Source organism: Amborella trichopoda, chromosome 1 (genome assembly GCF_054954075.1).
Source record: "Amborella trichopoda isolate Santa Cruz 75 chromosome 1, AtrichopodaSantaCruz75HAP2 v2.0, whole genome shotgun sequence".
NCBI classification, from domain to species: Eukaryota; Viridiplantae; Streptophyta; class Magnoliopsida; order Amborellales; family Amborellaceae; genus Amborella; species Amborella trichopoda.
Window position 1 is genome coordinate 31,606,653 of NC_142336.1, and position 72,089 is coordinate 31,678,741.

The following is a 72,089-nucleotide window of genomic DNA, read 5'->3' on the forward strand; positions in this document are numbered from 1 at the left end:
ATGGTGCTCGCACAATGGATCGATGCGAAACCAATTCCATCGTGTGCATAAGGTCTAGGGCTACCATTGGTCTGAACCCCCATATATGATGGACAGTCAAATTTCACACACGAAGCTGACTAAGTGACTGAAATTCCAGCGTCCGATTTCTTGATTCCGACCAAAACCCAAAAGTTGTGAAATCTTCGTTCGAGCTCTAAATCACGTCCTGTTTGTTGCCACACGATTGTGACGGAATTCTTAGTGCACTACAATGAAGAAATTATGAAAAAACATCAAGGAATGAGTGCATTATTGATCTGAAGTTTTCAAGATTCATCTAAATTTCAAGTCTCACGATCGTGGCCCAAAAACACAATCCATGGTTCGAAATTGGTATCAAATCGATCGTCATGCTGAGCCCTACAAGAAAACGATCATATTTGGATCGAACGAGCATCAGAGCAACCTCAGATTAGTCGTGGAAGATCACGTAAGTTTTAGGGCAGCAGCAAGGATTGTTTCAAAATTCTATAAATTGTTAGGCAGGGCAAAACAGTCATTTTGCCCCCTATTTTCTTAATTTTTTTTAAATTCATTTAAATTGTAATTATCATCAATTTTAGATAGTTTTTGGGCATCTACCCATGGTTAGACCCAATTCTATATAAACATGTTAAACCTCATTGTAAATGGGACCTTCGATCATTCAATAAAATTTCAATTTGTGGCTTAAGTTCGTGGGTATGTCTTGGAGAAAGAAGAAAAGGGTCGTACCCTTCGGTAAGGTAATTTTTTGTCTCCTCCTCTTTTCTCTCTTTCTCTCTCCTCATCTTTTCTCTCTCCTCTCTCCTCCCCTCTTTCTCTCTCCTCTTTTCTCATCTTTATCTTTTCTCTCTCCTCTTTTCTCATCTCTATCTTTCATTCCCTCCTCTTTTCTCATATCTATCTTTCTTTCTCTCTCTTCTTTTTATCTTTATCTCTTTCTCTCTCTTCCTCCTCTGGTCTATCATGTCCCTCATTCCCTATTTCCCTTTCTCCATTCATGCATGGCGAACATATCACCTAGTGTGATGCTCCTAAGACATGAGCAGTGAGTCAGGCCTAGGCCCAACCAGCAAAAGCCTAGCACCGGCCGGGTTTCTCTCTCTCTCTTGTCTTCTCTTCTATTCTGTCAGAACCGATGCAAGCCTAGCGCCCGCTTGGTTTTTTTCTCTCTCTTCTCTTCTCTTCTGTTTTGTCACAACCAGCGCAAGCCTAGCGTCGGCTGGGTTTTTCCTCTCTCTTTCTCTGTTCTGTCACAACCGATGCAAGCCTAGCACCGGTTGGGTTTTCTTTCTCTTTCTTCTCTTTCGTCACAGTCGGTGCAAGCCTAGCACTGGCTGGGTTTTCTCTCTCTTTCTTCTCTTCTGTCACAACCGGTGCAAGCCTAGCGTCGGCTGGGTTTTCTCTCTTTCTTCTCTTCCGTCACAATCGTTGCAAGCCTAGCATCGGCTGGGTTTTTCTCTCTCTTTCTTCTCTTTTGTCACAACTGGTGCAAGCTTAACGTTGGCTGGGTTTTCTCTCTCTTTCTTCTCTTCCATCACAACCCGCATAAGCCTAGCGCCGGCTGGGTTTTCTCTCTCTTTTTTCTCTTCCATCACAACCGGCGCAAGCCTAACACCAGTTGGGTTTTCTCTCTCTTTCTTCTCTTCTGTCACAACCAGCGCAGGCCTAGCGTCGGTTGGGTTTTCTCGCACTTTCTTCTCTTCTCTTCTGTTCGGTCACAACTGGCACAAGCCTAGCATTGGCTGGATTCCTCTCTTTTTCTTCTCCTTTATCACAGCCAGCGCAAGCCTATCGCCGGATGGGTTTTCTCCATCTTTCTTTTCTTCTTTCATAGCCGATGGAAGCCATCATCGTCAGAGTTTTCTCACTCCTCTCATTCTCGCCTATGTCCTCCTCCTCCCTCTCTCCTTTAACTAACTTATTCGTTTATTTTATCTCATTGAAACATTCTTTTTCTCTCTCTTTTAACTAACTAATGCATTTATTTTATCTTATTGAAACATTCTCTCTCTCTTAACCAAAGTATTTTTTTTATATATTATTTTAATACTTTACCTTCTCTCTTAAAGTCCAACAAAGCTCTTTCTCTCATACAAATAATTTATAATAAGTCATCCCCCTTATTTGACCAATTCACCATTTTTCTATTATTCTTTTGTTTTTACTTAACTTCATCCATTCACTTTATCATATTTTCCCTTACTTTATTTTATTTACTTCATTAATTTTATTATTTTATTATATTTTATTTGTCTCATTCATTTTATCTGATTTTACTTTATTTCATTTTATTATATTTACTCCTTTTATTTTATTTCCATTATCTGACTCATTTGATTTTCCCTCCATCCTATTTTATTATATTTATTTTTCTTCATTTATTTTATCTTACCTTACCTTATTCTAATTTATTCCTTTACCTTACTCCATTTATCCCTCTTATTTTATTTTAATTTATCTTCATCGTCTTTATTTTACTTTACCTTATTTTTATTTTGTTTTTCTCACCTCACTCATTTTATTTCACTTTCCTTTATTTCATTTTATTTTATTTATTTTATTCCACTTATTTTATCCTACTATCCCTTACTCTATTTTTATTCATCTATTTTATTTTAATTATCTCATCTTATTTTATTTTCTTCCATCCCTTTTATTTTATTTTACTTTATTTTATTTATTTCACTTCACTTCATTCCATTTTAATCCTAATCCCATTTTCTAATTTTATTTTATTTTAATTCATCTCTCTCATTTTTATTTCATCCTCTAAGAAGGTGGGGACCTTGCCCCACTTGTCGGTACTGCTAATATGTATGTGTGTGTGTGTGTGTTTGCATGAAAGGAGAAACAGGTCATGGGGGGCGATTCCAAACCGGCCATATGCCAGGGGGCTTTCCAATGTGATCTAAGATGGCACTCACGTAAGCCAGCCCGAGCGTGTCACGGACCCACGCGAAGTAAGTCCCGCTTCGCGACCGTAATTCCTCTCTCATCGATTGGTAATACCTGCCCTTGTTCTCGAACAAGGTTCCCAAGAGAGCAATCTCAAAGTCTCGAGTCTCCCTGAAACCCGAGATGCGTGCCGCCCGATCATTCTAATCCGAAAGGCGAGATCGAGGTACCTAACCACACACAGCCTACCCTGTAACTCGGAACCAATCTGCCTACCTAGAACCCTGCAAAAACCCTGTTTTGACCCAAAATCCTACAGACGCCCTGTTTTACAAGAAAAAGCATTAAAAATAGTAAAAAAAAATCATTTTTTACCCAAAGTTTTTCTGAGAGCTTCACAAGAGGCTGAAGGACACACCCAAAGTGAAAAAAAATCAGTTTAGACAGATTTTGGTTTGGGCGACACTAGGCGACACACCCTTTTTTCCCGAATTGGAATTTTTTGATTTGCTTATGCTTTTGTGATGTTTTTAGCCATTTTTCTTGGGCGACACGCCTAGTGTCGCCCAGATCCGTACCACAAAAAATGAAATTTTTGGACCAATAGATCCTTGATCCCTATAAGATGTCTTTTTGTGGCCATTTAAGGGACGACTAGAAGAGAATTGAAACTCTAGAAGATAGACTTGCTTCAGAAACCCTAGCCACCTGAAACCCTAACTTTAAGCCAAAAAACCTAGACCTAAGGCACAACAACCCTAGTTCTAAATCCATCTCCAGTGTACAACAGCCCTTTTTACACTGCAGACTTGGTGGTCAATATCTGAATCAGAGAGTCCAAGAAGACGCTGGTGCTGATGCGGGTGAGCGCTCGAAGGCTCGGGAGTACCGGGCCATCCGGTCCGATTCGGTATCGTTTTTTTTCCTTTTTTTTTAATTCTTCTCTTACTGTTTTAATTTTATTTTGACCTTATTTTGATTAGTTTTCTTAAAAATCGTGTTTTTAATGCTTTGGATCATGCTAGATCTACCACAGATCTGAGAGTAGATCTGCTCTTTTCCATGCAGATCTGGCCATATATCTGAATTCGATTTGTCCCACCTTCTCTACCACTTCTTTTGCATCAATTTAAGGTGTTATGATCTAAGAGATCTTCACCAGAAGTTCTACCAGATTTTCATCGTAAACAATGTGGCATGTTGTCTAGCAGCCAAGGAGGTAGTATGGATTAAGAAGTTTCTTAATCAGCTCAACGTTCATCCCATATGTTGTGGCAGTGCGGATTTTCTGCGACAACATAATGGTAATTTGCGTTTCTAATGAGCCCCTGTTTCAAAAGAATTCCAAGCATATCAAACCATACTTCTATCACTTGAGAAATGAGGTGAGATTGAAAGAGAACGAGATTAACTACATATCCACAGATCTGATGATTGCAGACCCTCTGACTAGGGGGTTGCCCCTAATGTTTTTGTAAGACATGTGAGAAAGATGGGGATGAGAGAAAGTGAGGAAGAGAGAATGTAAGGCCTTCAAAGGCCAAGTAGGAGATGTTGGGTTTATGTGGCCTTTAAAGGCCTTATGAGTGTGTAACAAAAACATTTGCTATAGTAGAACATGAACTCAGTGAGAGTGTGGTCCCTTGTGTACCATACTAAGCAAACAATGGTTTGCTGATACCAGATTGTGCTTGACGATCTAAGCCAGTCGGTTGGGAAAAACCCATACTACCTAGGCATGAAGAATAAACCAATGAGGGTTCATAGGTGAGCCCTTGATGAGGTCGAAGAACATGCCCGGATGAGAGAGTCGAGGGACTGTGTGACCCTTGTGTGTGATGGTGGCCTATAGAGACAGGGGCCAAAACGTCATCCATGTACCATCACATGGCATGCATATCGATAGATCATTTGAGAGAGCCAGAAATCCACCTTTTAGGGTGAAGCATATGCATGTGCGAGAGATACCCCTATGCGTCATAGAGTTGTAGTCCCATAAGGTCTTAGTGATCTTGATTCGTCTCTAAGGGAGAACCTGTAATCCACAAATTGGGATTGCGACCCCTTGGCTCATCGGCCAGAATTTGGTGACGTGCTAATGAGCCCCTGCATAGACTGTGGGTCACGGGAAACAGTAGGTCGGTTCGATAAAGCAAGTGTGGTCTTGAAGGTGGAGTGTCTCATGATTGTTGATTAAATTTTTAAGCCATATAGATCCATTTCCCATCAAATTAATTTAATTATATTTGTTTTATAAATATTATTTTATAACTATTATTTTATAACTATTATTTAAATTATTTATAACTATTATTTAAATTATTTTATAACTATTATTTTATAACTATTATTTTATAACTATTATTTTATAACTATTATTTTATAACTATTATTTTATAACTATTATTTAAATTTTTATGAATCATTTGATATTTTATTTATAATTTTGGACTTATAAAATTAAATATATTGATTTTACAATAGTATAAAATTCAAATAATATTTTAGAAATTATTTTATTGATTTTAAAATGCATGAAAATATCATGATGACCCATTGTGCACATGAGCCCACCATGCATTTAGAAGGTGGGGCCCACATGTGCCACCCATGGGTGGCATGCCCCACCCACTTTGGATTCCTTTCTTTTTGTGTTTTGGTAAAATATAAATTGTAGCATGTGGTCAAATGTGACATGGAAACATGTTGATCATATATTAACTAAATATCAAAGAGAATATTTTCTTGTTATGCTTTGAAACATTCTCATGGAAAATACGAGGTGGATTATGCTATTTTATAGAATACATAATATTTTAATTAAATTTAATTTATTTAATTTCTATTGATGGGAAAATAGTTAAGGAAATAGGGATAATAGTCCATGCACCTTCCATAATGTTGATGACCCATCTATGGAATTGATGGCTCAGATCTCTCACCCCACAAGTTACCTTGATCAACGGCATTCAATCTCAACAAAAGAGGCAAACTATAAGAAACCCTAAGAAACCATAAACCTAAATTTGCACTATAAATAGGGGTCTACCTCCCCTTATTCTCTACACCTTTTCTCTATCACTCCCATAACTCTCTCTCTCCTCTCTCCCAAAGAGGCACACCCCACTCTCTCTCCTCTGACTTTTCTCTCCAAGAAAAGTTTTATAATTATGCTGAATTTATTTTGAATTTCAGGTTATTGTAATAAGACCATTTTGTAAGTGATCTTTTGTCAAAACAAAAGGGATAAACTATATATATATATATATATATATATATATATATATATATATATATATATATATATATATATATATATATATATATATATATATGCCCCGGTAAAAAGATCACATAGGTCTTTCTTTCACACATAGCCTTGAGTCCATTCTTAAGTTTGATTTCATCGTATATTTTAAATTATTTTATCTAAAATAAAGACTACTCAGTTAAGGTTTTATTTATATGAGTAGTAATCATCTCCATAATTTTATATTAAATTATGAAATCATTTTAAAAAATGATTATACTAACTTAATAAGGGAAAAGTTTATATAAGGTTACAACCTTAAACTGTAGAACTAAGGTGCACCACAAAATCCATCGCAAAGGGCTATTTTGATGTTCGAAAACCCTCTAATTCATCATCTCGAAATCGCTAATTTATCATCTCGAGATGTATAGATATGAAAAAAGAATAAGATTTCAGAGGTTGACACGTTTTTAGGAATATTTTAGTAATATTAGTGTGCTAAAAAATTTAACATGTTTGAAAATAAGCAATATAATACCTTCCAAAATTTTAGAAAGGATACTAAACTTTTTTAATTTTAATTAAAGTTGTCCATAAAATAATCTATCAATTTAAATAAGATTGAAAAACATTTTGCAATTGTTTCATTTTCTAAAGGGATTTACAACTTGCGTTTGTCTATTACAACATAGAGATTGAGAATTAACACATCTATGAAAAGGATGTAACATATTTTCAAACATTTCAGAAAAGACCTCGGATTTATTAATTTCATCTTTCTTTTTTTTTTTCAAAAGTGCTGCGCTCTAGTCAGAAATACCATATTATTTTTATTCGAATGTTTTTCATTAGTATTTTGTTTAGGAAATATTTAAATTATTTGACAACAATATATGGCATGTCAAGTTAAAACAACTTCAGTTATACACTATTTAATCCTGATAAATAAAGTTTTCTTCTTGTATATGCTGAATTAGATTACCCGTTCCGTTTTTTTGGGGGATAAATTGTGGGGGTATAAAAACAAGAATCATAACATTTTTTAACATTCTCATTAAGTGTTCTAATGTTAAAAATAATTTATATAAATTTAAGAAATTGAAAGTCAGCGTACAGCTCGAACAATTTGACTGATTACGCATGTCTATCACACAAGCCCCTGTGGTGCTCAACTGGTGTGTGGTTACTTTTGGATGGGACAAATGCTTTTCTTTATATTCTCCAAAAAAAAAACATAGACCTGCGGTGAACTTTAAATAAATAAATAAATAAAAATAAACAAAAATAAAAATAAAAATTTTTTAAAAAAAGGCCTGCAGCTTTGCCCTTTTCTTCAGTTCACAAACACTGCAAAAAATGGATATCGATGAGAAAGAATAGGAGACCTTGGGAAAATAATCCCCAGAGGAAGTAAACATGAGAAATGAGAAGAAGAATGAAATAAATAACGTAGAGTAACACCCGACAAACAGCATCTTTCCTTGGAAATTTACGAGGGACTCTTAAAAGAATTACGCTGTAAATTCTCTCTTACCATGTTGCAACTCCAAACCAAATAATTAATACACTTGTTGAGAACTGTGTTGAGAACTGAGCCTAATGCAAAATAGAACTTTAAGAATTCATACAATCGAGACCCGAGAGAGTTCAATAATGATACAAACAAAGTCAAATGGGCTCACAGAGAAAGAGAGAATAAATTCAATTATCACACGAATGAGCAGGGTGCGAGCCCCAACCCAGCCGAAATGGAAGGGAGAAACACTCTTTAACAAAGAGGAAAGACCCTTCAGAAACCATCCATCCCATACGAAGACCACAAAAAAACCAGGTCTCAGCTCAGGACACGGAGTGAACATGCACCAGTCCCATGAGTAGCTGCAAGCTCCGCACAAGGCCATGGGCGCACCCCAAGTGCGACCCCACTGATATCAGTGCACTTCCACTGAGCCCCCGGAACCCACCCATAAAGATTCACGTTCGACAGGCAGATCCCCTTGAATGGCGCCCCATTAATCCCTTTCATCGACCCCGGCTGCATCACACCCACTCCCCAAACATCTGAGATACTCACCCCCTCCACCACAGGCAGTGCCCTAGGATCGTACTTGTCATCTGGGTGGTCCCCAACATCCCCTGCAAACTTTATGGCTTTCGTCACATTCTCCAAATGCACGCCTCTCACAGTGATATTTCGGATGTAGCCCCCACGGCCGGCATTGGTCTTGAGGAAGATGGCAGTAGCAGTGTTGACAAGGGTTATATTCTCAACAACGATGTCCGAGATACCACCAGAGGTTTCACTGCCAAAGGCAATGCCAGTAAAAGCAAGCGAGGAGCCAGAGATGCGGCGGATGGTGATGAAGGAGCTCGGGCGCGCATACGCAATGCCGTACTCATCCCAACCGCTCTTTATGGCCACGAGGTCATCCCCAGTACTGATGTAGCTATCCTCAATGCACATATTCGAGCTTGAATCTGCGGACACCCAGCCAGGCCCAAAGACTCTTTAGGTTCTCCAACTGAGTTTGGTAATACAAAATCTCTGTGAGGTCCATTACTCTCACTCTCGGTAACAGGCAACAGAGTGGACTCACGTTGGTGTTTTAAGGAAATTGATTGTTAGGAAAGTGAGAGTTTTACACAGTAAAATTTTTAGTGAGTTCATTTCGAAAGTGGTTTGTAAAACTAGTGGTAGTGCCAACAGTGTTTCAACAGTTAGACCCATTGGGTGGAAAAATGACACCCACCAGTTGTTTCAACCTGGGCACAGCCAACTCAGCGAACTTGACAGGTCTCAAGATGTCTGTATGGACCCAGAAAAAAAAGATGACAATCGAAAAAAAGAAAAAAAAGAGAGTGAAAAAACTAAGAAAAATTAAACCAAAAATATTGTTTTAAATCATGCATTAACTGTTGCATATTGAAGACCACTCTCGACAACAAAAAACATTTTTCAGATAATAATAAATGAAAATTTTGAAATCTCCAAAATTATTGTTTTAAATCACGTCATACCTTTGTACATTGAAAATTACACTCTCTAAACAAGAAAACTAACAAAATGTTGAAATATATGATATTTTTAAACACCCGAGGTTTTCTTTTTAATAACAGCTGAAACTTTTGATGCTAGATCTCTTTGAACACAGTGTTTGATTGAAGACACTATGTTACATATCTGTTGAGGGCTCCAATATAGTTGATTTTTTTTACACAAATTGCATAAATTTCATTTGAGAAATTAGGGAGAAATCCAAGAAATGGCAGATCATGGGGTTCCAATATCACCAAAAATCTGTTTGATCCAAAAATGTCTTGGGGGGCCATTGTAGATCAACATGAGATGACAATTTGTTACAAATTTGAGAAGAATTAGTAAAGAAACGAGAGATTGAATTTTTATATTCTGGTTTGAGAAGCAGAAAAATAAGAACCAGTTCTGGCTCGAATAAGAAAAACTGATAAATTTGGTCTGATTTTTTAAAACCAGGGTAATGCATTAGACTGTAACATTTGAATTGGGGCTATTATTGACCAAGCCTTGGTCCTAGACATATATGCAGTTTTTTTTTCGAAAACAGGGCCAAAACCCTACACCAGAAGTCAATTTTTGTTTTCTTTGCCAGATTGTATGACTTACCCAAGAAAAAAATATGTATTTTTGTTTTCATAATAACAGAAAGGGGAAAGCACATCATGATATTAGAGTCAATCTGTTCATGATTAAGTAACTCCAGGTATCCATTTGTCAACAAAGGACAGTTAATGCGAACTATCTGTTGAACAGTTCACATGAGCTGTCTGGCGTAGAAATGGATAGCTAATACTAATTAAAGCATACAGAACATATGCTAAAGTTATCAAAATTTCCACAACATTCAAACAAAAAGAAAAATTGAGCTCTACACATGTCCCAGGACTAGAAAACCAAGACACCAAAGCCAGAAGCTGGTCCAGCATGCAAACGAGCCAGTTTGGCTTCAGTTCTGTCCTGGAAAAATATGACATATGGTCATGAGAGCAACATGACCATGTAAAACTATCAGTTCAAAGGACACGCTCTGGATGGTGATGAAGGGACAGTTGAACAAACAGATGAATTAATGGCATGCTTGGTGGGACTCACTCTGTCATCGTCCAACCCATTCAGTGATAACCACTACGTCATGTTATCACAAGCATATGAATCATATTATACATGCCCTTCTTTTTACTTATTAAACTGTATATGCCTTCACATACCTGGGTCAATCCCATCTGTGTTGGGCGAGTCTGGTGGGGCCAAAACAGTGACATATCTTATGACAACGTTGCTACAAAGGAAAATACAAATACATTAGTAAAATGCCCCTTTAATACTTTATACTACTTGCATGAAAAGAAGTGAATAGTCACGGTCCCAGTCAATTGCATTTTTTTCCTTTTTTGAGCAAATAGTCCCAGTCAATTGGTAGTGCTGCGTTTGCCCTATAACCAAATATTCATAATTAAGTTTTACTCTCAATGGACTAGGCAATCTCATATTTCAGAAACGTATTCTGAAATTGACAAAGGCTGCTAACCTTGAACTCATAACAGTCTTTTTTTTTTTTTTTTTTGAGGAATATTAACTCTTTAATATCTGAATCTTCAGCACAAAAAAAAAAAAACAAAAAAATCAAAAAAAAAAAAAAAACAAAAACAAAAACAAAGAAAGAAATAAAAAAAGAAAAAGAAAAAAAGAATGAAAGAAAGAAAAACCTGCAGTTACACAGCTTCTTTCCAGTAAATAGATTCCAGATTTGCCATTTCAATAAGATGTTATTCCTTTTTAGTCAGCACAGATGAAAATATTCCCTCAAGATTAGAGATTAGTGACAAGTAGACTACACGAAACATCGAAGGGAGTGTGAGTTGTAAAGGTCCAGAAGTTGATTCTAAGGAAAAGGTAGAGAGAATACAGGTGAACCATTTGCATCTTGATCTTAGGATCCAACAGTTAATTGCATCTCTAGTGAGAGAGAGCCTCGATTCTCAGCTCCAAAAAAGAGAGGCCTTTCTAGGCTTTAAAGCCAAAATGGGTGAAGAGACGAGCAAGAAAAGAATAGTAGAAGAAGAAAGAAAAGAATTGAGGGAAGAATGAGACGGAGAAGACAACAAAGTGAACTGCATTAATGGTGTGGCCTCCTTCCCTTCTCTCTGTTGAGAAAGTTCCAGGATGCGAACAACTTTATATTGCCAGAAAGTAATGTGATGTGCTCCTTTTTGTGTACATGTGTGATTTGTGGGTTTTGGATTTTTTGACTCAGAATTTTGAAGGCAAAAACCAATGCAAACACACACAAAGGAATACAACTTCAATTTTATTAAAGTATAAAACTACTTACAATTTTTCTTTTTTCTTCTTTTATTTTCCGTTTTTTTCTTTTGTGTGTGTGTGTGTTTTTCTTCTTTTTTTGGGTGTTTCGGAGGGGGGGCTCATAAATCTCCCAAATTGGGCTGTGGCTGCCTAGCCCACCAATCTATACACTCACTAAAGGAGGCCAAGCTGTCCAGATCAATGGTGAGCACATGGAAGGAGGATTCAATGCCAAGGTGTCTCGGAGGAATATGGCCCCGCCTTGCTCGACACAGGAAAAAGAGACGGCCTGTCTCAATGTCAGTGCCGACAGACCTTCCCCGGCAAGGTCTTATCACCACAGGTTTCCGGCCAAAGACCTGCTCTAAAGATATCGACTTTCTCTCTCTTGATCTTTGTTTTTGGTCTTGATTCATAGAACACACTCTTTCTCTATCTAAAAGGTCTGAATTCTTTTGTTATTATTCTGTGCACATGGTTGGTGCCAAAAGTCTTTTTGTTTTGGAGTTGTTCTCAAAAAAAAAAAAAAAAGGCCTCCTATTGATGATCGAATTTCTTGATCCTGGTTGATGATCAAATTTTCCGTTACTTGATCCTATTTAATGATGGAGCTTTCCGTTACTCCATTCTATGTGATGATCGAGTTTACTCAATCCTGTCTGTTCCGAATGCATATGGTCAATGATTGAGATTTTCGTTACTCAATCCTATTGAATGATGGAGTTTTTCGTTGCCCCATCCTATGAGATGATCAAATCTCTTTCCGTTATTCGATCCTGTCTATTGATCGAGTTTTTCGTTATTCGATCCTCAAAATTTTGAAAGCCTGTTTGTCTGTTATTGATCGAGTATTTTCTTGCTCGATCTCAGACGTTCCAAATGCATGTTTGTCTATTGTGGATGGAGTTTTTTTGTTATTTGATTCTTGAAGCCGTTTGTTCTTGAGGCTTGTTGCAATGTGTGCTTGTTGTTCAAGCAATATGATCAATCTGAAGATCACTACTCGTTTTTATTGTTCAAGCAATCTGAAGATCACTACTCATTTTTGGCAACTTAGTATTGTTCAAACTCCAGCTGCTTTGTGTCAAAACATCTTGAGTTTGAAGGGGAATGTTAGGATATGGATATCTCGAGTTCATATTGATAGACATCATTATGGATGTATGGGTATATATCTATTGATAAGATTACGTATCTAGACGATAAGAAGAGACCAAGTCAAAGTTACTCGGTCATCAAGTTATCATATCATATTTATCTCCTTTAATTGTGTGATCATCCTCTACATAGAGATATACTTATTGATGTAAACATTCATCCAAAATAGTGAAGATGTAGCCAGTTGGGCTTTCGGCCTGAACCACGTAAATATTGTGTTCTCTCTTCTTCTCTCTCCATTCTCCATTCAATGTCTGTGCATGTCTGCTCCCAAGCCAAACTGCAAACCGCTGGATAGGATGGCGAACAACGTTGACTTCAATTGCCTGAGATTTTGTGTCTCTGCCAAGTCGAGCAACAGATGCAGCTATGCGAGCATCCACAATCTTCTTTATATCCCACTGCAACCTTCTATGGAAGCCTTTAAACATTGTAGACCCTCCAGATAATACTATGTTCTTGTATAAAGCCCGCCTTGTATCAATGGTAGATGATTGGATGCACTTGTCTATAACAGAAGGTAAAAAACGTTCATAGCCAATGTCACATGAGTATGGTGCACCAGTCTTTGTTTTGATTCCAGTCCACTGCTTAATGTATTTTGATGGTTCTCTGTCATGTTTGCCAAACTCCTTGACAATGTCAAAACAACTATAATAGTACATCTCTTTAATCTTCCGTGCAACTTCCAAGGAGTCGTCTGGTGGGATATGCTCTCCTCTTTACCGCAAGAGTTGCAAAATGAAGGGAGTACATCTTTCCCGACAATTGGGATAGATTTGATACGGAGTCATAAAAAAAATTGATCGAGACAGAACCTTGCTCTGATGACTACCTCTATATATAGAGGACGATCACACAATTAAAAGAGATAAATATGGTATGATAACTTGATGACCAAGTAACTTTGACTTGGTCTCTTCTTATCTTCTAGATACCTAATCTTATCAAGAGATATATACCCATACATCCATAATGATGTATATCAAAATATGAACCTGAAATGTCCATATCCTAACATGTCGATTTTCTCTAGAGTTGTTTTTACTAGTCTAAATCCTATCTACTTTCTAGGATTTTGGGTAATTTTTTTTGGTGTTTGGAATTTGTGATTTGAATTAGGGATAGTTTAGGTAGAGGATTTTGTTTCTCACTCTAGGTTAGTTTCTCTCTCCTAATTTCCTAATTGGCAATCCTATGCTCTTCTCTCTCTGAATGTCTAACCCCTTAAAAATGAGGGTTGATGGGCTTTTATAGAGAGGATTTGTGAAACATGGGTGGATGCTTAGTTTTGGGCTCAGGTGGGTGGATAATCAAAACAATTTCTAGCTTTTCCTAAAGGGCAAGTTGGTTAGGCCCATAGTTGAGAAAATATCATGAAGTGCCCTAGGAGAGCTAGAACTCACATGCCTTCATACAATCCCTTGATGAACTTTTCATTGATATTTGCTGGATTTTGCTCCATAATTTTGTAAAACAACTCCCCACGATCATGTTGCAACAAATTTAGATAAAAAAACTCCAGAGATTTGAGGGGGTTATGATCATTTTTGTGCATTTGGCATCAAACTTGATGAACTTCTATGCTTCCTTTTAATTTCTTCTCATTTCACCCAATATTTGCCATTTATTTGATGATACATCCCTACAAAACTGTAGGGAATCATCCCTAAAGCATTTGAGGACAAGTTTGGATAAAAAACTCTAAGAATCAAAGGAGTAATAATCATTTTATTGGCCCTACTTCCAAAATTCAGCAGTCTTCACATTGTAGGCAACTTCTCAATTCAATCCGACCCCCAATCTTATTTCTAACCCTATAAGAAATGATATTGATGTTGAGGGGGATGAGTGAGGATCACATCTACAAAATTTCAAAGCCAAACACTCCATGGATTGTGAGATATTGATCAAAGGTGGTTCTAGTCCATAGGGACTACTACACATGCTTATGCTTTTGATCCTATACATTTTTATTTGATCCAGTCGTGATCCATGAAAGGACATGCTTTGATATATAAATTGGATGGAAAGCTCCAGCTCATTTTGATATGGGGTTTGTCAGATATGTTCAAAACTTTATGGCCAGGTAAACTAGTCAAATTGCTGGAAATTGTTCATCCACTGCTAGCCAATGGCCACACTATGGACTATTCATTTGAAACCCGTGATCTGTTAGAGATCTCCTAAAAAAATGGCACTTCATGATAACGCATTGAGCTCAAATTTGGAACTTAAGCTTCTTAAAATAAGGCATATCTTCCCATAAAATTTTAGCCCATTCGGACATGGATTTCTTGGGGTTTCCTTTGTAAATTTGGTGTCTTTTGAGGTCTGAACCAAGGTTTTAAAAAACGGAGCGGTGACTCGTATCATCCATCTAGAAAACAGGGTCGGATCAGTGGATTGGCAGTCTGGATTGGAGACGGAGCCAAATTAGAGGGATTTGGCCTTAAAAGTTCTTAAAAAATCACTGAAAATGTCTAAAAACTTTGTTTTTTGAGTTTCCTAAAAAATGAGTTAGTGCATTATGTACTGTCATTATTTTGCAAAAACACGAGAAAATTGAGATGTCATTTCTTGTCCGAGTATCTATTGATACTAAATATGATACTAGTTTCGATATAGTACATCTACAAAAACAATTATACTCATTTTGTGGTTTTAGTGAAGAAACGAGGGAGAAAATCATTTTGTCATTTTTTATACTAAGATTATAAATTTTTTAGTAAGATTACTAGTTTTTTATAATAAGAGTACTCATTACAAAAATTTTAGTATACTAATTTAGATATTGACAGTTACACCCATTTTGGGTTTAGTCAGCATTTTTCTAAATATTGGGTTTTATAAAACTAACGGTTTCATAAAACTAACAGTTTCATAAAACTCGGTTTAACTACCCAAAAAAAATAAAACATGTGGGTTTTATATGTGCCAAGGTCTTACAGAAAGTACATGTGCCCTAGCATTTATCATGGTTACATTTTAAAATTAACAATCGATGTTAATAATCTTATTTTTCAACTTTCATATGAAATTTTCAGTTTTTATCTTATATAACTATATGTGATTCGAAAGTATTTGAAAATTATGAAGCATGCTCATTATTTGTAACGTTGTTGCCCCTCTGGTCTTGATTATAACAAATAAAGTGCTCTCACGAACTCTTACCAAGCTTGCTCCTTCATTGTCAAACATGGATTCATAAGCGCAGCGCTAATAAACAAAGAGAGAGTGTGCACGTTTTGTGAAAGGGGGTCTTGTCACTTAAGTCCCGTGGCCTATGATCTGTTTTCTTTGGGTCATCTGATAGAGTTTTTGATCAAAGATCCTCTGAATTTGTTGGGTGCATTTTATGATTAAAATTTTGGGTTTTATTTGATTTGCAGAAGCAACACCAAAGACGATAATGAGAACGATGATCAATTTTTCTAGGAAGGAGATGGGGGCACAAGATAATTTAAAAAGGCATCTCCTTGAAACAATGAGGTACACATGAGGTGACACGACAATGGAGTCGTGCGAGTGAAAGTTAAAAAAAATGTTAAGAAAATATGCAAATTAAAAAGTATAATAACTAAAAAAATTCTATAGAACGTTGTGATGTGGCATGGTTCTCTGACAGAACAGTCCGGTCGTGCCCGAGAAAGGGTAAGAACAGGCCAGTTCACGAGAAGAACTGGCTATTCATGGAGCAACCAACTGGTTCTCAATATTTACAATGCTTTGGATCGGCCTGACCGATTTTCGATCTTGATCAGCCGGTTCCAATCCGGATCACAAATTTTTAAAACATTGATCTAAACTATGCTTCCTCACTAATCTTCAACCATCAAACTGTATCTTGGCCATCTGACACCAGAATGACCTGATTTTTGGACCACCTCTAGGGCACCCTAGATAAAGTTTGGGACCTTTGGATGACAATTTAGGGGAGACCATCTATTCAATAGTTCAGCAATGCGGCTACTCTGATTCCTTCGTTTTTACATAGGGCTATTTTACCTCATCTCATGGGGTATATGTCCAGTCCCGATGGTTCTTGCATTTCTCCAGCAATTACAGTGTCGGGGGCTCATTTGAGGGGTCAGATCTACGCATTGTGTTTGGCAAGCTGCCGTTTCGTATCATTATCATACTTCGTTGCAATTTTCTAGCGGTTACAGTGTCAAGGGCTCACTTGAGGGGTGAGCTCTATGCATTGTCCATGGGGAGCTGCCATTTTGTCTAATTATCATACTTCACAAATTTACAAGACAATATAGCGGCTATTGGGACTTCATGCCACATCAACAAGGGTGACATTGTAATCTGCTTCTGTGCAATGGGCTCATAGTGACTGTTTTCCTACGTCGCCTCGAGAATTCTTCTTTTGCACCAAAATACCCCCAAACAAAAGCATGCATACAAGGCTCGAATTTCACTTAAAAGCATGGAATTGATTATCAAGAAACGTTTGCACCACTTGCTAAAATGTTCTCCCTGTGATGACCCATATACTTAAAAACAAGCCAGTAAGAATACTAGCTCATATAGATCCAAATTTGGAAACTCGTGCATTTCCCGAAGCCTGAGCAAATGTTCACCACGATTCACATTCAGAATCTACACAGGTAAGTCAAGATTTCATAGGGCCCAAGAATCTTAGGGGCCATGGAATTACTCCCCTAACTATCCATACAAACAGTGTTGTGAAATATTAAGATGGTTTCAACGCAGGGCCTTCCTTTGCGTGTGCTAGCTATTTTGTGCTACCATTTGCTTAACTGGGGAGTGCCTGAGAGCTATATGCCCAGACCAACCCACCATCACAAAGCAAACAGTATCTAATGTCATCTCCAGTAGTTTGCTCAATCAAATAGGCTAATAAATAACATATTTAGGTTATAACAATGAGTGATCTAAGTCTAGAGCATCTACATTGATCTTAAAAATATGACTCAGGTAACCAAAAATATCCTTACAAGGGGCTGGCAAGAGTAATCTCAACCTCAACCGCAGCGACAATGATATAATCACATCATAAGTAATGGTCTAGCCAATGAACATGTGTCACACCATCCCTCTCGGCAAGAAACCTCACAACCATAAAACCTGTAAAAGCTCATCTAGCTACGGTGAGGAAGGGAGGAATCATATGTATACTAAACCTCAGTCCTTGTCAAGATGTACCCATTGTAGGAATCCTTAGACTAGAGATGGATGAACCCTCAATCTCAAGCAGATTCGCTAGTGAAATCCCTTGTCTCCCAGCTTGAAGGAGAAGGTGTTGATAGATAACGAAAGCATTTTACCAAAGCTCTAAACGGGTTTCAATCCTAGAAAAAAATCAATGCAGCGCCATAGAAACCAATATGCCTCAACTCCACTTGCATCCTAGAAACCAACGCAAAATCACCGGTATCTATTCACAAATCTACAAGGATTACCTGCCAGACGCTAGGAATGGAACCACTTTGACTAATGGGTCATCTATTTCGGATGCAACTCATAAAATGCACGTGTCAGAGAGGGATGACCCATAGTCTTGGGCAATCAAAGTCATGAGAACCACACCCTCCTATCTTAACCCGAAGAAATGGTACTCTAGTTGGAAATGTGCTCTTGTTCACAGGTGTCCTAGGATGAAAAACGACCTAAACAATAGCGTCCGTTCGTAACCCTCATCCTCATCAAAAAGCAGGCACCGCATATGCATCTAACACTACAACAAACTAAAGATGTATTCATCTAGGGTGCCAAGATTTTTCTCTACTCATGTCAACACTGGACAGGGCCTAGAGAAAGAGAAACTGCACAAAACCCCAAATTCCATGAAGATTTCTCTCTTCAGTCCAGAACCTCACATAGGGCATAGATAGGAAAAAAAACCCATAAGGTGCAAGAGCCTGCAAAGATTTCTCGCTTCAGGCCAGAACCCCACACGACTGGAGCGAAAAACTCGACAAGGAACCAAGCCCACAAGGATTTCTCCTTCTTCAAGCCAAAGCCCTGCACATGGCCTAAAGAGGAACATTTGAATGCAAAACCTCAAAGCCAGAAACAATTCCTTTGTGATGAATTTCATGCCTCTCTGAGAAACATCCTTTAAGATTAGTAGCCAAGAAATACCAAAAAGAGCACACTTTTGATATCTTGGATCGATAATCTAAGAAAATGGAGAGAATGAGGAAGATGTCACACATAGAATTAGAACTGGGTGGAGAAGTGGAGATGTGCAACCGGAGTTTTATGTGATCGCCACATACCAATGAAGCTGAAGGGCAAGTTCTATAGGACAAATATGAGACCAGTTTTATCTTATGGGGCGCAATATTGGACGGTTAAAAAATAACACACCCATAGAATGAGTGTAGTTGAGATGAGGACGCTGAGATGGATGAGTGGCAAGACACTAGAAAATAGAATTCAAAATGAATACATTCAGAAGAATTAGGTGTGGTACGAATAATCGATAAGATGAGAAGTAGATTTCGGTGGGCTGCCATGTGTGGCGCATACCCAGTACAACAACTAACACGAAGTACGAATTAGTTCAAGTGGAATGCTCAAAAAGGACAGGGGATAAGCCCAAAAGGACATGGTTGGAAGTAATGAAAAAAGATATAGGGATTTATGGCCTCACTGAGGGTATGTCCCTTAATAGAGCAGAAAAGCAGACAAAGATTCGTGTATTCGACCCCAATTAGTTGGAAAATAGATTTAATAATGACGATGACGATGATGATGACGTGTTTCATTGTATTCATGGGAGGTTATTCACTTTCCCACTAGTTGTAAACATCGATACTCACCTTCAGAACTAGTTAGCCCGGTCCTTCTCCCGGAGTCTAGGAATGTGTGAAGGACATCGTGACTTCAAAGTCTGTCCAACAGACCACATTTTCTTTTACCAGTCCTCATATAGACCACATTTCCTAGCTAGAAAATTGAAGGGACAAGCACACTCAAATGGAAAACCAGGTTCAAAAAAGTAAATAAGTGCACAAAAATAACAAAGAAATATATTTGTTGTTCTCACATCGAAACCACAAACTTTTATGACTATTGTTTGTTAAGAACTTCTAGATAAGAAAACACCAGGTTATTCACAAAGAACATAAGTCGTTAGTTTCTTGAATTCCTGCTTTTCAAGCACCTTTGTGAAAATCTTAACCATCTTCTCAAAGTCCCAACCAGTACAATATTCACCTCCTTTTCAAGCACCTCATTCCAATGTGTGTTTAGAAGTAGATTTTCTTTATTCTACAATGGAAGTCTATACTTGCCAAACAGCACTCAAATTTTAACAACAACCAGAATGAATATACAAGCAACCTTGGAGGATCCAAATGGATGGCACAGGATTTACGAAGAAAGCTGAAACAAATATATGGGATCAAGAGTTCAGCACAAGCATTGGGGGCTAGAGAATCACTCTTTTTTTTTCTTGGGGGGGGGGGGTGGCGGGGGGGGGGGGGGGCAATAATGGCAAACAAGGGCATTCTCACTCTTGCACCATTATTGGGAGGATAGCACCATCAAACTCTAAATTTCTAATATTGCACATTCTCTAGGCACAAGAACAAAATCAAGTTCAGAGACATTTAATTTAGAGAAGTCATGTAACTGACATCATTATCTAGCCTAATATATCTTCCAGATAAGAAAAATGAAGTAAAAGACTCCACATTTGAAAACAACTATTTCATCATAATGTAGCCTAGTCCTAAAACTAGAATTAAGTGATGAAAATAACCAACCATGTAAGACACTCCTCGCCTAAACTATATCGCAACAAGTATCATCAGTTCACAAGTCCTAAAACCAGAACCATATGAAATAGAACCATCAGTATACAGATGTTATTCTTCATTTATTTTAGTATCAAATTACTGGCGTTTAACCAACTATAATCACCTAAAGTGTCAAAAACGCCCACTACTTGTTGTTCACCCTTTCATAATAAGGGAGATAGGGTAGATCCCACAACATCAAGGTTGTGCCAACAACCACCTTCCCATGAGCTATGGGCTTGTACCATTTTATTTTCAACTATTCTAATCGTTAAATATAACATTTCCATTTTGTTTAATCTTTCATATTATATGCACATCTTAAGCTCTAATTATTTCAAGTTTACCACTTTTGAGAAGGAAAAAATAAAAAAGGTTTTCAGGTTTACCTACAATAAACAGGATGGATGTTCCAGAAAGGAGAGTTGCGGAAGACCACATTGGATATTATAATATCGTTAGAGTTGATGAGCTCAATGAGATTCGGCCTAGTGAACTGCAAGGATCTGTCCCGCCACATATTCCACCAAACCTCGCCCTGACCATCAATTGTCCCATTCTCACCTATAAAATTGAGGATCATATCAGGGACTTGTTAATTACTAAACAAATGCCATTGTGATCCGATTAAAAACATTACCAGCAATAAGAAGTAACAGAAAATCAGACAGAATATTAATCAAAGAGAAAATAACAAACGATCCATGCCAGTGTTCTAAAGCAAGGCTCAGGCGAAGTACTCAGCCCTATGCCGAGTCGAGTGACTCACACGAGTCCATGTGGACTCTGGCCCAGGACAAGCCATACAAGGGGGCAGGAAAAAGTCAAAATAAATTACTAAAATTGTGAAAAAATAAGAAAATAATAAAAATCCAAAAAATATACAAAAACAAAAAACATGGAATTGGAAAATTTTAATTTTTTGAGGTTAACCAAATCAAAGTTATGAATTCAAATCACAAAAAAATAGAACATAAAAACAATCTGGAATTTTCTTTTCTCGAAACTAGTATTTCTAATGGATAGATCAAGGAAACATTATGCTAAAGACTGGATTTTGGCTCAAAAGGCACACCTAGGGCCTTCAAATTGAAGAAAACGAAGAAAAAATCTGGCCATCCTTTTTATACTTAGAAGTTTGCATTACCCAGGCAAATACTGTAACAACTTTGTACAATACTCAGGCAAGTCTGAACAGCACTCACTGAGTAAAATACAAAGTACATCTACGTACACTGTCTGGGCTTAGAAGCCTCCCGAGCTTGAGTAACTCACCCAAGTCCGAGTTCACTCAGATGAGTTTTTAAAACCTAATCTATAGTAATTGAATAAAGGAAGAACAATATTACATCGAAACAACAAGATAAGGCCAATCAAAAAAACATACTGCAATATAAAATTACACAACAGGTCAATCACCTAAACAAACAAAATAATAAAAACACAAAATAGGAAGTTCGATGATACAGACATTTCAATACGATATGCCCAGATAATTTAAGCAAAAAACTCAGTAAATGCTTCTGCTGCCAAGCCAAAACAGATGTGCGATTCACAAGTATTCTTAATATTTGTGTATTGTGTAGGAACAAGATTAAAATTTGTAGGCACATGAGCAAGTTGTTAACAAATGAATGTTCACCACTTTTGATATCACATGTAGATTCATGAATTTTAGTTTGTAACCAAGGTTTACATGGATTTTTGTTGTATGGCAATGGGTTTCTCATAATAATTTCGTTAAATTTGCTTTGCCTCAACTAAAGAGGCTGAAGACTTCTGCTACGGGCTGCAAACCAAAGCAAACTGAATCCCACCAGACATTTTCAAAATTATAGCAAAATAGAAATACACAGAATGGCAGACCAGGATTCATGTATCATGATGATGAGAAATATACCGAAAATATCAGGAAAACATAAAAATTTAGTTAACATAATGCCAATATTTAAGTAAAAAAATATGAGTACTTATAAAAACACCAAGTTATACATATTTTCTTTAAATTTTTACCTCTCATATTTTAGGGAAAAAGAGGGAGAAAAAAAAAGAGGTCCCCATCGAATAGCCCAAGTGCCAAAACAATTAGGCTTCCAAAGCAAATCTAAACATTGGTGCGCACTAATATATCTGTTTTTAGGAAGAATGATTTACAGCACGACCTACAAGAGTTAAACAAGGTGACCACACACATTCATGAATCAAAAATGGAGGAATTGAAAGTTATCAGGGCCAAAGCTTTCATGCATCCATGAGAAAAAATTAAAGGCCAGAAAGATGATCAGGGGAAGGATCCTGTGAGGTGAAACAAGAAAAGAAAGAAAATTAGAATCTAGGGATATCTTGAAAATTTGTTAGCCTGGGATTTTCTTGGAAATTTGTATACTATTTTGGTACCTTTCAGATTAAGGATACTTGAGCAATTTGTTAACCCATTATATTTTGGTAATTTTCCAACAGGGGAAAATTGCCCGTAAAGACTTTCTTTTATGGCAGGTAAGTTGCCATTTGAACGATCGCCATTAGTTTCGTAGCTGTTACACCAAAACGACCTCAAGAAGATAAGTTTAAAAGATATCATTTCTTTTTATAATTGATTGTAGAACAAATAATTGGGTGACTATACTTGATTCATAACGCTAAAGGTCTGTGTTTTCTTCATTCCAAGGCACCCAATACCACTTATTCACAACTATGAAAGATATTACGAACTTTGGGTGGGAAGGAATCAGCTCCAAACATGTAGGGAGAAACCACCAATAAGAGGAAAATTCTAGCTTAATTACAAAGAGGCTTAGGTCAAACTACACAAATGTAAAGTAGTGATTAGTTGCATTTGAAGCTCTTTGAGAACTCCTCACCAGGTAAGTGAGTGTATTAAGTATCCAAAATTGGATTTAGAATCTAATAGAGAGTTTATATAAACTGGGTCTAGCACAGAATACAAATTAAAACAAAATAAACCAAAAAAGAAAGGGTCTAACAAGAGCTCATATAGGCTGGAAAAGTAATTATTGGGGTTTGTGGCCTTTAAAGGCCTTAAGAGCATGTAGGACTAAATACTTGATAGTAGATGTTCACACTCCAGTGGGTGTGTTTGATGACCGACCATGAGGTTGGGTGGTGTATGGGCCCAACGTCATATCTAAAACCCTAACTTCTAGCCATAGGCACTACCGATGAGGGTTAAAGTAGTTCATCCCTTGCTGAGGTCAGAGATGATGAGCGCCACAAAGCCGTCGGGATTCCTACATGCGGTTGCGGCACTATTAGGGCAAGGGCCGAATCCCCAACAACCATTGCATGGCCTATACACAACATAGCCGCATTCTAAGAAACAGCCCTATAGAAGTAAGGGCACCCCCTTCATTCTGTCAAAATTATATCCCTTCAAGGTCTTAAATTCCAACATTTTCAAATAACTCTTGACTTCAGTGGGAGTATGAGGGTGACATGACTCTAGGATTTTGGCACACTAGGACTAAGAGTCATAGAACCCTGATTATGTCAAGAGGGTTGAGGGTTATCTCTTAGTTATATGGGAGCTACTAAGAGGGTTGAGGGTTATCTCTTAGTTAGAGTCGGTTATTATGTTTGTGCCTCATGACTGAGTGATGGGCTAGGTCAATACGATTTATGTATGAGCTTAATGACAAAAAGCCCTATATGGGAAGGTTAGGGCCAATAGAGGGCATTGGCCTAAATCCCTGACTACTACGAACCTTCTTGTAGCATGTGCATATACAGTCGTAATGCAGAAGTAGCTCTTCAAGGGATCTACTAGATAAAGATATGTACATGTGGTAAGAGAGGAACCCCCGTACCATGTGTGTACATGTCCCCTAGCGGGTGCACATGAAATCCACTTAAACTTAGGGATTCAAAGTCACACATCGGTTTGACTTTGATAGGTTGAGATCATGAGACTCTGATTACACATTGTGGGTCATTAGTCTGTAGGGTCATCCCGAGAACGTGACATTGGATTCCAGGTCTAGCTTAGTGGAGTGCGCCATTTTGCAATTCAACTTTAAGGATCCTAATTTTCCTTATAAATGTTTTTAATCAATGCCTAAATGTTTTAATTTCAAGAAAAATCATTAAAATGATTTTTGAGAATTTATGGGATTTTTTTGGATTTTTCTAGGCAAGAAAATCTGCTTTTTGAAATTGTTTTGAAGTAATGACAAAAAAAGACGGTCCCCAAGGACCGACACGGGACACACAAATGGCCAATTGGTGTCCACATGCCAACCTCATGGGATCCCACATCCCCGCAAGTGGAGATGACGTGGGGGTGACATCAACCCTATATGGGGACCCCGTTGCCATTTGATTGTTGTTTCAAGTTATGTAGTGTGGTATTTTGGATTTTCCAAAAATATTGCTTTTCGGAAAAAAAATTTGCACATGTCAAATGCCTAAAGAAAGTCGTATGTACACGTGTGGAGAATTCTAGAAGGGGTATAGGGGTTGTAATTACAAGCCTAACCCTAAAGACATATGGTAAAAGTGCATAAACCACTTAGCTTATGTGGCATTATTTCATTAGCCTCACATACACTTATAAAATGGAGGGAATTTTCAAAGATTTGTTTTTGTTGGATTTTTTGTGAAATGACCATAAGGGCATACCCTCTATCTTGGTTTTGAGCTTTATTAAATGTGAGGAGCATGGGCTTTTTGACAACAAGGGAAATTGGAGTAAATTAAGGAAGATAAATGTGTTTAAATGCAAATCATACATCTTGATGGCATGATGGTGAATTGTGGGATATAGGATCATGCCTCTCTATATAGCCTTTGATAGATAACATAGAAGGCCAAGATTCATCATCTAGAAGGATTTCCACAATTAGGAGTTGAAAAGTTATAAATACCCCCTTGAGCCTCTCTTTCTCACACATGAATTCACCTCACAAGTTCTCCCTCCAAAAGTGGCATGCCCCTCTCTCTTCACTCTCTCTTTGGTTAGCATGCCCAAAGTCTTCATCTCGTTGATTTCCTCTCCAAAAAGCCACTTTATGTTAAGAGATAGAAGAGCTTCATTGAATGTCTCATACTGCTTCATTAATGGTGATCCACAGCTCAAAATTCAAGCCATTGATGATCTAGTTTTCAAGCCTTCTACAATTAAGAAAGATCCAGTGTTTCAAAAAGCGGACCACCAAGTGCCTAGGCGGTTCTGGGGGTTTTGGCGCATCGCCCAAGCCTAGGCTCCCAAAAAAAGCAGCATACCCTCGATGCCCTCCTAGGTGCCCACGAAATCGCCTAGGCAGCCAGCCAGCCGCCCAGCGCCCAGATTTGGGTGGCCACCCAAGGACAGCTCCCCGCCCAGAGGCGGAAAAAGCACTCGGTGGGGACATTTTTTGTCATTTTGTTTTATTCTAATGGCCCAAAAATGTTCGTTTTAGGTTCATTTAAAACTTAAAACTTATTAGAGCTCATTTTAGAGAGGGAGCCTCCAAAAAACTAGTTTTGGTGATTTCTTTTAGATCGTAGAGTTTCTCAAAGTTATGAAAAATTGATCAAAACATCACCCATTGATATTAGATTTAATTTTTTATGTTTTATAAATCTATTGGGCTGTTTTTTAGAAGATTTTATCCTTAGAAGCATCTGTAAGGTGAAAGTTTGGAGATTGAGCAATCAAAGTAAGTGATTTTTTTTATGGTTTGTATAAGTTGTATTATTTTGAGACTTCTTCGAGATCTAACAGGTGTGATGATCCCAGTTGGAAATATGGCTACAACCCAGTTCCTAATGATAAAAATTGTATAAGATGCAAGTTTTGTGAGAAGGATACAAAAGGGGCCATAAACCGGTTCAAAAAATATCTTGCCGGTATCAAGGAGGATGTTGCCCCATGTAAAAAGACTCCTGATGCTATTAAAAAGGAAATAACCAATTTTTTTAGTATGGTAAAAATGAATAAAAATGAGAGATTTGCCTCCATCGCAGAGATTAGGTCTGGGGTTCAGGTCAATTATGATGATGATGATAGTGATGAGGATGGGATTAGGGAGGGATGTAAAGAGGTAGAACAATTCATTATTAGAAGAAAGGGAAAGGGAGTTGTAATTGGTTCTGATTCTAGGAGTAAAAAGCCTCAGGTTAGAGGCCCTATGGATAGTTTTTTACCTCGGCCTGACCCTAAAGTTGCAGGAGAGAAAACAAAGAAGCAAACCACCATTGAAAATAGAATAAAGAAAGAAGAGAGAGAGAGAACTACTTATTATGTTGCTATATGGTTTTATGAGGCGAGCATTCCTTTCAATACCACTCGCCTAAGCAGCTTCTATGCCATATGGCCAATTTGGACATGCGATGAAACCCCCAACCCCATATGAGCTTTCAGAGCCTCTTTTAAAAAAAACGGTGAGTGTCACGAAGGAAGCTGAAGAAGTTAAGAAGGATGCATGGGCTCAGTATGGGGTTTCTATAATGACTGATGCTTGGAGTGATAGGAAGAGAAGAAATCAGATGAATTTACTTATGAATTGTCCTTTAGGGACTATTTTTTTGAGGCCTATTGATGCCTCTGATCATATTCATGATGCCCATTACATATTCCAAGTTATAGAGAAGGGAATCAAGGAGGTTGGGGAGTATCTTGTTGTACAGGTTGTCACAGACAATACTGCTCCTAATGTTGCTGCAGCTAATTTGTTGCGCATAGCTTATCCTAGAATCTTTTGGACACCATGTGTAGCATATTGTATAGACCTCATGCTTGAGGCTCCTGGCGGTTATACGAGATATCAAGTGCAGTGAAGAAGGTAAAGTCAGTTACAAATTTCATTTATAGCCACCATCTCACCTTCAGCATGATGCGTAGATTTACAAAGAAGAAAGAGATTGTGAGGCTTGGGGTCACAAGATTGCGACCTGGTACTTATGCCTAAATAGCATACATTCGAGGAGAGTGCAGTTGAGGCAGATGTTTACCTTGGATGACTGGAGAGCATGCAAGTGGTACAAGGCTCAAGTTGGGAAGAAGGTGAGAGATATTATCATTTCTAATGCTTTTTGGAGAGGGGTGAAAGGTACTCTTAAGGTATTTTTTCCTCTTGTCAAAGTCTTTCGCATGGTTGATAGTGACAAGACTTCTATGGGCTTACATATATGAGGCTATGGAGAAATGCAAACGAGAGATAGCCCAAAATTTTGATGATGATGAGAACCGCTACAAGCCTATTTGAAAGATTATTGATGAGAAATGACATAGGCAGCTATATCGACCATTGCATGCAGCTGATTATTATTTGAACCCAGCTTTTTTTATGTTGACAAAGATACACACACAAATGATACAATTATCACTGGATTTAATAAGTGTGTAGATGTATGTGCTAGTCCCTGATCCTGATATCCAAGATATTATATGCGCTAATGAGCTGATAAATTACAAGTGCACATTAAAGTCTTTTGGGAGTCCAATGGCGATGAGGCAAAGGACCAAAATTGATCCAGGTAGTAATAATATTCAAGTTCAAGTAATCAAGTTTCATTTTTATAATTCTATTATTTATATATGATTTTATTCTATATCTTTGCAGCCAATTGGTGGAGCCAACATGGGTGTAGTTCTCCAAATTTACGAAAGTTCACCATTCAAATCTTAAACCTAACCACTTCCTCATCTGGTTGTGAGTGCAATTGGAGTACTTTTGAAGGAGTAAGGTTGTAAGGGTAATTTGTATAATTGTATGAATAATATATGAATGATATATTTTAATTAGTTTCATTTGATTTTGTTAGATTCATACAAAGAAAAGGAACCGGCTCGAATAAAAAAGGCTCAATGACTTAATCTATGTCGAGTATAATCGATTCTTGAAGGACAAGTTTGCTAAGAGAGATAAGAGAGACCCCATCAGTTCAAAAAAAATGGGCAGTGCTATGGTGTGGTTAGTTGATGATGATGAGGTCGAGGGGCATGAATGATTGACATGGGACATGGTCATAGATGCTTCAGGGATATCAGCTGACCCTCCTAGGGCCACTAGATCTTTTGCACAGAGGACGAGGGTGTAGGAAGAGGAGGAAGAAGAGGCAGATTCAGAAGAGACAGAGGAGGACGACTAATATGTCAAGGAAGTGACGACTCCAATGAATATGATGCAAATGCAGCTGACCCTACTTTTTCTGATGATGAATGTTGAATAATGATTAAACTTTGAACATTAATTGAACTATTCAAGATTCTTTTGAGTCTTCATGTATTACTTTCTTTTTTGTTTTCTTCCTCTTGGTTGTGTATTGTGGCTAGTGAATTTGTAGTTCCACTGGTTTGGTATTGGTTACTTTGGTTTGGTAATTTTTAAGTTTTAATTGGACATGGACCAACTTATGGTTGTGTTTATGGAGTGTGTGTTGATATGTAGTATACTTTGAATTTTGATGTGCCCTAAATACCTAATTTTTATATTTTATACAATATATAACTGTAGAATCCTTTTTTAATTCAACTGGGCCACCTCGGTTCTGGGCGCCCACTTAGGCATTGGGCGGCCAATACCCCCCAGGCCGCTTAAGACCCGCCAAACGCTTCTTGAAACACTGGTAAGGTCTTTCAATTTCCAATGATTTGTTAAGTTTTCCTTTGCTGTAAATTCCCAACTACAACAACTTATCTTCCCCCTTTAATGATTAGACCTTTGCTTCCTTGAATCATAATTATCTCTCTTGACCCATGTAGTTTAAGGCTTCATCGATACACAATTTGACATAGTTTTCTATGAGGTTTCTTCCTTGATTTTTGGAGTATTTTTTGCTGATATTTCTTTGATCTTTTCATGTACATATCAGTAACTTAGATCATCTTCTAGTCTTCTCAAATTGTTGATTTTATAAGGAGAGATTATGCTAAAATTTTGTGAGCCACATTGTGAACTAAATTGAACCGGTTTTGCTTCTTAAAAGAGTCGGATCTCTCCCACGAACTTCCCACTTGTTTTTATCTTTGAATCTTTGTCAATTCTTCCATATTTGAAGTGTGTATCATTAGATGTTTGGCTTCCCACTTTATTAGATGATGAATTGGCCCGGACTTGTTATATGTCATCACATGTCACCCATTAGCACATAGCTAAGACCCAAGGCCATAAACCGGGCACCAGAGAGCTCCAATTGGCTTCCCATGGTCATGATGTACTTTATATTTGAGCAATTGTATATTAATATAATGCAGATCATGATGTGATTTGTTTTCAAATGTCCATTAATGTATAATTTTGCTTTGTAAGTTTGAGTGGTGATGAATTTTCAAGAGCACACTATTTGTGTGTAGTTTGATGATCACTATTTATGGCTTATCTTGTACATATATAAAATACCTCAATTGAGTTGTATCCTCTCTTTTTTAGTGTATTTTGAAGTCAATAAGTCACTGAAGTTACAGTTACAATGTTGTAATTTCATTTTGGAGGTTGTAATTCAAGTATATTGAAGAATTTTTAAAGTTGTATTGCCTAGTCCTTTTCTACTTTGTACTCCATTGTAAGAATATTGATTTCTTACGCACTCACACATTCCACAGGCAGAGACCTCTCTCTCCCCTTCTCTCTCTGTCCTCCATGCGAGTGTACAAAAACCAATTCTCGTCACTCATACTACAATGTAAACCAATTCTCGTGAGTCATACTCGAAAATTTTCAATATACTTGAAAATAAAACTTGCAAAATCAAATTACAGCAACGTCATTGTTACTACACTGAGCTATTGACTTTCAAAAACACTCAAATGAGAGGATACAACTCAATTAGGGTCCCTTGCACATGAACCACACAAGCCACAAAGGGAAATCATCAAACTACACATGTATAGTGTGCATTTAAAAATTCAGCACTATTCAAACTTACAAAGCAAAATTATATATCAATGAACTCGTAAAAATTCATCACAACATGATCTCCATTACATCAACATACATATGCTTAAGCGTGGAATGTATCATGACCATGAGAAGCCAATCGAAGCTCTCGGGTAGCTGGTTTACAGTCTTAATTCTTACTTTTATGCCATTGGGTGACATGCGATGGCATACGTAAAAATCGGGCCAATTCATTATCTAAGTGGGAAGCCAAGCATCTATTGATACATACTTGTAACATGGAACGATTTATACAGATTTAAAGCCTAAATCAAGTGGAAAAATCATAAGAGAAATCAGGCTCTTAAGACACAAAAACAGTTCGATTGAGTTCACAATTAGGTTCACAAAACTTTGACATAATCTCCTCTTTTAAAACCAACAATTCAATGCATCAAAAAGAAGATTTAAGTAACTGATATGATCATAAAAATCTCAGAGAAATATCAGCCAAAATTACTTCAAAATTCAAGGAAGTAAGCTCATAGACACTATGTCAAAATGTGTATGGATGAAGCCTTTAACTATATGGATAAAGAGAGATCAATGACGATTCAAATGATCAAAGATCTAATCATCAAAGGATGAAGAAATATTGCTGTAATTGAAAATTTACAGCAATGATAAACTAAAAGAATCAATGAAAATAGAAAACCTCTTACTCAATTGTCGACGCCTTGAAAACTAGATCATCCATGACCATTAACGAAGTAGTATAAGACCTTCAATAGAGCTCTCTCTCACCTTAACTTGAAGGAAGATTTTAGAGAGAGAAAGGAAGAGGAGACTTGTTTTGGGAGTGCCACTCAAATGGAATAAGAGAGATACAAGGGTATGCCACTTTTTGGAGAGAGAAAGTGAATTGAACATACGTGAGATGAAGGCTCAAGGGGATATTTATAAGCTTCTAACCCTCAAGTGTGGAGATGCTGCTAAATTGATCAATCTTGGCCCTCCATGCCATCTATCAATGGCTACAAGATATGTGGTATAGATTTAAACACATTTATCCTCCCTTTAATTCACTCCAATTTCCCTTCTTATTAAAATATATATGCCTTTTACATTTAACAAAACTAAAACCAAGATGGAGGGTATACCCTTATGGTAATTTATTAATTCTTGCAGCAAAAAGCAAATCTCAAAAGTTTTCTCTATTTTATAAGAGCATGTGAGGTTAATGAATCATGCCACATAAACCCTTAGGGTTAGACTTGTAATTACCAATGTTCGAAAATTTGCTGACCAAGGCAGAAAAATTCAAAAAACGACTAGACGCTAACAAGGTGGGGTCATTAAGCGTCTAGCGTTTAAGCACCCTCCTAGGCAGGTAAGGTGCCACCTAAGCACTACAATCTAAGTGTCGCCTTTTGACAAATTGCGAAAGGGTGGAAAATGGGTCTCACCGCGGTCAAAAACTGTAATTTTTCCCCAATAAAAATTGGGAAAAATGGTTTTGAGGGTATTCTAAACCCCCAAAACAAAAACCATAGCTTTTAGGGTAAGAAAAACTCTCTAAAAATTACTCTTTTGAGATTTATTGAAAGATCAATAAATTTTTGTTTTTCTCAAGAAAGAAGTGGAGCTAACGAATAACTATTTGAAGACGCACACTGATGCCTGGGGTGTATATGGTTGCATAGTGATGACGAATGGCTGGAGTGATAAGAGGCAAAGAAGCATGATGAATTTGATGGTGAATTGTCCATTAGGGACAATGTTTTGCTGGGTTTTGTGGCCTTTAAAGGCCTAGAGAGCTTGTAAAAATGATATTTATAACAAAATATGCACTTCAGTAGGAGTATGTGTGTCGACTGGCCAAGAATTGGGTAGTTTATGACCATGATCATGTCTAAAACCCTTAGCCCTGAGCATATGGCACAACCGAGAAGGGTTTGCAATGGGTTATCCCTTGTTGAGGTCGGAGAGATGCTCATGGATCATGTTTGTAGGACAAGAGAACTATGTGGCCTCCTTTGTGCAGTTATAAGCCTGTGAGAGCAAGAGCCAAATCCTCGACAAACTTCCACATCGCATGTACACATGACAGCCGCATGGGAAACAAACATTTTTTGAGGGATACATGTATATGTACATTGAGAGAGTCCATTTTTTGTACTGTAGTGACAGGTGCTAAACTTGCTCTTAGAGGGGAAACTGAAATCCACATACTAGGATCATAGTCCTACTATTTATTATCCAATTTGACAAGCCAATCATTAACCCCTGTAAAAAGACTGTGGATCATAGGACTTCATTGGGTTGGATAAAAGAACAATTGTGGATCATGGTTACTAAAGCGAATGGAGTGCCCTTATTGTCGCTTATTTAGACACATTGGTACCAGTGCACTCCTAGTATATTTTATTTTGGTATTATATGTGTTTCTTTGATTTTAAAATTTTTTTGTGAATTTTTAAATATTATTTTTGCAGTAAATTTTCATACAAGAGTATTTCTGAAAATTTCAAAACTTTAAAATAACATCTGTGGGGACCAAGGATCCAGCCCCACGTGGGACCACGCCCTTTTTTTTAAAAAGATAGAAAAGAGGCATGCCACTATTTTTGGTAAAATAGTGGCACACCTCTTTGGGAAATAGGTGGCACCTTATTTTTTATTAAAAAAATTTAAGAAAAAGAGGTGCCATGCCACTTTTTTGGGGCACAATACCCACATCCTATTTTTAGAAGAAAGGGGTGGCATGCCCAAATATGTAAACAAAAAAGGGGCACGCATTTATTTTAGGAGAAAGGAGCATGCCCCACTTTTTCATAAATATTTTGTTTTGTTTTAAAATTTAAACTAAGATGGGAAATCTATTAAGATTTAGTTTCTATATCTGGGAGATCTAGAGATGTAGATAACATTTATCTAAATAATATTTAAGTTAGAACTTAATGAGAGATCGAATAAAGTTTAACTTTGATTGGATTTATATTTTAAATAGGAGTTGGATTGGGTTAAAGTGTACGGGGATAAAGTTCCTAATCTTTCCACCCAAAATCATGATGGCTGATTTTTGGGATGGATGCCTCTGATTAATCTCTCACCCTACATATTTTCTAATTATCCTAAAAGGTTTAATTGAAAATTAGATAAGGCAATATGAGAAGAAATGTTATTCAATCTAGGAGATAAGTTTCTTCTAGATTTCCTTCTATTTAAAGACCAAGTTTAAACCTGTTTCAAACCATCACAAGATATTTCTTTTTTTTTCCTCTCTCCCAAAACATCCTCTCACTCACGTAATATAATTAGGAGAGACCTTTTCTCTCTCTCAATCGCACCACTTTCTCCCCACCTTCTCTCTCATTTCTCTCTATCTTAACCATAGAGAGGCACACTACCTCTCTCTCTCTCTCTCTCTCTCTCTCTCTCTCCTTTACATTTTTGGTTTAGAAGAAAATAGAGGTGGCCTTTTCTTGGAGAAACCCTAGATAAAGGGTTTGTTGTATTTCTGAAGAAAGAAGAGAGAAGCATACCTAATAGAGAGAACTCCCAAGATCAGCCCTATTTTGTTTCCATAGGGTTTGTTTCTCTAGAAAGAAGTATTGCCTATAAAACTTCCCTATCCAAGAATTTTCAGCAACACATTGAGGATCGAAAGTGTGTCATTGGTCAAGAAATTGGGTGTGGGGTGAACTAAGTCTTGATAGGGTAACTCTAGGCATCTTCCAGTAAGTCTTCCCATTAGTTTTTATAAATTTCTAGAAACTTATTGTGTGCTAAGAATTGTAATAAAAGTTAGGATAAAGTTCGTGGATAATTTCTTTCTCTCTTGGCAGTGAAAATAAGGATCCTAGGTTGTATCTAGGGAAATGTTTTAATTTTTCAGCAATATATTGTAGCACATGTAAGTGGAATTCAGGTATTTGGAATAACAGTAAAAGAAATTTTTTAAATTTAATAGCTTGAGTTCCACATAGCCACACCTTTCATGTTCAAGAGGTCTATTGATGCTTCGGACAAGTCCCATGATGCAGAGTTCATTTTTAATTTGGTTGATCAATTTATTGAGATAGTAGAGGATAAAGTGGTCTAAGTTGTGACCGACATGTATGCAGCTAATATGACGGCCGCTAGGTTATTGATTGATATGAGGCGAAGTATTTTCTGGTCCCCTTGTGCAACACACTGCATAGACCTCATGCTTGAGGCCATTGGTAAGAGGAAGACATTCATGACAACGATCCAAAAGGCAAAGGAAGTCACAATTTTTCTCTGAGATATTCAAAGTTTCAAAACCTCGCATTTCCTTTTCCTGAGTCCAGATTACTACAGGTATTTAGTGATGAAGCTCAAATAGTCAAACCATTTCTTGGATTTGGGAAAAGTATAGGTTCAATGAACATTGGAAGTTGTGCTTGGATGTCTTAGTATATAAGGGTATGTACAAATGTCTTTCTGAAGAAATTACAAAGAAATAACTCTCTTTTACCGTTGGAATACTTGCGTTCTCCATTGCTACTTGCTGGACTTTCTCTATCTAGAACTGATTTACATCATATGTTGAGCCAACCAAAAAAACACCTTGGAAATTATCCACAATCTTGCATGAGATCTTTGACCGAAGCAGAGAGCAAGACACTGTTCTCACATTTGGAAAGAATCAAACTCGAAGGCAGGTTTCTTAGCAAAAGAAGGAGCCCTAAGGAAACATATCTTCACTACACAGAGTTAGTCAACCGAGACTGATTTGACATAATTCTGCAGCCCTTTTAAATTTTGATTTGATACAGCTCTCACACAATTTTCTACACACAAAATTACGGAAGGAAATAAGAGAATAGAAAATTTTCAAGAACATATTGATAAAAGATGATATTTCTAGCATCTCTTGGCTCAGAACACCTAGTTTAGAAGAAGAAGAAAGGCCAAGTGAAAAACTCCATTCGTGCAAGCTAAGAAACTAAGATGGAACAATAATTCATTTACAACAATCCAATAACTTATCATGTCAGATTGCGGAAAAATTGGAGTTATGGCCTTTCAAGGCCTTGACTCCATCTTTTTATAGCTCTTGATAGCTCTTAGGCACAATGGGAGTGACCGAGCAATGTGACTCTGACCAAGAGTCACATGACCCTGAGTGTCACGAGGAAGGTGTGTATGTGAGAGGCATCGAGAGGGTTGAGGGTTACATCTAGTCAAGGTCAGTTTTTTATCTATGCCTCGTGATTGTGTGATGGCCATGACATTGTGTATCAAATTGGTTGTGATTGATTGGTGGTGATATAAGCTCAAGTATTTTGTACAATTTTGGCCTTGTATAAGAAGGTTAAGGTTTTGAGAGGATATAAACTTAAATCCCTGACCTCGTAATCTTCTTATGGCATGTGCATGAATAGTCACAATTGGGAAACCACGCTTCCATAGACAATCCACTGAGGGAAGATATGCACAAGTGCCAAGAGAGAACCCCCACATCCAGCAAAGTGCATGTCCTTAGAGGTATACCTGTAATCCACTATAACTTGAGAGTCCCGAACCACATGTTAGATTGACTTTGATAAACTAAGCATGAGCCCCTACTACATATTGTTAGCCATGAGTTTGTTGGGTCATTTTGAGAAGGTGACTTTCGATTATGGGTCTCATCGAGTACAATGCTTTGATGCTGAATTTATCTCTATAAGATCCTAATTTCCTTCATTAATGGATATATGTATGATGTCCTATTGTGTGATTATGATGGAGTATGCTTTGAAAGATTTTTTTGGGAATTTTTGAAAAATTTTCTAGATTTTTCTAGAGCAAAAACTAAGCTTTGACTAATTGTTTTTGAGAAATGACAATGAAGGATTGTGTCCCCTATGGTCAACACGTGACACCCAAACGACCAATGGGTGCCACGTGTGGCAGACATGGCTCCATGACAATTGCCAAATAAACATAAATAGGGATGACATCACCCCCGCCCCCCAATGGGGACCTACTTGTCATTTATGAAATGTTAGAAATTGGAATTTTGAATTATGTAGTATATTTTTGAAACTGAGAAATTGGATTTGAGAACATGTTTAACGCCTAGGATTGGTGGTTGTGCACATAGGGATATCGTCTACTAGCGTATAGAGTTTGATATTATGATTGAAAATCTAAGCTTATATGGAATTATGCATATAATTATTGATCCTATGTGGCATCATATGATTGGATATATATGTACATTAAAGTGACCTGGAATTGGAGGGAATATCCAAATTCAAATTGCTTCTACAATGTGTGTAAAATAACCTAAGAGTGACGCCCCCATCTATGCTTCTTCATTTGTTAAATTGACATAGCATGGCCATTTGTGGAAGCAAGTTGAATTTGATATGAATTTGAGTTTGAGATTAACGTTGGAAAATTTGGGGCAAATTAGGGTTTATTAAGAGGACAATGGTATTAAATCTCATTCATTCATCAAGATGGCATGATAAATGATGAGTAGCTAGGATCAAGCCCCTCTCATACCACGGATGATTGACTTTTAACTATCAAGATTAACTCATCTAGAAGCATCTACTACAAAAGCCTATATATACCCCTTTGATCACAAGTTTGGGTACTTGATTTTCTCATGAGTTATTTTGACCCTCTCTTTCCATGTGTGGCATGCCCCCCACTGGTCACTCTCTCCCACTCTCGTTTCATGTCAATAAAGTTTAAGAGAGAGAAATACTCTTAAAGAGTGGCATGCCACCCTTAGGCTACTCTCTCTCTCTCTTCATGTAACATCTTAGTGTGATAAAGTAACAAGTAAGGTGTGAGGATTGAGAGAGAGAGATTGAAGCTCCATTAAAGCTTCATCTCAAACATGAAGGTGACACCGTCGCTCCATTGTGATTCGCATTTGAAGAATTCATCATCAAGCCATGCATCATTACAGGCTTTTGATGGCTGTAAACTGCCATTTACAGCAAGGTAACACATCCCCTTACCTCCTTGTTTCATGAGATATTGAGTTCTATTTGATCCTTAAGTATGAGCCCTTGACTCTTAGTTCATTATTCAATTTTAGAGAGATTTTAATTGAGAATTTTCAAGATTTTTATTGACTGCTTTCTCTGATACTCTTGGATCCAAATCAATTGACTAAATCACTCCTTTGATGATTGAATTTAGTGAAATATTAAGGGAAAACTATGCCAAAGTTTTCCAATGCCCATTGTATTTAATTCTTCACCAAATTGAGAGTGATTTCAGCCCTTTTCTCTCATGGAATTTTCCCACACTATGGATCCAAATTATTGAGCCTCTCTTATTGTTCAAATGTGCCATAAAGTATAGTTTAAATTATGTTTAATTGTTTCCCATTGAGATGATGTTAAATTAGCCTATCTATTGGTGCCATCCGAGTAGCCTTTCCACGGTATGTAGCTAAGACCTTGGCTGTAAACCGGGCAGAAAGAGCTTGCTTATTTGGCTTCCCATGATTAAATCTAATGTTCAGTTGTAAGTATTTGTTTCGGTTAATAAAGAGATTGCATTTGAGTTGTTTACTATAATTTCAAAGTGGTGTATAATTTGGTATTGTAATTGGTGCAGTATTCTATTTTGTAGCAATCTTGTATTTGTCTTGTATATTCACAATCTCCCTTGAGTTTGTGTTTGGACTTTTTCAAGAGACCTAATAAAGTTGTAATTTTCTTTTACGTGCATTTGAAGCCGAGTTTGGTGGCACGAAATTGTGTAACTGTCATATGTTGATGTAACATTCATGTAATTTAGCGAATTTTGTTATAGTAATGAGAAAAATGTTTGTTGTCATGAGGAATCTATGAAACTTACTTTGAGGCATGAAGAATCCATGAAACTTGCAGTAAAGAAGTTGACCAGTGAGATTCGTATTACTTTTTATCTCAGATCTTTTACTGTGAACATCAATTCAGCTAATATAGGTATCACAGACAGTATTGCAAGTAGATTATCATAATTCAAAAAGAAAGCAGCAAAACCATAGAAAAATGATATCATATTTAACAAATGCGAACACTTAAGAAATTGATGAACGTACTAAAGTAGCACGTCCGAATGCCATGCAGATGCTAAGAACACACCTGTAATTATCACGTCACGTAATCCATCTCCATGAATGAAACTCATATATCTACCACCAGGTCGTTCTCTTCCCCTTCCATATGAAGGCAGAGGCTCAATCAAGGGCCAATTTTGGGTGTCCTATGAATTCCAAAACGAGACACTGTGAACAATTCAATAATCAGGGCAAAAAATGAAAGATGTTTATGAAATATTATCATAAATGAGAAGATAGCCCTTGTAGCTTTATCATTTTGAAGGAATGAGAATCTACCATGTGTAGCTTGAGCATGGCATATCATTCACAGCAGAGTACCAAGGGTAGAGGAGACAAACTAGAGTTTAATATCCATTATTGGAGCTACAGTTCAACTATATTATCCCCTTTGAGTAGCGACAGCAGATGCCGATGCCTCACTAATTAATTGTTTATGATATCTACTGTACACAGGAGGTGTATGTTATATGTTTTTCCATTGAAGTTTATGATTTTTCTTTATATTTGGATTTTGTTAAGTTGCATGTGCATTCCGAGTTTGCTTAGATATGGCCCACCTAACCAATTCAGATTCATGTAAATACTTAACCGGGCAATCAGATGTTGATACCTTTGATTGATATAGCCTAATTTTGTGAGAAACATAAAGCCCAAATCTGAACCATCCAATTGAGAACCACCCTGCTCTATATAAAATTTCTAAACTTTTGAGTGAGCATGCATCATTAACTGAAAAACCAGGGATATTACCCATCGTTTCTCAAAGTCCCCACAATACAATTGATGGAAATTTTGTTTCTGGCAAACAATTACCATAGAGATAGCTTAGTGTCTCCCCTGAATGTGTCAGTGAAATATGTGATTATGACTTCAAATATAAGAGATAACGAGAGAGCTGACACATCAAGAGAACAAATTTGCCCTAGATTCCATATAGTGCATAAATGGTTTTTTTACGTATGAATTAGCTTCATGAGGAGTCCCAACGATTTCAATACCTGTTATAGTTCACATCAAACCAGAATAAAGGTTCGAACTTCGAACACCTTTGCTTTGGGCATGGAACCATATTACAGACTTTGGAAATAAGAATATACAGAGGGAAAGGAAAAATATTGACACCTAATGGCACACGACACCCTGTATATTTAGATATGTGCAGGGGTGCCATCCAACTCTTTGCTGGTTCCTTGCTTGGGCTTCAAGTGAGTATGGACATCAAGTGTCCTTCTCCCTCTATGTTCCACTCATTATAGAGAAAACAACACTTATCTGGGGTTTCTCTTTCTAGACATGTAGGATGAAAATTCTAGGGATGGGATGTCACTCTCTCTCTCTCTACTATCTTTATGGCAAGTACAAAACTCCTAGGATCAGTCCCTTCTCCACCGCCTTAATGGAACTTATATAGAGCGTACTTGATGATAACCTTGAACATTTCAGATCTTATCCAAAGATCACATGGTTGGAACCACTCTCTCAAAAAGATAGTTGCATGAGATAAGGCTCAAACTGATTTAAATTGAAACCCCTTCAAAAAGAGCTCATGATGATAAGTTTTAATCAAATATTCCAGGAAATGAATTTGGAACATGAAACAGCAGCATTTTGACTTGATTTGATGTGAGGAAATACACGGATTTAGCGGTTATTACTTCCTTCATCAGTTAAACTAATTTGACTCTTTAAACATGCTCCACTTCAATTGATGCCACTTTCGGATGGAGAGTCCCTTGGACCAGAAATTTGGCATCATGATAGAGGACTCAAAGAGGTATCTAATTGTCTCCCACCTTAAATGGACCAGTAACGAGGGAGATATACCCCATTAAAGTTGACGGCAGATCTGGGCAGCAAATCAGACCATTGTCCTTGCCATTGTATTATTTGCTCCATACACACACACACCCACTCTCACTACTTCTGCTAGTTATCATAATCATCTTTGCCATCATATTATTTGCTCCTCACACAAGCAGGCACAAATGCACACATGCTTGCATTTGTGTGTACCCACATATACAAACACATATTGGATACCTCAGGCAGTTGGAATCTTGAATGTTTCGCTACTCTCTCAATGATCTAACCACAAAAAACCAAGAGAGCAACCCCTACAGTCTCCTTAACTATTTAAATGAGGGTCTATCTTAAACGAATACTACTACTATACTCTTCATCGTCCTCAGCCTTTTATGACTATTACGCTTAGTTGGCAATAGCTAGACAGATCAAGACATGGTTTTACCTGCATGCATCTCAGTCCGCTTAATATTCGATTTTGGGTACACCATATTTTCAATCTGCTAGTTTCCTATTCTCATGTACCCAACATTGTGTCCTCAATCTTCTTAATCACAATTACTATTAAGGTTTATCATTCAGCAGATGTTCCAGCAACTAGTCCATAATCTGTTAAGAACAAATGGTACATGCAGCTTAAGCAGGCAAAACTTCATCAATCAGAACTATCCATTGAAACGAATCACTGTCTATATCATATCCGTCCATCCATGCGCAATTATGTCTTCCAAAACACACGTGTATTTCTAACTCTATTGCAGGAGCAAAGGACATATGATCTTAAAGAGACTTGCAAATAAAGGTGAATTTTCTGTCACCTAAGGATATTAAACTACACGCTCCCCCACTGCAAAGACCACTTTCGATGTGGATGAGAGGCCCAAAAACATTCCATTCAGTCTCCAACTTCAACAAACAATCTCCACAAAACCAAAAAAAGAGAGAAGATCCAAAAGTGCTCCAAATCTATTGCCATGCCAAACTTAAATTGGGGCTGTGCATTTTTTTTTTGGGGTAAGTAGGGGCTGTGCATTTGAATAGGAAATAATGTACAATGGATTGTATAAAATTGGAGTTTTGTGAAGCTCTAAATCAAATTTTATTTGGAGGATCACAATTTGGATGTGATTTGTAGATTTTCTTGATCCCTTCACAACTTCAGAAGTGATTTTAGAGGTGTAGCAATATTATAGTTTAATATACCTGCAGAAACACAAAATGTTTTCCCTATAAACAAAGGAAACTTCAACGAAAGAGTGATACCTGTGAAGCTCTAATGACAGCATCTTTGGCTAAGTACAGTGTCATATGGCTAGTGAGATTGAAGCTTCCAGTAAGCCACACACCAGGAGGGATGTACAGTAGAGTACCCCCGCTCCTACTCAAATGTTCAATGCGGTATATGGCTTTTCTAAATGCCAACGTGTTCAAAGTACGACCATCGCCGATGCCTCCAAAGTCTGTTAACGAAATAACGTCACGCCGATATCTCATCCGTACAATCCCAGAGCATGTAGTCACATAACCAGCTGATGTGCTCCCCAGGATACATAAAAGTGGCAAGACAAACCAGACGAATGCCAAAAAGTGAACCATTTTCTAAGGAAAAGAAAACAAAATTTGAAGTAAGCCCCATATCAATGAGTAATTTTTCTTTTTTTCTTTTTGATTAATATCCCATATCAGTGACTATTATACAATGCTTTTCTATTTTTAAAGTGAATAACTGCAATACAATGAGATTGCAGATTTTCATTAGCAAGAGTGCAGTTGGAAGAAATGGCAAACAAGCATGCTTAGTTGCAAGACCTGAGAATGTCCATATATAGGGTATAAAATCATGAAAGACATTGTTTCCTTGAAAAGGAAAAGAGAAAGTGCAAGAAACTCCTTGTTTATATAATATTTTTCTTGCTTCAGGAAATGTGTATTCCTTCAAAACAAGGCGCCAGCTACATGAAATGAGAGCATAACTCAAGTATGGAACAAAAAGAAAAGGATAAAATAACCTTTTGAAAAAGAAGGAAAAAAAAGGGAAAGGAGGGAATAAAGAGGTCACTAAAAAACATAGTTAACAATTAAAAAAGAAGAAGCCTGTGTGGAAGTAAGGTAACAAGCTGGGACATTTTTTCCAATATTTTTTAACTAAACAATATTTTGTTAAAACAGAGATATAGGACTCCCATTTAATATGATGCATTAAATTGGATGGAGGGCAACCTGAACAATCAATCAATGAAAGAAAGCCACTAATACGCAACGCTGCATCACCTATGCCAACAAAGGAAAAGAAGAATACAGATGGTCTTTCTCTCATATAATACACATGTTGATCATGAAGTCTTTTTTGCAACCATTGTGAAGCATATGGATAGCAAATTAAAGGCATTGTCGCGTGGACTGCAGGTACGATTCTTGGAGTGCAACAAGTGCCATTATAGATTATATAGCACTAATTATAATGAATTGAACCTCATTTTCCACTAATCTCTTTCAAACATGAACTTAGGATCAAATGGGACACCGAAGCCATTTGTCAGAAAGCTACATGAGAGTATTTGAGATCAGACCAGGAATCTCTAGAACTTATTGAAAAAGCTGCATTTGACAATTACTATAAAATGCCACCATCACAAACTTTAAAACTCCTTAAAGAAGTTGAGTCAAGAAAAAGAAGAGAGTGCAAGTGACAAGGATAACCTGGAGACGAAAACAATTTACAAAATATGAGATGATTTGGAAGCTAAACAACGTGACGGTATGTGGGAGAGGATAGAGATATAGAAGAACATATTAGAGGAAATTATTTACAATCTCAATGCCATTAAACACATCATGAAAAATTTGGTTGAGTCCGGACATTAAGAAAATCAAAAGGACAGAAGTCCACCTGAAAATTTAAGCAATCTTCTATAGGTATTGCAGCCAAAGGCCAAGCACGAAACAAGGAAAGAAGAATTTAGCCAAAGATAAGGAACCATGGTTGCATCAATAGAATGCCTGCGTGCACATACACAGCACAAATTTGGGGAATTATATCACAAATAATCTCAAGGCATTTCCATCATTTCAAAAGCAGATGGTGGTCAAACAGAATTGACACTACTGGCATGATTGATGCAAGGTGACCGTACACCAAAAAAGAATATCAAATGGCTATAAACACACAGAAATTCAGAGGGTTAAAGTGAGAGTCAATAACCACCCAAACTTTCAAAAAAGAAATTACACTAAACTACAAATAAAATATATTGGTATTTTCATGGGTGGGATTTCTTTGCCTTTGCCATATCTCTATAACTAAATTTATCAAAATGTAAAAAAAAAAATTAATAAATTAAGAAATTCCAAAGCCACTAATTAACTGTCCACTCTTCTTTCTAGGTGCAAACACTTTATTGTCATTAGTCAATTTTTCTCACTAATTACCATAGTAGATATCCTAAAAATCAATAATAAAAAGACCATTCACTTTTTTTATGGTAATATCTTAAGGACATTTCACATTGGCAAATAAGATGTGGGAAGTACAAGCCCTAGGCTTTTTATATTCAAACCCGTATTGTGGGTGGGAATAACAAAAATATTAATAGAATTTCTGATGAGAAATCCCTGTCGGACGTCAAAATTGGTGCTTCTCCTATACCTCAAAATGGATGGCAGAAAAACACATTGAAAAATGATTTTTTTTAAAAGAGAAAAAAATTCATATTAATATTCACCACAATTAGTTGAGATTAAGAAATCCCAAGATGCCTTTTTTTAAGGGGCCACACATATAAGGGGTGAGACGGCTGAGCCACCAAACACTTTTCCTTAATAGTAAATCCAAGCAGGCTGAGACCCAAAATACTCCAAGCAAAAACGAAGCTCCTAAGAAACAATATTGTAAATCGAACTTTCTTTCTTGACGTGTGTGTATATATATATATATATATATATATATATATATATATATATATATATATATATATATATATATATATCAACAATCACCAAAGTTCCAGGAAGAGGAAATTACAAAAGAAATGATGAAGTCGAGGGAATGGCTGAGGTTAGCCCACTAGAGCTATATATGAGCCCAACGGTATATTTACGCTTTAAAATTAATAACAAGTAAATTTAATAAAATATCAAAAAAATAATTTATAAAACATAAATAGACCAAAATATCTCAAAACCTTTTGATCAATTTATTTTTGTTATTTTTTTTAATATTTTTATTAGATGTATCTCAATGAAAAAAAAAGACAACTAAAATTTCAAGTAATTTGAATTTATAAAAAAAATTAAAATTCAAATATAAACTAAAGTCGTGACCATCTGATCGGCCCGACTCATATTCACACTCGACCTTTGTACTCGTATGTAGCTTACCTAATAGAAGCTTACCTAAATAGGCTAACCTAAGGCTTTTGGCCAACTCGAAAAAGGAGTAACCTCGAAATAGATTCTGAAATGTGGGCATGTTGGTGGCTACGACAGTTTTCACTAATAACTCGGCATTTCGGAGATTTAGATTAATTTAATCCGTTTGTTATATTATAATCAAAATAGCTTCTGACAATCTGAACGGTCAAAATAAACAAGGGAAATCTCTTCGAATGGCGGTGGGTATAACATTCGCACAGGGCACGAACGGTGTCGATCTCATCATACCCCATTTCAGGCAGACATGCACCGTCAAAAATCACAGGCTAAACCAATCTTGACCGTTTAAACCGTGCTTCCAAAACCTGGCCGCACTCGTTAATCAGAAAGCTCCACTGAACTCATCCATGGTTGAAAATTCGCATAAGAGGCTTTAAAGCGCTACAGATTAACCAGAAAGCACCACCAAAAACATCCATGGCTGACGATTTGAAAAGACATCAAAGAGAAAGCTTTGAGAATAATTCTTAAGTGCGTGCAGATTCCAAGAGATTTGAATCTCCGATTATCTGAAGAATTGTCAAGGTAATTTTACAATGGCGAAGATCAGCAATGACGGTTTAAATGGAAACAGATAACTGAAGCTGATTTGAAACCAGAGATCAACAGAGATCCAAAGAAGTTGAGATCGTATACTGCAGCACAAGCTTAGAATCTGAAATAGAACTGAAAAACTGTGTTCCCCAAATGCAAATATGACATGCGAAATACTCCACAGCGCAGTTAATGGTGGATTACAGTGCAAAAGTTATAGAGAGATGATCTGAAACAAGAGAATGGCCTTTAAAAAATATTTCCAAGGAGAAAGCTCCAAGAAGGTGAGCAATGGCTGATAAAACCCTAGAAGGAACATTGGATAAAATTAAACAAAAGAAATGAAAGACAAAGTAAAAAAAAAAAATTAGAGACTGATAAATACACTGCAAATCCTTGTAAGAGAAATGAGAAAAAAAAAAAAAGCTCAATAAGTTGCACAAGGGCCGAACTTAAATCCAACCAGAAAAGTCCAATAAGATCATCAGTTTGTGTAATAAAACCTAAAAAAGGATCTGAAGATATTTGCAACAAATGAATGTAAAACAGAGATCTGCAGAGTCAGATCATCTCCATGATACCACCAAAAATAACGAAGAGGAAAAAGAAAGTTCCAAAAACCTGAAGAATTGAAAATTGCGGACTACTTGAAACTGGATTGAAGAGATTAATAAACAAATGCTGATCGAGCTGAAATTGCAATGGCTCGCATAAGCTCAATGGGAAAGCTCCAAAGATATAAGGCCTAAGAAAGATAAAAGAGAAAGAATGTTGTTAATGGCAGAAAACAACAGCAAACTATTTGTAACTGAGTAAACAATGCATTTGAAATTCTGAGACCACAAACTTTCAAAGATTGAACAATGGAAAATTAAGAAATTAATCTCCATAAAAGGCCACAAAAAATAAGAAACAAAACAAATGAGAGAGAGAAAAAGATATAAAAATAAGGAACATAAATGCTTAGGGAGAAGACCTGAATAATTTGCCAAACAGAAGATTCCAAGCCTCCAATGGCAGCCCGAAGAAAGGGGGAGAGTGTAGGCTTGTCTGCAAGCAATTGTCCGTGCCCTAAGAACTCAAAAGTGCTCTCTCTCTCTCTCACACACTTAGTTTAAGCGTGTGTATGGAAGTGTGCGTATGGTTCCTACAGAGCTGCAGGCGACGAGAACGTGTGGGAGCGGGGCGAAGAAGCCCTTTAACACGTGTGTCCTTTGTCTCTCTCTTTATTACACCACCTTACAAATCGCGTGCCAGGAGCTGGGGTTACCTGTTTCGATTGGGAGATGGGCCAGTTATGAGTTGGGCGCATGAAGCCCTTTAACACGTGTGTGTCCTTTGTCACTCTCTTTATTACACCACCTTACAAATCGCGTGCCAGGAGCTGGGGTTACCTGTTTCGATTGGGAGATGGGCCAGTTATGAGTTGGGCGCATGTGCGATGTTGCCGATTTGAATTAAAAGCGTACGCAAGCTTATTCAATTACAGGGAGAAAACAAAAAAAGGAATATTATGGGAAAGGAAAAGAATATCAAAGGTTAAGTACATAATATTTTGGACCTTTCGAAGGTGCATAGGACGTTTAAGTGATCAGGTGTGTTGCTTGTGGGTCGTGTTAGTATTTTATTTCTGTAAAATACTAAGAAGTATTTTGAAATACTATAATTTAGGGTATGTTTGATAAATTAAGATTTGAATATTCAAAATTTTAGAAATTAGAATAAAAACATTTTCCGCTTTCTACATATTTACATTTTATATCATCTTGATATATATTTTTCTTTGCACGTTTGACTGTCTGGTGCATTTCAAATAAAGCTACCAGGTGTAGACAAGGGTTGTGTTTTAAACTTTGAATTGATTAATGATTCATGGTTGTATTTGCAAAGTGAGCGAAATTATGACAAATCCACCCAATGAACACCATTAAAAATCAAGTACGAGAATTTGATTTAAAAGTTTCAAAAAAGAAAAGATGATTGAAGGAAGAAAGATGAGTTATATTGCAACCTCATGTTAGCCATAGATAGATTGATACTCAAAGGTTCTGCTACTACTGAGGCGTCGCATGCCAAACCATTTCACAATCCACCTAAATTGCAAGTGGTCTCTCTTTAAATTGTCACCATCCAAAATTCAGCAAAAATTAAATCAACTTGCCAAACCATTTCACAATCCACCTAAATTGCAAGTTGTCTCCTTTTAAATTGCCATCATCCCAAATTCAGAAAATTTAAATCTCTCTCTCCCTCTCATTACTAATGGGTTTCTTCGTTGTATCCATCCCTTCATTGATTTGCCCTCTTCTGCTAACATTTCAATATGTTCATCTTTTTATAGTTGATTCCATGGTCATGCTCTCTCTCTCTCTATTTAATTTTCAATTCAAAATTTTCATTATAAACTAACGCATGTTCTTTCTTTCATGACATCTGATGAACTAATCCATGTCTTTCTATTTCATTTCAGCTTGGATTGGGGCTACGAACTCTGTCTTGCTCCATATCACCTCGTAGGTTTAGACTCTTTCTCTCTCTCTTTGGATGAAGCAAAGGCAAATACTAGACGGCTAATTGCTTAAGCAAACCATAGATTTTTTTTTACCAATCAAAAAAATTACAGAGAATTTCATTATCAAAAAGGATAAAAGATCCATCCCCAACCAGGGTCTTGGGACCCATAAAAGCCCCAAAAAACCAAATGAAGTAATATATTAGGCCCTAAGCAAAGTATGGAGATGAAAACCCTAAGAAAAAGAGAAGGATTAGAAAATAAAATTTCATGTGCAAAGCCTAAAAGGTGTCTTCCCGCAAAAGAGATTATAAAACTTTATCAGGTTCGTTCCTCATGAGTGACAGAGATTGTAAAGCAAATTGAGGGAGAGAAAGATGGAGATTGTAAAGCAAATTGAGGGAGAGAAAGATGGTAGGAATTGTCGACAGAGAGAAAGGTGGTGGTTGTTTGTCTTCATTCAGAGAGGGGACCTCTCTTAGATAGGAGTAAGGAGAGAGACAAAAGAGGAGGATGAGTGGATGATAAAAGAAGAGACGCAAAAAATAATTTTGACAATAAAACTGAATCTCGAAAAATTCAACAAGAAATTGAATTTTTGGGGATTTAGATATTTGAGGGTTATTTGAATATTCGAATATATGATTTGACTCTATCAAATAGGGCATATGAATACATATAGTTAGAATCATTATAAATTCTATATTATCTTAAAATATTGGAATATTGAGGTGCTATTAAACATACCCTTAAGGGATTCAGTTTCTCCGTTAAAATTATTTTTACATCACTCTTTTCATCATCCACTCATTCCCCTCTTTTGTCTCTTTCCTTACTCCCGTCTAAAAGAGGCACCCGGGCCCCCTCTCTAAACGAAGGCTCCCAACCTCCACCTCTCTCTCTTCCAACACTTCAAGCCATCGTTTTCTCTCTCAATTCGCTTTACAATCTCTTTTACCCATGAGGAAGGCACCTGTTAAGGTTTTATAATCTCTATTGCAGGAAGACACCTTTTAGGGTTTATGCATGAAATTTTCTTTTCTAATCATGGCCTTTTTCTTAGGTTTTCATCTCCAAGCTTTGCTTAGGACCTAAAATATCACTTCATTTGGTTTTTGGGGCTTTTATGGGGCTCAAGAATCTAGTTGGGATGGATCATTTTTCCTTTTTGGTAATGGAATTCTCTTTGGTAAAGAAATAACCTATAGTTTACTTAATCAATTGGTCGTCTAGTCATTGACATTGCTTAATCCAAAGAGAGAGAGAGTCTAAAATTACAAGTTGATATGGAGAAAGATAGAGAATGTGCGGCCCCAATCCAAGCTGAAAAGAAAATGAAAGGATAGGGATGGGTTCATCAGATCTTACAAAAGAAAGAGCATGAGTTAGTTTATAATGAAAATTTTGAATTGAAAATAAAACATACTCACACACAGAGCACGCGTATGAACATGGAATCAACTATAAAAGGATAAACAAATTGAAATATTAGCAAAAAGAGCAGATCAATGAAGGGATGGATACAGTGAAAGCCATTAATAAGTAGGGAGGAGAGAGAAAGGGGGGAGAGAGGTGGCAATTTAAAGAGAGAGAGAGAGAGAGCTTGCAATTTAGGCAGATTGTGAAATGGTTTGGCAGGGGATGCCTTAGCAACAGAACCTTTGAGTAGCGATCTATGGCCAACATGAGGGTGCAGTATAGCTCATCTTTCTTCTTTCCTTCAATCGTCTTCCTTTTTTATTTTTGGAAATTTTTAAACCAAATTCTCCTACTTGATTTTTAGTGGTGTTCATTTGGTGGATATGTCATAATTTTGCTCACTTTCCAAATGCATGCGACTTTCCTGAACCATGAATCATTAATCAATTTAAAGTTTAAAACACATACTTGTTTTTGTAATAGAATTATTATGCAGTCCAGAAGTATAAAGTGTCAATTTTAAAGATGGATGCAAATATATGGTCCATCTAAAAACAATTGAAACTAACCGTCCAAATGTTTTCGTAATAAAATTATTATTTCTAGTTTTTAAAATTTATTTATGTATTCATATTCATGATCTCCATGTTAGAGATTACATATCATTAAAAATTAAGTCCAAAAATCCATCTAAAAAATAGATTTATTAATGGGCCCGCATTTCTACATATGCGGGCTTGGCCCGCATGCCAACCGCATCCTTTCCCAAATCACTTCAATTTAGTGATTGGTTTACTACTCTATAAATAGAGGTACAATTATGTTGGGTGTACTTTTAGTCTTACACAAGACTAGATGCATTCCAATGAACACTCGATCAAGATTGAGATGTTAACAGATGCTGGATAAGCCTAAAATCTTGAAGACATGTTGTGGGTTGAGTGCACTCCTAGTCCTCACATGAGGCTAAGTGTATTTTAACCAATGCTATATAGAAGTGTTGATGCAAGCGTGAGATTTTGAACCAAGGCTGGATAAGCGTGAGTTTTATAATGCATGTTGGATAAGTTATCTTAATTAATGATGGATGAATGAATGAATAGGCTTTGCCTTTGAAGATATGTTTCTTAGTCCTCATATATGACTAAGTACGTTCTAACAACCGCTTGATTGATTGAAGATGTCAATTATACAACAAAGTCGGTAATGCACACTGGATAATTGTTTTAACAGACAGTGGACAGAATATACGCATGGTTTTTTATAACACATGCTTAGATATATCTCATGATATGAAAGACATGATGTGCTCAAGATTTATCATGCGAGGCTCCCAATATACCTTTAGAGTTTTGGACTCGCTAGTTGGCCTTATATGTCCAGAATTACGACCAATACAGATATGATAGCTCGTTAGTTAAGTATGTTCAAGTTCAACTTATAGTCTATGATAGAAAAATTGAAAAGCATCTCATTGTGAGATAAGTTCTAGGATACATATACTCCTAAGGCCTGATCTGTCTATCTACGTGATATGTGGAGGAACCTGAAAAGGTTTGATATACATATTTTTTTGAATTCATCGTTAGTTACACATGTGCATCATAACTTACGTTCTATAAGACGAAACTCTGAGATATAGATACTCCCTTGGCATATGAATGTGACGACCCAGATTTTTCCTGGCCAGTTAGAGTGCATGGCAGTATAAGGAGGAAGGAAGGATAGTAAAGAGCGTAGCGCCAGCTATGTTGAGTGTGTAGCGCCGGCTGTGTTGTGTGCAGCGTTGGCTGTGAAGAGACCAGCACCGATTGTGTTGAGTGTGCAGCGCCGGCTTTGAAAAGACTAGCACCGGCAGTGTTGACTGTGCAGCACCGGCAGTGTTGACTGTGCAGCACCGGCTGTGAAGAGACCAACGCCGACTGTGTTGAGCGTGTAGCACCAGCTGTGTTGTGAGCAGCGCCGGCTGTGAAGAGACCAATGCCGGCTGTGTGTCATCGTGTGTGTAGTGTCAGCTGTGTTTCTGACATGCATGAATTATGAGTGCCACTTATTAAATACATGCTGATTTGAGAGCCACTTGTCCAGATTTTTGAGCCTCTTAGTGACACTTGGTCATCCACCTCAAACACAAGAGTACTTAAGCCTCTTCTCTCACCCACGCCACTTATTCTTACTTCATCTCTGTCTCTAAGACACATGGTTTTAAGAAGTGACTGTTGGAGGGCAGCCATTGTTGGGCAGGTGAGAGCTGTGAGAAGACGATTGGATAAGGCACCATTGTTGTTTAAGTAAGTGGATCCATCACCATTGCATTATAGTCATAAGGATGTATGAGTTTTATGCTTGTGAGATGAGTAATGAATGTGTGAGTGATGTAGAAATTCCTTATGCCATGTTCACTGAAATTTGGGGTTTTTGTTCTATAATGGAAGTGGATGCTGAGAATGAATGTATGATTTTTGGATTATGTAAGAAATTCATCTTATGTTTGTAAATTGTGAGAGGATGGTTGTTACCATGTCCTTTACCATGGAATGAAGGTTATGGAATGTGTTCTTGAAACATGTCATATGCTACTGTGAAATTCTAGAAATATGTGTATTCTTGAAAAAGACTTTTGAATAGACAAACGAGGTCTGATTGATCTCAAATTACTGTTGTTGGAAAGATATGCGCATCTAGTAAATGTTCATTTTTACCCAATATCCAAATTATTTATAAAAATGAAGTTATGATTCAAGATGTATGAATAGGTCATTGTTGACTGTTTCCCAGAACTTTCACTGACACTACTGTAGTCACTAGTTTTAACTAGCCAAATGATTTCTATTTTCAGTTGAACTATTGCCATTTGAAAGGTATTTGAGTGATATAAAACTTGCATGAATAAATTATTTTGAAATTCTTCTTAGATTAGAAGTTATACACCATTTTAAGAAGATATGTCACTATGGACAGTATTGAAAAAATCCAGACCTATCACCTTGTATAGCACGAATCTTTAAACTACCAAATGGAGTCCAAATGCTTTCAAATTTGCCTTGTTAGAAATATATATGTCTTGGCTTAAGCTTTTATTTTGAAACTATCTTAAGTTGCTTTACAGTTTGAGAGTTATAGTGATATGAAGCAGTATGTCGTTGTCCCCTGTACACAGCAGGGTGCAGCTAGTAAACCCTTACCTCTTTGAACCTTTAAAAGGTCAAACGGGGTCCAATTGTCTTCAAACCACCCCCATTTGAAATATTGACGTGTTTAGTACAAAATTGGTTTTGGAATCTCTTCAAATTCTAAATGGTCCCAAGGTTACAACCTTAAAGATAAGCGTAAGTCATTGCCCTTGATATCAAGAAATTGAGCGGTAAGGCATAACTGAAATAATGTTACTGTTACTATGGTATTGTCATTGTGATACTGTTAAAATGTGATGTGCCACTACCAAAATATGATATTTCTAATATCATGATGAGATACTTGAATCATCATAATGTGATACTATGCTGCTTATGTGTTATGTGATTGGGCACCTACTGTGTGAATGATGGTGCTGGCAGCTAAGATCTTTTCCTAACTCCCCATGATAGGACGGGAGTAAGGATGTGAATATTTGGGTGGGTCGCGCTCCCCAGATCTATATGGGCACCACGTATTGGGTCACCCAATGATAGTGTAACGCTCTCTCGCCAGTAGGGCATAAGGAGAGGGTCGTGTCTTGTAAGGCCACTGCCAATCGAAAACCCCAAAGCACGCTAGGGATGTGTGTGTGTGTGAGGGCATTACGAAGTGGGGCACCTACTTGTCATTGCCGTCCCTCCTGAATGATAGTAAATGTTTCAAGCAGCAGGATTGGCTTAGCCTGAGCGATGAAACTTCTACTTCAGGAGTAGGCCTTATTAGTTTTGTAGCTGTGATCTGTTGTCCTCACTGTTCTGCTTTAACTAAGGTGATTGTGACTCATGCATTGTATATTAAACTACTTTTATCATTTTAATGTTAGAGTATTGAGAAGCATGTTTGGGGACTTCACTTGATACCTTGTGAATATGTGTACACTGCATATTGTTAACACTGTTATACTAGCTGGAATGCAATGGTGTAGATCTGCCTACTGGGCTTTTAGCTCATTCCATCTTATTTACATAACTGTAGAGTGAAGGGTGTTGGCGTCTGTGCTAAGGCGGGTAACCGTTTGCGGGTTTGAAGCTCGAAGTTGAGAAGTTTGAAAAACCGTCTTCTGAAGACTTTCATAGTATGTTTTGGTGGTCTCAGCAATATGATGTACATTCTATTTTGTGTATTTTTGGGCCATTAGTGCCTTGAAGGAATTGTAAGAACTTTTGGATATTGTGTGATTGAGATGGTTGTACTTTTGAATCGATTTTGTTTGTTGAATGGATTTATTCTAGTTTTCTTTTTTGGTTTGCTCTGGATTCCATGTTTTTACGCGTTGAGCCACTCCCACCTGAGTGACGTTCGCGACCGTCAGCTGCGATCACACTCTCTGTCACCTTCTAACAGGGGTCAAGGAGCGGGATCCTGACAGTTGTGGTATGATAGTAGCCAGGATAGGATTCTTGGCCTAAGAAGTCTTATGAGTGTTTGTAGGATAGTTCTTTGATAGGCTAGTAAATGGGTGTTGGTGTTTTAGGTTGAAGATGCCGAGGACCCGGGCTAACAATGCAAGTTCAAGCAATGAGTACACCGAGGCCTTCGGTGAATTCTTCAGAACTTTGGGGGCCATGACACGAATGATGAGAGAAGCTATGCCGGTCCCTTCTACCCCTGCCTTTGATATGAATGATAGCAATCTGATAGAAAGGTTCAGGAGGCTGACACCTCCAAACTTTGTAGGGCATGGGGGAGTAGAAAAGGTTGAGAGATGGAGAAAGCAGGTGAAAAAGATCTTTGAAGTTTTAAATTGCATAGACGAGCAGAAAGTTAGGCTGGGTACTTTTATGCTTGAAGGAGAAGCTGAGCACTGATGAAGCTCAGTAAAACAGTCACAAGAAGGGTCAAGAGTTGTGACTACTTGGGAGAATTTTCTAGAAGTCTTTTATGATAAATATTTCCCTGACTCTGTAAAGGAAAGGAAAGAGGTAGAATTCATAGAGTTGCGACAGGGAAATATGTTTGTTGAGCAATATGCAGCGAAGTTTGCTGAACTTCTAGATATGCACGTCATATTATTAATTCTGAGGCACGAAAGGCTAGTAAATTTGAGAGGGGCCTTTGGCCTGATATAAGGGGAAGGATTATCGCAGCAAACGTCAAGACCTTTTCCCTGCTGATAGATGTAGCCCTATAGATAGAGAGAGATTGTGATGACTTTCAGGAAAGAAGAGATAGGAGATTGGGGGTCGCACAGTTTCGAAATTTTAAGAAGAAGGAGCGACCACCTCCAAGGAGAGAGATGAAGGGGAGAAACAATCAAGGTGGTGTCAGGATCTCGGGGTTGTTCAAATGATCTAAGGGGCAACTGACGCCCAGTCTGCCCTCACTGTGGTCTGGGAAATCGTACGATGGTTGAGTACTTCAGAAAGACCGAGACCTGCTTTCGGTGTAGCAAATTGGTCCATCTAGTGAAAGACTGTCCCGTTAGGGGGTCAGAGGACCAACCGAGGGCTCAAGGGCGGGTGTTCGCCCTGACTGAGCAAGAGGCTAAGGAGTCAACCTCTGTGATTCAAGGTATGGTTTCTGTATGTGGAATTGAAGCAAAAGTTTTAATTGATCCTAGATCTTCCCATTCATTTGTTGCACCGCACTTTGCATGTCACTTGAATGTTACGCCTGTACAACTTGTTTGGACTCTGGTAGTATGTACACCTATGGGAGAATCAATAAAATTGATATAATGTATAAGCGGTGTGACGTTGTGATTGAAGGACATTTGATACCTATATATTTGATGCTTTTAGATGTTCAAGACTTTAATATTATCTTGGGTATAGATTGGTTGTCTACTCACAATGTTACAGTGAACTGTTTTGATAAGACTGTAACTTTTAGACGCTCGAGCCAACCTGAACTATATTTTAAGGGCATCAAGGATGTTTCTCCTTTACACATCATCTCAACCCTTCGGGCCTCTTGCCTGTTAGCCAAAAGATGTGTGGGATACTTGGCTTATATAGTAGAAAATCGGGATGTTCAGGCCAAATTAAAAGAGATACCAGTGGTGAGAGAATATCCAGAGGTCTTCCCCGAAGAGTTAACTTCTCTGTCCGCAGTTAGGGAGATTGAATTTGAAGTAGAGGTGGCCCCAGGTACTACTCCTATATTTAACCCCCTTATAGGATGGCCCAGTCGACTTAAAGGCATTGAAGGAGCAATTACAAGAACTTTTGGGTAAGGGATTCATCCGACCTAGTGTGTCACCTTGTGGTGCACCGGCTTTATTTGTGAAGAAGAAAGATGGATCTTTGAGGCTATGCCTTGATTACAAACAACTGAATCAAGTTACAGTGAAGAATAAATACCCGTTGCCTAGAATTGATGATTTAATTGATCAACTGCAAGGGGTCCAAGTATTTTCTAAGATTGACCTCTGATCTGGGTACCACCAATTGCGTGTTAAGAAAGAGGACATCTCCAATACTGCGTTCAGAACTCGTTATGGCCACTACGAGTTATTAGTCATGCCCTTTGGGTTGACAAATGGCCCAGTTGTGTTTATGGATCTGATGAATACAGTCTTTAGGCCCTATTTGGATAACTTTATAGTGGTCTTTTTTGGCGTATTCCAAGAATCATAAAGATCATGAGCAACATTTAAGAGTGGTCCTTCAGACTCTAAGGACGGAGAAATTGTATGCTAAGCTCAATAAGAGTAAATTCTGGGTTCTAAGTGTGGCTTTTCTCGGGCATATTATTTTCAAAGAATGGATTGTTGTTGATCCTTGTACGATTGAGGTTGTGCTTAAATGGAAAAGACCAACGAGTGTATCTGAAGTTTGCAGTTTTTTAGGATTGACATGGTATTACAGGCATTTTGTAGAGGGATTCTCGAAGATAGCACCTCCCCTAACCCGCCTAACCCAAAAGGAAGTCAAGTTTGTATGATCTGATAATTGCGAGAGAAGCTTTCAGGAAACTAAAGAAGAGACTAACTACAGCCCCGGTACTGACCTTGCCTGAGGGGAATGAAGATTTTGTGGTTTTTACTGATGCCTCGCACAAAGGGCTTGGGTGTGTACTGATGCAAAGGGGAAAGGTTATAACTTATGCCTTCAGGCAGTTAAAGCTGTACGAGCAGAACTATCCCACCCATGATTTGGAATTGGCAGCTTTGGTTTTTGCCCTAAAAATTTGAAGACATTATCTGTATAGAATTCAATTTAAAGTGCTCACCGACCATAAGAGCCTCAAGCAATTGTTTTCTCAGAAAGAATTGAATATGAGACAAAGAAGATGGATGAACTTGCTCAATGATTATGATTGTACCATCAACTACCACCCAGGTAAGACCAATGTTGTGGCAGATGCTTTAAGTAGGAAGCCCATAGTGTCAATGGCTCACATGATGGTCCGAGAGATGAAATTACGAGAAGATGTTGTATAATGACGCCCAACTCTGCCCCTTGATGATGGGAAAGGAGTAATTTCATGTATAAGAATAAAGCTCCATCTCTTTCAACAAATCCGAGTAGTGTAAAAGGAGGATCCTCAATTCATGAAAATTTTCAAGGAATAAAGACGGAAGGTAATGAGGATTTTGCTCTGGGCAGTGATGATATGTTAAGATTTAAAGGTCGGGTTTGTGTCCCTAACAATGAGAAGGTAAAAAGGGTCATTTTGGAAGAGGCACATCACTCCCATTATACGGTGCATCCAGAGACCACAAAAATGTATCAGGATCTAAAAAGAGTCTTTTGGTGGAATAATATGAAGAGAGAAGTGGCACAATTTGTTTCCAAGTGCTTGACATGTCAGCAAAGTGAAAGCTGAACATCATAAACTTGTTAGACAGTTACAACCCTTACATGTGCTAAAATGGAAATGGGAGCACATAACTATAGATTTTATGTCGGGCTTGCCTAGATCAGGTATGGGGCATGATCGTATTTGGGTCATTGTGGACCGACTCATTAAAGTTGCTCATTTCTTGCCAGTTCGCACTACCTATACCCTGGACAAGTTGGCCCAACTATACATCAAGGAAATAGTAAGATTGTATAGGGTGCCTGTTAGTATTGTGCCCGACAAAGACTCCATATTTACTTCAAGGTTTTGGAATAGCCTATAGTCGGCTCTGGGGACCAAACTCACTTTCAATACAGCTTTCCACCCTCAGATTGATGGACAGTCGGAAAGGACTATTCAGACCCTGGAGGACATGCTGAGGGTTTGTGTTATAGATTTTAAAGGAAACTGGGATAATCATCTACCTTTAATAGAATTTTCTCATAATAACAGTTTCCAAGCCAGTATCCAAATGACACCTTCTGAGGCATCGTATGGGAGGAAGTGCAGATCTCCTATATGTTAGAATGAGGTCGATGAAAGGAAGATATTAGGGCCGGAGATTGTTCAAATAACCTCAGAAAAGATCGCTCTAATTTGAGAAAGACTTCAAACAACTCAAAGTCGACAGAAGATTTATGTCAACAATCCGAGAAGGGACCTTGAATTTGAAGTGAGTGATCGAGTTTTTTTGAAAGTATCACCAACTAAGGGCATAATGAGATTTGACAAGAAAGGGAAACTGGGTCCACGATTTATTGGACCCTTTGAGATTTTAGAAAGGATTGGAATCATGGCATATCGATTGGCCCTACTGCCCAAGTTTGCCAACATTCATGATGTATTTCATGTGCCACTATTAAGAAAGTATCAGCCCGATCCATCCCAAGTTTTAGAGTATGAACCAATCTCGATCAGGGAAGATTTAACTTATATAGAACAACCTATTGAGATACTAATACAAGAATTCAGATATTGCGTCACAAAAAGATTCCTCTAGTCTTGGTTTTATGGTAGTATCATTCGAGAGAAGAATTAACGTGGGAGCAAGAAGATGAAATTCGGGCCTTGTACCCCCATTTATTTGATTAATGATTTTGAGGATAAAATCTTGTGGGGATGATGTGATGACCTAGATTTTTCCCGGCCAGGTAGAGTGCATGGAGGGGTAAGGAGGAAGGAATGATAGTAAAGAGAGCACCGGTTGTGTTGAGTGTGTAGCGCCGGTTGTGTTATGTGCAACACAGGCTGTAAAGAGACTAGCACCGACTGTGTTGATTGTGCAGCACCGGCTGTGAAGAGATCAGCGCTGGCTGTGTTGAGTGTGTAGCACCGGTTGTGTTGTGTGCCTCACTGGAGGTGAAGACACTAGCGCCGGTTTTGTGTCGCCGTGGGTGTAACGCTGGATGTGTTTCCGACATGCCTAGATGATGAGTGCCACTTGTTAAATGCATGCTGATTTGAGAGCCACTTGTCCAGATTTTTGAGCCTCTTGGTGAGACTTGGTCAGCCAGTTCAAACACAAGAGTACTTAAGCCTCTTCTCTCACCCACACCACTTAATCGTACTTCATCTCTCTCTCTAAGACACAAGGTTTGAAGAAGTGACTGTTGGAGGGCAGCCATTGTTAGGTAGCTGAGAGCTGCGAGAAGGGGATTGGAGAAGGCACCATTGTTGTTTAAGTAAGTGGATTCATCACCATTATATTATAGTCATAAGGATGCATGAGTTTTATGCTTATGAGATGAGTAATGAATGTGTTAGGGATGTAGAAATTCCTTATGCCTTGTTCACTGAAATTTGGGGTTTTTGTTCTAGAATGGAAGTGGATGCTGAGAATAAATGTATGATTCTTAGATTATGTAAGAAATACATGTTATGTGTGTACATTGTGAGAGGATGGTTGTTATCATGTCCTTTACCATGGAATGAAGGTTATGGAATGTGTTCTTGAAACATGTCATATGCTACTGTGAAATTCCAGAAATATGTGTGTCCTTGAGAAAGACCTTTAATATCCAAACGAGATCTGATTGACCTCAAATTACCACCATTGGAAAGATATACGAGTCTAGTAAAATGTCCATCTTACTCAATTCCAAATTCTTTATAAAAATGAATTTATGATTCTAGATGTATGAATAGGTCACTATTGACTGTTTTCCAGAACTGTTACTAACACTGCTGTGCTCACTAGTTTAACTATCCAAACGAGGTCCATTTTTAGTCAAACTACCGCCATTTAAAGGTATTTGAGTGGTCTAAAACTTGCATGAAGAAATTATTTTAAAATTCTTTTTAGATTGGAAGTTATACACTATTTTATGAAGATATGTCACTGGGAAGAGTATTGAAAAATTCAGGCCTATCACTTTGTTTGGCACGAATATTTGAACCACCAAATGGAGTCCAAATGCTTTCAAATTTTCCTTGTTAGAAATATATATGTTTTGGCTTAAGCTTTTATTTTGAAACTATCTCAAGTTGCTTTATAGTTTGAGAGTTATAGTGATATGAAGCAGGGTATATCGTTATCTCCTGTACACAGTAGGGTGCAACTAGTAAACCCTTACCTCTTTGGACCTTTAATAGGACAAACGAGGTCCAATTGTCTTCAAACCACCCCCATTTGAAAGATTGATGTGTTTAATACAAAATTGGTTTTGGAACCGTCTTCAATTTCGTTATGGTCCCAAGGTTTTGACCCTAATGGTAAGCGTACGTCATTGCCCTTGATGGTAGGAAATTGAGTGGTAAGGCTTAAAAAGGAAAATTCGGTTTTGTGACCTTTGACCTTAGTTTATAGGATATGCTTGAGTTTGATTGTATTTAAGCTCTCGACCACACCCTCCAACTTCAATACCTTGGCATCGTACTTTTGGGCATGTTTCTGTCCTTTCAACCATTCTTAGATGCTTCAAGTATTGTCAACTGTAGAGTTTGAGGTCTACAAAAAACCAACTTTGATATTGTACCAGGATCAATTTTAAGCTTTAGAGACAAAATTGCTCTTGTGAATTAGTTAATGGTTAACTGAGAATTCACAATATCTCAGGTTTCAAAAACAAAATTCACCAACTTCATCCTTGAGTTTGTAATCGAGTTTCAACCAAAACCAAATCAAAAGGCAAATCAATTTGGCTTATATATTCTTGATGATAGTTATTTAAGGGTGCAACTTCACAAAGGCATTAAGGAGTGTCACTTGGCTTAGTTGTATCATGGAGTTATCCTCGTTTGGAGCTGAATTGCATCTTTAGAGATTGTAAACCAATGACGATTACCTAGGTCTGCCACTATTTATAGGAAACCTCTCCCCCAAAACTTTGTCAACCACTAATTGAGAAAACGATTTCAAAAGTCACCAAAAGCCCTATCCCATCCATGTAGACTAACGTTAATCAGTTCATGCTTCTCCCCACACACATCATTGGTGGTCAAGTTTCCAAATATCCTCAACCATAATGAAAACTCTAGAGAAGCTCCGAAGAAATTGTATTTTGTTTTGCCCAACAAAAGCAAAGACGCCCAAACCTTTTCAAATATAGCATCATTTGCGAACCTACGAGTGAAGGTGGACGTGGTATCCAAACAAAGTAAGGACGTTAACAAATCCTTACTAGCAAAATTTGGTTATAATTGACAATTGAAGACACACTTCATCTAGTTGGAACAAATTGGGAAATGTACCTCTGAACGTATTATGTAGGAAATTTTAAAGCCATAAGAAGATGACACTTTAGCTTGGAAAGGGGAAAATATCATTGAAGGGGATGACATCCCTAATAGATTTTGTTTTTTTGTTTTTTTAAAAAATTACTTACTTTTATTCATCAATCAAATACAACATTTCAAGAAATAAGTACATCAGAAAAAAGAAAAGAAAGTCTATCCACTTCTTGCTTAGCCAAGCCATCCGCAATGTCATTGGTTAGGTGCTTCGATCTCGTCCTCAAGTCGGGATGACTTGGTGGCTTGGCTCTGGGTCCGAGATGGACCCGGGACCTGAGACCGCTCTCTCATGAACCGTGTAAAGAAGGCATGGGTAGGATTACCAACCGGTGAGAGAGGAACTAAGGTGTGAGGTGGAACTTACCTCATCTAAGTCTGTGACGCACTCGGGCTAACTTGCATGGGCACCCTCTTAGATCACACTGGAATACCTCCCGGGCTTATGATCGGTTCAAGATCTTCTCCTTAGAATACAAGACAAGTGGGTCTGAAGACCCCACCTTGTCAAAGGGTGAGAGTGCACACGTATGTGTGTACTCAAAAGAAAGTGGAAAGATATTACAATAAAATCTGTGCCGATTTGACAGCCTTATGGTGTCTTCTTTACAATGGGCTATCAATGCATATTTTACAGTACAGGGGGGAAAGAATAAAAGGGTTAGATAAATAAAATACATTAGAAGGAAGAGAAAGAAAGAGAAGAAGGTGAAGAGAGAGAAAGAGGAAGGAAAGAACATAGACGACGGCTTACAGTTATCTGTACAGAAAGACGGCAGCTTGACTGCCGTCTATGAAGAAGGAAGGGAGAGAGAATACAAATGGCAGGTTGCTGCCCTCTATGAAGAAGGAAGAGAGAGAACATATACGACGACTTACTACCTTCTGTGAAGGGGGGAGAAAGAAAGAACACAAACAACAACTTACTGTCATCTGTAAAGAGGAAAGAGAGAGAAAGTACACAAACGACGACTTTCTGTTGTTTGTGAAGATAAGAGAAAGAGAACACAGGTGGTGGCTTGCTGCCGTTTGTGAAGAGGAAAGAGAGAAAGAACATAGATACAGCTTGCTGCTGTCTGTGAAGAGAGAAGAGAGAGAACACAAACAGTGGCTTGACTACCATCAATGAAAGGAGAGAGAAGAAAAGAAAGAGAAAGAAAGGAGAAGAGAGAGCACAAGGACGGCAACGAGGCTCGCTAAAAAGGGTAAGCTTATGTCACTGCCCCTGTGAGAGGAGAGAGACAAAGAGATTGTAGGAATCATGATGAAGCCCGCTAAAAGGGTAGGTCCGCATCATTACCCTTGTGAAGGGAGAGAGAGATAGAGAGAACAGAGAAGAGAGAGAAAGGAAAGAAGAGAAGAGAAGGGAAAGAGGAAAGAAGAGAAGAAGGGAAAGGAAAAAGGAGAGAGAAAGGAAAGAAGAGAAGAAGGAAGGAAAGAAAAAAAGAAGGGAAGAAGAGAGGAGGAAAATGAAAGAAGAGAGCGAAAGAGAAGAGAAAGAAAGAAGAGAGAGAAAAAGAAGAGAGAAGAGAGAAGAGAGAAAGAAGGGAGAGAAGAGAGAAAAAGATAAGAGAGAAAAAGAAGAAAGAGAAAGAGAAGAGAGAGTAAGAAGAGAGACAAATGAGTGAGAGAAAGAGAAGAGAGAGAAGCGAGAGAAACAAGAGACAGAGAAAAGAGAGAAAGAAGAGAGGAAGAAGAAAGAGAAAGAAGTGAGAGGAGAGAGAGTCACCTTAAGCAATAGGGTACCAACAAAAAATATTCCCTCTCCTCTCTCTTTCTCAAACGTGACCCAACAGTAAACAAGAGGTGGAATTTTATTAAGCAAAAGTGGTCCTTTACATGTAGATGGTACGGTCTTTATATAGAAGTGGGACCCAAACATGGGTGGATGACTAAAACTTAACCTAATTGACAGAAATTAGCAATTAAACAATTTAAAGAAAATTAAGACATTAGGGGCAAAATGACGATCTTGCCCCTGCACCAACAATCCATGAAATTCCAAACAGGTCCCTGCATGGCCATGAAATATTCTCGATCTTTTGAGCTCTATTTGGGGTCGTACTAGTCTTTATTCGGTTAAAAGATTACTCTTTTCTCGATTAGCTCGAGAAGATGATCGTTTTGATACCCTTTTCAAACCACGGATCGGACTCTCGGGCCATGATCAAGATGTGGCAAAAACATGAGAAAACGTGCAATCTTAGATTTAAGATTCAGCCCATTTCTCAGCATTTTTCGTTGCTTTCTTCATTGTAGTCTGTCGAACATGTTGCCACGCTCGTTTTGCTAAAAGAATGGCTCGATTTGGTGCTTGGACGACCATTTTCCAAATTGGAAATCTTTGGTCAAAGTTTGGATTCTGGTGGTCGGAATTGCAACAACTTCAGACTCGTCACGCATCAAATCTGATCGTCCATCATGGGCGAAGTTCGGCTCAGATGAAGCCTCCGACCTCGTGCTCGTAATGAGTCTGGTTTGAGGTCAATCCGACGCGCGAGCACCATGATGTGGGTGTTTGATCGAGGAGACGTGTTGCTAGAAATTTCCTGATAATTTTGGAAGTTTTCCATCGAATATCTCTCTTTGATTTCTCCTGGCTTAGGCCATGTTATCATGCGTGCCACATATCAAATCGACCGAGTTGATGAGATGAACATGCTCCCAAAATTTGGGCTCGATTAGACTTGGGATGAAGGAGATATGGCCATGGAAAATTTATCCTCGAAATTGTGACGCACAGTTTTCATTAATAGAAACTGGTTCACAGAGGGTCCACTGTAATAGTATACAACCTACCCATTTTGGGTAATGCGGCCATAACTTGCTCTGAAAGCGTCAGAATGAGCCGAAAATTGATACTCGAGGGTTTTTGAATGTTTTGAATCCAATGGCAATGGTTTAAAGACCATCTGATGCTCCAATAACAGTATTGTAGTTCAGAGTCTACTTTTAGCATGATGAGGTATAATTTCCTGAAACTATTTTGACATCTGCACTTCCTACAACTTGTTGGATTGTGACGAAACTTGGCTAATGTTTTTAGGATACTGTTATGAACAACCTGAACCTTCTTGAGCCATTATGAGACTGTAAAAAATTTCACTTTCGGATCAGGGTTTATTGACTTACGGCTTCCGTAGTTCACAAACATTTTGCTACCTGCAGACTTCGGTCACGAACTGCTCTCTCTTTATTCGCACCGAGGATACAAGTGATGGAAAATGGTCTCAAACAGCTTACCCCGCTAAATTTTGTGCTTCAAGAGAAGTGAGAAGGGCAACATTCAGACTCAAAATTGGTCCTTCAACTTTAGTTTTCTTCCTGGCCACCGGATCACATGAATGTCAAAGGGATACTCGTGCGAAGCTTCTTCTTGTAGGGGTGACCAAGGCGCCCAAACAACTGAGGGTTTTGTTTGCTTATCAAAGACATGGAGACTTTTAAGGGATGTGTTTAAAGTCCTCACCCATGTTGGACATACAAGATGCTTTTAAAGTCTTCATCCTCGTCGAACTTGTTGGTGGCCTTGTTTACTGCTACACCAGGTTGCTTTGACAAGTAGGGTACCTGTGTGAGCCCCATCTTCCTGAGCCCAATCGTGGTTTCTTGTTGGCGTACCCCAAATGTTTAGTCGGACCACGGAGGAATTTTGGTGAGACGGCCTCGGTTGGCTTCACCTTGGTTGCTGTGGGTAAGTATTGACCTGATTTGACAGTTTCTCGCCTATGTGGGATATGGAGGGATGATTTTAACATCTACACTATGTTGGATGTATGAATGGCTTTGTTTGCAGTCTCATCAGGTTTGTTTAGCTTGGTTTGACAGTTTCTTGTTTTTGGGTCTTGATAACAGAATATCTTGCTTCGAAATTTTTTCTTGAAATGCTGGCTGAAGCGGCTTATGGTGGCGGGTGCTGCATCAACCTGCTTATTGGTCCAAGTGCCCTTTTCGAGTTTTTGCTTGGACTGAGGGAAGCGGTGCCGTAAAGACGGTTTTCACCAACCTTCTTTTTTATTTAGGTTCTTTTGCCCATAACATGACAGTCATGTCAGCCTTCTTTTCATTTTTACTCACGATGCCCATTCAGCGTTTCATTGTGCCCGGTTTTTATTTACGGAACTCTCTTACTCATGGTTTCGTGTCCATACCCGTTTGTCATTTTTACTCATGGCATTCCCCTTTTCGAGTTTACACCATGCCCGTTTTTTTTGTTTTTGTGGGGGCGTGTTTAAAGTCATGGCTCTGGGACTTGGGCACAGTTTAACATCATGCGGTCAGGACGTGCACTATAGTTTATGGTCATACAGTTGGATCGTGGTGGAAATGGATGTCGGTCTGTGGAGGCCATAGGGTGAGTATGGTGGTGTTTTGACTCACTTGAGGGAAATGGCACAAGACCGTCGGTGAATGATGGATTGTGTTTGTATGAAAGGTGGATAATGGTGACTCACTAGCTGACGGTGAGTATGGATGATGGAATGGCTCACTGTGGTTTGTGAGTGTGGGTTGGACTCATTGGGGAATGTGTGGGCTCATTGGGGAGGAGATGGAGATGATATGCATGTGCAGATGAACTGGCTAGGGGAGGCATGCGTGGAATGGCATAAAAAGGGCCTATGTGCATTGGAAGAACACGTGTTTGAAGGCATGTTTAAAGTCATGCAATCGGGACCTAGGCAAAGCAGTTTAGCGTCATGCGCTAGGACGTGCACTATAGTTTATGGTCATATAGTTGGACCGTGGCACAAAGCAGTTTAACGTCATGCGACCAGGATGTGCACTATAATTTAGGGTCATACAGCTGAACCGTTGTGCGAAGCAGTTTAATGTCATGCAGCCAGGACATGCACTATAATTTAGGCTCATACAACTTAACTGTGGTGCAACGCAGTTTAACATCTTGCGACCAGGACATGCACTATAGTTTAGGGTCACACACCTGGATTGTTGTGTGTTGCCATGTATGTGGGTCACCAATGAGGGGTGGACTAACTAGAAGATGTGAAATGGATGAGCCTTTATGGGGAGTGGGCCTGTGGATGGTGATCTGACTCACTAGGGATGAAATGGTAGTGAATTCAGTTGGTGATGGTGGCTCAGTGAGGGATGGCAGGTGGAAATGGACTCACAGGGGATTAGGAATTGGGTATGACTCCATGGGGATAAGAGATTAGGGGATCAACATGGCACCAATGGGGATGGCCATGCCGCTGAGGGTTGAACCTTGCTGATACACACATGGACGAGCCGACTAAGGAAGGCATGCACGAAGGCACGTGGGTGTAGAGGCAACATGGGTGGTGGCAGCATGGGAACACACTCATGGCGACTTGTGCGAGCATGTGTGGCGGCTTGGGTGCTTATGGAAAGCATGTGGAGCGATCAGTCATGTATGAGTTCATGGTCGGTGTCTGAGGGTGAACACACACGGCGGCCTCTGATGGCATGAGCACACACGACGGCTACGGGGTGCTGCAAACACTCGTGGCGGTTTCGTGGTGTTCTGGACACTCGTAGTGGCTTCGTGGCGCTACGCACGGCGGTGGCATGGGGGAGACAAAATGCTTGCGGCGGTTGATCATAGAGGCAGTCACACATGGCAGCTAGACAGGTGCATCCCGAGCTTGGACTCGGGCTGGCTCGACTTAGCTCAGTCCACTGTAGCTTGGTTTTCTTCATTGCCTTGACTTCTAAAAAATGCCCTCGGTCTTCTTCCAAAACGTCACTCAATTTCTTTTGAACTTGGATGTCATTTCCATTTTAGGAGGGGTAGGACAGGGAACATGCGTTTATAAAAGAGGGGAAAACCCTTTTCACTTTTTACCTTAGCCTTTTTCGTCAAAGACTAGAAGAATTCGACAGAAGGACAAAGTTCTGGCAAAGGGTGTGAAGAAAGTTACAGGAGAGAAGAAGGGAGAAGTTCTTGTGGTTTTATTTTTAGTGAGAAGTCACTAGTGGGTCACAAGGATTCCGGCGGGGAGTAGGGGATCTTGCAGCTGTCCATTTGGCGAGAATAGTTTTGGTTAGTAGGGGACTTTCTAGTGGGTTGCAGGTTTCCGGCGAGACTCCGGTAGTTTGTGCATGAAAGCCAGAGGATTATTCGTAGTTTTGCGGCAGTTACAGAGATTTCTAGGGGCTTCTGCGGTGAATTTCGTCAATTTTCTAGCAAGGCGTTCTCAGGGAAGACGAGGAGTCTTGACCTCAAACGGTTATTCGTCCACACATGTAAAGGGGTAGGCGTGCTGTGAGCTGTCAAGCACAATAGTCGAGAAGGTGGCACTGGCAGGAAGAACACGTGTGTGTGGTTAGGTGCCTCGATCTCGTCCTCCAGATTTGGATGATAGGGTGGCACACGTCTCGGGTTTCAAGGGAACTAGAGACTTGAGATCGCTCTCTCAGGAACCTTACTAAAAAACAAGGGCAGGTAGACCAACCGATGAGAGAGAAATTTAAGGTGGGTTCGAGACTTACTCCGGCGGGTTCACATGGGCGAGTACTTAGATTACATAGAAAGCCCCCCAGTCATAAAACTGGTTTGGAATCGCCTCCCTTATCTTGTATTCTCCACCTTGCTTTTGGGGAACGTACATGGGCATGCACATTCAAAAAAAAAGGGGAAGAGAAGAGTGAGAGAAGAAAGATTAGGATTAGAAGAATTTGACGAGATGGTGATATTGACACAGTGACTAAACTAGTAAGTAATTGACCCAGCGTGGCAGTAAAACAGGCTCAATAACTCAGACCAGCTCCACAGAATTACTACTAGACGATGGTATCAATACCAACTAGCTTGACACGATAGTTAGTCCGTCGAGATAGTAAAGCGGGCACAGTAACTTTGACCGGCACAATGACATTACTGCTAGACAACTGGATTACCATGGAATGCTCTTGTCACCACTCTTGGTCAAATGAAAGGGTAAGAGAAAGAAAGAAAAAGAACAAAAATAGAGAGAGAGGAGAAGAAGAAGAAGAAAAGAAGGGAACAGAGAAGAAGAAACAGAGTAAGAGAGAAAACAATGAGAGAAGAAGAAGAGAGAGAAGGGATGGAAAGGAGAAGGAGGACATAGATGACAATGAGATGGGAAGAGACAAGACTAAGACGGCAGTTGCTTCCACCAGCTATGACATGAGGAAGAAAATTGAGGAGGAAACACAGGCGGCAACAGGCTTGTGCCGGCTGTGACATGAGAAAGAGGTAGATGAGACTCAAGCGACACTGATCCTCCGCCAGCTTTGACAGAAAGAGAGAAGAGAGAAAAAGAACACATTCGGTGATGTGCTTCTGCCATCTGTGATAGAAGTGAGAGAGAGAAGGAACACATGTGGCAATAGGCTTGCGCCGACTATGTCAGAAGAAAAAGGAGAAGGAGAGAACACAGGAGGCGATAGGCTTCCTCCATATATGATAGAAGAACAAGGATGGAAAACACAGGTGGCGCTAGGCTTGCACGGGTTGTGACAGAAGAGACGAAAGGGGGAGAAAACACAGGCGACAATACACTTACGCTGTCTGTGAAAGAAGAGAGAAGGGAGAGAAAGCACATGCGACGGTAGGCTTGCACCGTGTATGACAAAAGAGAGAAGAAAGAGAGAGAAAGCACAGGCAAAGATAGGTTTGCGCCATCTGTGACAAAAGAGAACAAAGAGAGAGAACTTTGACAAAGGCTCGGCCCGCCACTCGGGCTAAGGCCCGACTCACTATTTATGTCTCATGAACAGGAAGGCATCACACTAGGTCCATCATGTGTGAATGGAGAAAGAAAGAAAAGCAGGGAAAGAGAGACATGATAGTCAGAGAAGGAAGAGAGAGAAAGAGATAAAGATGAAAGCAGGAAAGAGAAAGGGAGAGATGAGAGAGAAAATAGGAGAGAGAAAGAGAGATAGAGATGAGAGAAAAAAGATGAGAGAGAGATAAAGATGAGAGAGAAAAGAGGAAGAGAGAGAAAATTACCTTATCGAAGAGTACCGACCCTTTTCTTCTCTCTCCTCTCTCTCTCTCGCTCTCTCTCTCCAAGATGCACCCACGAACTTAAGCAAGAATTGAAATCTTTATTGAATGATTGAATAATGAACCAAAAGTCCAAGGGCCCTTTACAATTAGGCTTTGCATGTTTATATATAATTGGATCCAAAACATGGGTGGATGCCTAAAAACTACCTAAATTGATGATAATTACAATTTAATTGAATTAAAAAGAATTCTAAAAATGAGGGGTACAAAAGGACTGTTTTGCCCCTACTTAACAATAGATGGAATTTCAGAACAGTCCCTGCTGCTGCCTAAGAACATACGTGATCTTCCATGACTGATCTAGGGTTGCTCTGATGCCTGGATCGGAACATGATTATTTTCTTGTAAGGCTTGCCATGGTGATCGATTTGATATCAATTTCGAGCCATAGATCGTGTTTTTAGGCCACAATCTTGAGACTTGAAATTTACATGAATCTTGAAAACTTTGGATCAATAGTACACTCGTTCCTTGATGTGTTTCCATGATTTCTTCACTGTAGTGAACTAAACATGCCATCACAATCACGTGGCAACAAGCGGGACACGATTTGGAGTCCGAACGAACATTTCACAATTTTGGATTTTAGCCCGAATCTAGAATCCGACGACCGAAATTTATAGTAACTTCTTGACCTTCGTGTGTAAAATTCAACCATTCATCAGTACGGGGTTCGGACCAATGACAACCTTAAACCTTACGCACATGATGGAATTGGTTTCGCATCGATCTGATGCGTGAGCGCCGTGATTTGACCACTAAAGCGAGTCGTATCGTTGCTGAATTTTCTATAGCTTCTTCACAGATCAGCTACTGCTCTCTAGCTTTTCTCTCTACTCGAGTGTCGTCACGGGGTGTACCACATAACAAAATGCTCGTCCTGACGAGATGAACACTCTCACAAAATTTGAGCGTGATCCGACTCGAAACAAGTGAGATATAGTCCCCGAAAGTCACTGCCTATGACTGTAAAAACAACCACCTTTAATGGTCTTTTGGTGCAGAGTGGCCACACGAGAATAGTGTGCAGCTCCTCCTTTTCAATGTTTTGCTCATTACTTTTCTCGGAGTGTCCGATTAAGTCAAAATCTGACACATAACGGTTTTCGATCGTGACGGATCTAATTGCGCTGGTCCCACAACAATTTGACGCACCAGAAATATAGTTCTAGTTACAGGGTCCATTTCAGGGTGCTAGAGGCTATTTTTCTGAAATTGTTTCTTTGTGTTCACTGCCTTAGACATGTTGAATTGCAACGGAACGTGGCAGGTGTTCTTTCGGAGTACTTATGAAGATCTTGACAAGTTTTGGGGCTTTTTTGAGACTGTCGAGAATTCCACTATTTTTTCAGGCTTTATTGATCGACTTCCTCTTTATTCTTCATCAAGGACCAAGGTGCTAAAAAATGTGTTCGAACAACTTGCCCCATCAAATTTTGTCCTTTGAGGGAAGCGAGAAGGGAAACATTCTGAAAATTTCCTTCGGCTTTATTAGTTTTTTCTTCCTAGCAACAAGACCGCGTGAACGTTAAGGAGATTCACACAATGCTACATCTAGGATGCTCAGACGTTGAGATACATTGTTCGCAAGTTCGTTCGTGGAGACTTTAGGGGGAGAAGTGACTTTTTTAAGGGATCCTATCGAAGTCCTCATCCTCAAGGGACTAGCTAGGGATTTTATACGGACCTCGTTAATCAAAATCATGCCCATCTGGCAATTGAGTTCCATGTCGACGAGCATTGTTCCCATTTGGTCTGGCTATGTTTGTATCCTCTGGTGTTGAGCCACGTTTTGAGGATTTTGTGAATGGTGTGCTGAAGGGCCTTCTGTCGGCGCCGTTTATTTTATGCACCAGTTATTCCTTGACGAGTAGGGTACCTCAGTTTATCGAGGTGACTAGCTTTGGGTATAACCGCTACCCATTGCTGTGCAGTTCTGACAATCAAGATACCTTTCGATCCTAATTACCGAACCAAAGTCAAGGCTAACTTAGCTTTCTTGGGGTGTCTTCGACATTTTCGAATGTGTTGGTAACCTCTTGGGAATGATGCTCTTCTTCATGAGACTTGTCTTGCTTTCTTGGCGAATCTTCTGCTCATTGAGTCCTTTTGCGAATGGACTCAGGCTGTCGGAATCTTTTCCTTGAAACTCATATTTTTGAGGTATTGATATTGTGACACCGGGGATTTTTCTTTTTGAGTGTGGGTTGAAGCTGCCTGTTGAGGTGAGTGCTGCATCAACTTGTTTATTGGTCCGAACGTCCTTTGCAGATTTTTTCTTGAACTTGGGAAGCGGTACCATAGAGATGGTTTTCACCACTTTCCTTTGATTGTGGGATCTTTTACCCTTGACCTTTTGGACATGTCCACCCTTATTTTCCTTTTTTTACTCATGATAACCTTTCGGGGTTTTCACCGTGCCCGGTTTTTTTTTGTATTTTCACGGAACTCTTTTACTCATGGCTTTGTGACCATGCCCGTCCGTCATTTTTACTCATGGCGTTCCCTTGTCCAGGTGTACACCATGTCCGTTTTTTTTCTTTGTTTTGTGAAGGCGTGTTTAGAGTCATGCCGTCAAGACCTGTGCGAAGCAGTTTAACGTCATGCAGCCAGGAAGTGCACTATAGTTTAAGGTCATATAGCTGGACCATGGTGGGAATGGATGGCAGTCTATGGAGGCCATGGAGTGAGTATGGTGGTAGTTTTAGCTTGCTTTGGGGAGATGACACGAGGCTACCTATGAAAGATTGGTTTGTTTTGAAAGGAAGGTGGAAAGTGGTGACCCACTAACTGACGATGAGTATGGATAGAGGAATGGCTCGCCATTCTGTGAGCATAGGTGAGACTCACTGGGCAATGATGGATGATGGTAATGAAGAAAGGTGGACTCATTGGGGAGTTGGTGACGATGATGCACACACAAACGGGTCAGTTAGGGAAGGCATGCGTAAAGATGCACGTAAAGGGCGTGTGCACGTATGTTGTGGGGTGTATTAAGGGCATGCCTCCTGGACATGTGCTAAGCAGTTTAATGTCATGCGCCCAGGACGTGCACTATGGTTTTAGGTCATAAAGCTTGGACCGTGGCTATGGAGTTTAGAGTCCCGCAGCATGGACCATGTAGTTTATGGTCGTGCAATTAGACCTCCGCTATAGTTTAAGGTCATATAGTTCAGACCAGGGTGCTGAGCCTTCTAACATCATGGAGCTAGGACGTGTAATATGGTTTAGGATCATATAGTTGGACCTATGCAATTTAAGGTCGTGTAGCTAGACCTCCGATACAATTTATGGTCGTATAGTTTAGACCATGCAATTTAAGGTCGTGT

At 38.5% G+C, this 72,089-nt stretch overlaps 1 protein-coding gene across 4 annotated transcripts; it reads right to left on the reverse strand.

The window, feature by feature from the left end:
• Positions 1 to 7,686: 7,686 nt before the first annotated feature.
• Positions 7,687 to 46,293, reverse strand: LOC18428361 (putative polygalacturonase). 4 transcript variants are annotated; one of them, XM_088854623.1, is made up of 8 exons: positions 46,098 to 46,293; positions 45,743 to 45,866; positions 43,047 to 43,156; positions 41,420 to 41,755; positions 38,376 to 38,496; positions 20,842 to 21,016; positions 10,421 to 10,491; positions 7,687 to 8,653 (listed from the first exon to the last, which is right to left on the reverse strand). In XM_088854623.1, the coding sequence occupies exons 4-8, from the start codon at positions 41,750 to 41,752 to the stop codon at positions 8,010 to 8,012; spliced, it is 1,344 nt and encodes a 447-aa protein (XP_088710749.1). In that variant the 5' UTR covers positions 41,753 to 41,755; positions 43,047 to 43,156; positions 45,743 to 45,866; positions 46,098 to 46,293; the 3' UTR covers positions 7,687 to 8,009. The 4 variants fall into 4 exon arrangements, with proteins under 4 accessions (XP_088710749.1, XP_020519369.1, XP_020519368.1 ...); XM_020663710.2 differs by lacking the exon at positions 45,743 to 45,866; XM_020663709.2 differs by lacking the exon at positions 43,047 to 43,156.
• Between the last annotated feature and the right edge of the window lie 25,796 nt (positions 46,294 to 72,089).

Excerpts from the sequence above, each read along its gene's own strand:
- LOC18428361 (XM_006837396.4), bottom strand. The coding sequence starts at position 41,752 with ATGGTTCACTTTTTGGCATTCGTCTGGTTTGTCTTGCCACTTTTATGT. Across the intron at positions 10,492-20,841 it reads ATCCATCCTGTTTATTGTAG|CAACGTTGTCATAAGATATG; the intron begins GTAAACCTGAAA and ends TTTCCTTTGTAG. Across the intron at positions 8,654-10,420 it reads CACAGATGGGATTGACCCAG|ATTCAAGCTCGAATATGTGC; the intron begins GTATGTGAAGGC and ends GGGTGTCCGCAG.